The sequence below is a fragment of the Ixodes scapularis genome, unplaced genomic scaffold, assembly GCF_016920785.2.
Source record: "Ixodes scapularis isolate PalLabHiFi unplaced genomic scaffold, ASM1692078v2 PGA_scaffold1__304_contigs__length_218370807, whole genome shotgun sequence".
NCBI classification, from domain to species: domain Eukaryota; kingdom Metazoa; phylum Arthropoda; class Arachnida; order Ixodida; family Ixodidae; genus Ixodes; species Ixodes scapularis.
This window is the reverse complement of record NW_024609846.1, coordinates 118,803,081-118,875,169: the sequence shown is the minus strand read 5'-3', so window position 1 is coordinate 118,875,169 and position 72,089 is coordinate 118,803,081.

Genomic DNA, 72,089 nt, shown 5'->3' with positions numbered 1-72,089 from the left:
CTCTTCAGCCAGTGGCAACCAGTCTGGCAGCGGCTGCTGCACCTTATACATTCCTTTAGTTAGCACATGCTTTCAACGAAATACTTATGCGCAGGACGCACCTTAACATCTGCGTGCAGTACTGCCATACGACACTGCCACAGACTATGCAGCGACACGAGCATAAGCATGTCGTAGGGAACTGTGACCCCACCTTCCACAAACGAGTACCGTACGCCATAGTGCGTTAACGGGAGATCTCTTTTAAAGTTTTTTGGAGGATGTCCCGAGAAAACACCGCATCCAGGTAATCAAGGAATACATGTTCTATGGCCTCGGGTTTTTTACAAAGCAACGCGCGACTGGTATGCCATTGGACACTAACCAGGCTTTTGACAAGGAGCGCTTTACAGAGCAGTTAAAAAAAAAAAAAACCTTTTTGCGCATGCGGGGATTATCATTTTCTTTGACTCCTTTTAAAACGTCTTGTCCTGGTGCGGCACTGTATAGAGATATGTGCAAAGGAGCGGGATACAGCACGGGGGTCATATATTTCCCCAACCGTTCACCCTGACCAATATTCTACCAAAAACCGTGCTCTTAAAAACCTACATGCGTCAATGACGTCTTTTAAATACCCAAGGATCCGGCACCTGAAGCCACTCGACACCACAATAAACTCGGGCAGCACGTTCGTTACTTTACCTCACTTGAACCACGGGACGTAAAAATGGGTTCCTTTGGTCTCGAAGAAAAATAAACCTGATTAACTGAATCCAAAATGAAAACCGAAAACACTGGGTGCATGCGTTGAATGTTTCTCCGCGAACAGTGCAAGCACCTGTAGCACGTACGGTGTCGTCACAAGGGGTGGGGAAGGGGGAGGGGGGGGGGGGGGGTGCCGCTGATTATAGTGGCGTCGCTGAGCATACACGATACCACAGCTTCGCCGCGAAAAGATTATTCCATACTGTGGCCTTAGCAAACAGAAAACGCGCACCCTGTTCTAAGCATACCACGTTCAACCGATCGCTATATAGGGCAGCCTTATTTTTGAATTGAACTTGGCCGATGACTGCGACATTTGTCGCCTGAACACGTGGCGGCTGACCAAATATTACTCATACTTAATAGGCATTATAAATTTCCACGGGGAAGAGTTTATATTTCTTAAACCAGCGCGTTCAGAAAAGCCATAGTATATTAATTAACTAAAGCCCATTATTTAACTTTTACTACTAATTTGACGAATCACCTTCAAAATGCAGTATTGACGCTTATTTCTATGGGGGGTTTAAGGATTTATTAGATTTTCGGTCATTGCTCAATTAGCGCGACGATTACTCTTCCATCTACCGTCCTCCGAGGCCCAAAACACACAGGGAAGAGGCGGCATTAATGCAACCGCCATGCTCTCTTTTTATAAAATTCTGTTTGATTTAAAATCAAACTAATCGTATATTGCCGTAAATAACACGCACTTTAGAAGAATTGCCACGGGCTATGAAAAAACCACAAAGGGAAAAATCATTCTCATATTTTTGAATGTGTACGCCTACTCCTGTATCGATCCATTGTAAACCGCGAACGCTAAATTATGTGTCGTCTGAACCCCCCATCTTATTCTGACAGAGTTGGGGTCTGGGCATTTCCATCTCTTACGCAAGCCCTCTCTACTCCATTTTGAAATTATCAGGAATGTTTCACGTTTCCAATATTGAGGCAGTTCATACGATTCTACCGCCGCTGCCGCCCTTTTTCGCGCGCCACCAGACGGCGCTGCATGTAAATTGGTGAAATGGAGGAAAGGGAGCAACTTCCTCCCCTTCCATTGGCGACAGGGAGCAAAATAGCGTTTCCCCCCTTCTTCCTTACTCTCCCCACTTCATTTTTTAAAGCTCAGTTGTAGTTGATAGGTTGACGTTGTAGTTGGCGTAGTGTGGTCTATAGGGTGTCCGCCGTGGGTGTTCGAAAATCCTTGAAAAAGGTGGTCCGCCGCCCGCGGGAATCGAACCTGGGTCCCCTGCGTACGAAGCGGAGGCGACCACAGAGCTCCGCCACAGCGCTAACAACCGCAGCGTGCCGTAGATGTTGTGTAAAATCGAGCAACGTTAACCTGCTCAAACCTCAAATCAAGTCAAAACCCGGCTCGTGCTGCAAATAGTCTCCACATTCAAGCGCCTCTGTCTATTAAACTGACCGTTAAACTGAGAGCAAGCCGCTGTGGTCGTATTTATTTCGGGTGATAGATGGTTATGGGTAGGCGACGTACCCAGAAACGTCGAAAACCGGGAAAATCACAACAAAATGACTACAAACTTTTTCGAAGGACCAAAGAAAGAGAAGCGTAATGCCCTTTGCTGCCCTGGCCAAACAAACGTGTAAATTGAAAAGAATCTTTGTAATGTTTCTCCGACAATAATCTAACAGTTTCTACCGAGCCAAAAGGTTTGTGTAGGTAGGTGCACGGTATACATTAAAATTAGTAGTTTACAATTTGCCCGGTGCTAGCAGTCGAATATATTCGAAGTGGTGCTCTCCATAGAGGACGCACACTGAACGCCTCCAAGACGTAAGGGGAGTCTTTTTCACCTTTCTGTTGTTCCTTCTAAAAACTAGGATTTTGAAAGCAATTCCAAGAATGCCTGACAGCGTGTGACGCAAAATTTGCCATATTGCTATCCCATAGATGAGCAAAGCACGTTTGAAATGACCACTAAGTAAAATTAAATAAATGTAATCGGAGAGCAGCTCTTTGTGATTATGTCAGGTGGTAATTTTGTCATCACGTACGCCCGTCCAACGTAAACGTGTTAGTGGCACTAACACGTTTACGTTGGACGGGCGTACGTGATGACAAAATTACCACCTGACATAATCACAAAGAGCTGCTCTCCGATTACATTTATTTAATTTTACTTGACGAAATATTCAACCTTGGAGATGACACTGATGTGGAAGAAACATTCAGGACCCTCAAGTCTTCTGACCTTGAGTGCAGCAACAGTGATGACGGGGATCAGACGCACGAGAGGAACTAAAAACGAGCAAGCCGCCAAGGTTCTTTCAACGTCGAAAGGGTTGCCACTTGAGTCATCAGGTAGGTCATTGAAGAAAATGGGCGACGTAGCGCGGAAAAAGAAGACCTTCACCGAAAAGCCCCCTCCGCCTCTGAAATGCGAAGAAGGTCATGAAACTCCTATTGATGTCTGTAAACCATTGAGCTACTTTGTTCGATGTTTCCATGATGAGTCTTTACTACGCGGTTAAGGAGACGGATATGTACCACATGTCTCAGACTGGGAAGGTCTTGAAGGCAACCACTTAAGATCAAGCAACTATTTGGCATGCACATCCTTAATTATGGGTGATGATGGGCATTTGCCATTTTCCTAAAATAAAAATGTATTGGCGGAGGTAATTTCAGTTCAAGCTGGTATGCAGTGTAATAAATAGCACATGAAGAATTCAAGATGCTGAGTACGTGTCTCCATTCCACACCTCCGTCCATTCATTTCGCCGCTAAATGTAAAACGAAAAGGGGGGGGGGGGGGGGGGGGGGGGCGGATTGATGTCACACGACCTGACGTCGTGTGACGTCAAGTCACATGACACAGCAACGGTACGTCACGTGACTGTGTCATGTGACCTCGGGTCACGTGTTGTCAATTTCCAAGCTAGATTTGGCCGGTAACATAATAAACAATGGTCGTGTTTGTTCCTGAAAGCGATTGTTTAATGTCTCCTAAAAATGTTCAACAACCGCTCCCTAAATACTGCATTCCATTCATTACAGTGCTTCGAAGATAATTTTTTTTTTTTTTTTTTTTTATTGATGCAATAAAAGGAAATCAGAGATGTTAGCCGGGAGTACAATCTCCTGACTGGCTACTCTGGTGGGAAAGGGGTAAGGGATATAACAGAGTTAGGAAAGAGGAAAAGAAACATAAAGAACAAAAGATACATAATCACACATAACACACACACAACCATTTGGACAAGAGAGTTCAGTACATAGCATTAGAGTCTCTTATCCAGGCCTGTTGCTGAAAGAAAACGGAGGAGGGCCTTTGTGGTGTTTAAAGCACAGTCTTCGCTGTTCCATGGCCCCAGGAAGTGCTGTATTGTAAGGGGTGGTCCCGGAGTCTTCCTAATGTCTTGTAAAAATTGCTTTCGCTGATCATCATAACTTGTACATTGAAGTAAAATGTGTTGAATATCTTCGACAGTTCCACATACGGAGCAGTTTGGGGACTTTAATTTCCCAATAAGATGAAGGTAATAGTTAGTGTAGGCGACCTTTAGCCGAATCCTATGGAGAACCGCTTCCCGTCGTCTCTTCAGGCCTCGAGGTACTCGAAACCGTAAGTGCGGGTCAATATTTTTTAGAGAGGAACTTTGGTTGACATCCTCTTTCCAGAGGCTCGTTGCGGCCGATTTCCCCAATATCGCCACTCTTGAACAGACGTCCGATTTTGTAAATGGAGCTAGGACTTTTTGGGAAGATTCGTGAGCCTTTGCAGCCATAGAGTCAGCCATTTCGTTACCCATGACACCACAGTGACTGGGCACCCACTGGAATGATACGGAGTGGCCAAGGGAAACGATTTCTGAGTGAACTTTAAATATGTCTAAAATTACTTGTGTGTTTGGACTATTTTTACGTAGACACTGAAGCGACTGGAGGGCAGACTGTGAATCGCTCATGATCGTCCAAGCGCGAGGTGATGCTTTTTTAATCTGTTGGAGCCCCTCTCGAATGGCCACCAGTTCAGCAGCCGTAGATGAGGTCTTGTGGGACAGCTTGTAACCAGCTTTGATATGAAGCACCGGGGCAGCCAGTCCAATCGATGACCCGTTATGCGTAGTTGATGCATCGGTATATATGTGGCAAGAAGAACGGTGCCGTGTGTACAATAAAGACAAAAAAAGCTGCCGAAGGACAACTGAAGAGAGCGTCGATTTTTTTGTTATTCCAGGAATAGTCTTGTAGATTAGAAGTGGAGGCAGTGACCAGGGTGGTGTATTGAGTACCACAGGATCTTGAAACACTGTTGGAAGGACATCCTTGTTGTCAATTATAGTTTGAGAGATGCGGCTGTAAAAACAACTATCCGGAATGTCAGCTAGATGATGAGAGGGATGCCGTGTCAGATGTCGCATATGTAGTCGTAGAGTTTCTTGGGTACGCAGAGCTTTCAAAGGTAGACAATGAGATTCTGCAATCGTGTCTATGGTCGCGGTTGCTCGCGGTACCCCAAGGCATACTCTGAGTGCCTGGGCCTGGAGCGATTGGAGTGCTTTCATGTTGGTCAGACTTAAGCCGTGCATAACAGGCAAGCTATAGCGAAGGATGCCAACAAACAGGCTGTTGTATAAACGAAGAAGAGCAGAGGTAGACGTCCCCCAAGTTGTACCACTTATAAATCGCCCCAAACTTGTGAATGCGGACAACTTAGTCTTTAGGTGTTTCAGTTGGGAGTTCCAAGTTAAGCCTTTGTCAATGGAAACGCCAAGAAATATGTGATTCGGCGCATATGGGATTGGGGTTCCATTAATGGAAAGTGGATATCGTGTCATCTTCATCTGTGTAAAGGCCACGGCAGTTGATTTTGCTGGCGCAATCTCAAGCCCCCGTGTGTGAAGGAACTGAGAAATTTTGGACAGCGCATCTTGTAGGCGTGCATGTACGAGCTTAGGTGAGCCTGCAGACGTCCAGAGGCAAATGTCGTCTGCGTAGACTGTAAGGTGTACAGCTCTTGTGAGAATTTCGGTGATCCCAATGAGAGCAATGTTAAAGAGGACCGGGCTTAGAACACCCCCCTGAGGCACTCCTTTGGTCACTCTGTGACGAGAAGTTTCCCCTTCCTTTGTGCGCATGTAGATCGTTCGATTATTAAGGTAGTCAGATATCCATGCATAAAGACGACCGCCAATTCCGATAGATTGGAGTCCCCGTAAGACTGCCGAATGTTTGATATTATCAAAAGCTCCGCAGACATCAAGAAATACAGCTACTGTAATTTTCCCGCGAAGCTTCTTGTCGTCAACATGAGTTACAAGGTCTACGACATTATCAATGGAGCTACGACCCTGTCTAAATCCTGTCATGGTAGCTGGATATATCGATTGCGATTCAAGAAGCCATTCAATCCGTGATAGAACTAATCGCTCCATACATTTGCTGACACAGCTTGTTAGAGCGATTGGTCGGTAAGACTTTAAATCCAGAGGGGACTTGCCCGGTTTAAGGATGGGCACAACGCAGGCCGTTTTCCAGTCAGGTGGTATATTGCCGCTTGTCCACGAAGTGTTGAATATGTCCAACAAACGCTGGCGTGCGTCAAGCCCCAAATGAGCGAGTGTGCCATAGGTTATGTTATCTGAACCTGGAGAAGAAGAATGACTGAGGGAAGCTAGAACTTGATCCAATTCCGGGGCATTAAATACATCATCCATGTAACGTGAAAATGGAGTAACTGAGGCTTGATGCTCTATATCTGAGATATCACTGTCACTCACTGCTGATAGGACAAGAGATGCGCAGAATTCCTCAGCAATGTGCAATTGCGAGCGTCTTAGGAAAAGTGATATCGCGTGAAAAGGCATTCTCTGTTGTGGTGGAAATCTTAACCCGCGTGCAATATGCCATATTTTTGAGAGGGGAGCACGGGGATCAAATGACGCACAGGTTCCCCTCCATTTCTTTTGTCCGAGTTTATCTAAATGACGGCGAATATGTTTTTGTGTGCGCCTGTCTTCCCTAATGTCAGCTTGTAGTTTAGTTCGACGTGCGCGTCGCTCAGCCCTTCGGCGAATAGCTCGAAGTTTTTCATACTCTGAATCTACAACAGTTCGTGAGGCCGAAAGATTGACTGTCCTGGTTGCTTCTGTTGCTGATTGATTCATGACTGAAACAAACTCTTCGTAGGTCGTTGTCATATGTATGCGCTGTTCGACACTCTCCCGAAAGCATGTCCAGTCTATATATGAGGTTCGATCATGTCTGGCTCTATCAGCTTGGAAGCCGCGTACTGTGATGTAGGTAGGGATGTGGTCACTACCATGACTCTCTACGTCAACAAACCAGGAATTTCGAGTTACGAGTTCGCGTGACATGAAGGCAATATCTAAACAACTGCTACAATGACTGCCTCGGATGAATGTAGGTGAACCGTCGTTTAGAAGACATAGGTCATGAGAATCTGCCAGCTCAAGTAGTTCACGACCCCGACGTGTAGTTCTTACACTACCCCAAGCTATATTATGGGCGTTGAAGTCGCCAACAACCAAAACTGGCGAGTTACATTGTTGAATAATATCATGAAGTCGCGTAGCATCAAAATTGCAAGCTGGAGCTATATAGGCAGCGATTACAGTAAAAGTTAGTTTGCCCTTGCGAACAGTAACGCCGACGTACTCATTGTCTTGATGTGATGTGATATTATGGGAAACATATGTCAAGTCTTTTCGTAAGGCAAGAAGAACCCGACTGGCGTTAGAGGGACGAGCTGATTGAAATACTTCGTAACCTGAAAGCCGGAAGTCTGATGCTACACGCGATTCGCTAATAGCTAAAATTGGGAACTTATGTTTGAATGTGAATTGTCGGAAGTCTGAAAGGCGGGCACTAAGCCCTCTCGCGTTCCATTGAAAAACGGTCGCTCCTTTGACTCTTTCATCAAATGAGGAATCATCCAGTACCCTGGTGTGAACTTCCGGTCATTGCAATAACTGCCGGTTCGAATGCCATGATTCTCTGCAAGATGTCTTTGAATGTGCATGGCGGCAGTTGGGTCGTGAGACCTCGAAGGACGGAGAATATAATGCGTATGATGTCACCTATTGTCATTGCGCCAAAGACAGAGGGAACCTGTTGCTGGCGAGGCAGGACTACAGCGGAGGTTTTGCTGTGTGGGCGCGTACCTGCAGTGCTAGGAGGTACGCCTGATGCGTTGAGCTCTCCTGAAGCGGGTGCGGGGTCACGAGGAGGCCATTGGTTGGCCATAAGGGTGGATTTCGCAGCAGGTCGAGACTTCTTGCCTTTACCCTTGGGGGGTGAGTCCTTGATGTTTAACGCAGGGGACACCGTGTCTTGTGTTGCTTGAAGGTCGGCGGTGGATGATTCAAGAGGAGGCCAGGGGCCTTGAGGGACCTCTGCCTCATTTGTTGACGGCGCAACTTTCGGGCCATGGACGAATCTCTTGGTTCTTGCAAGAGCCGTCAGCCGCGCTTTACAATTGACGTAGCTTGCTGGATGATCTCCGCCGCAGTTGGCGCACTTGAATGGTGCTTCGCCCTTGCAGTCTTTGGTGGAATGTTGCTGGGCGCATTTCTTGCATTTTGCGGCACCTTTGCAATATTTAGCGACATGACCAAGTGCTTGGCAGTTGTAGCATCTGGTTGGAGCTTCAATAAACTCTGTTACGTCATGTTTTGTAAATCCGAGATTTACTCGGACTGGGCGGTCTGTATTTGGGCGAAAGGTCAGGACTACACGGTCTGTTGGTTGCGCAGCTTCTCCGGACTTTCCTTGACGTCGATATAAGCGGCGGGCTGCAATAACTCCGTCTTGTTGCAGAAATGATGTTATGTCGGCATCGGTATGCCAAAGGGGCACTCCCTTGACAAGACCACCATTCTGTAGGTAAGTCCTCGGCACTGTAGCTTTGATGGGAACCCCACCGAGAAGGCGAAGTTTCAGGAGTCGGTCGACTGTGGTGGTTTCAGCAACCTCCACCATAAGGCCACCTCTATTTGTGAAGCGATGTCGCAAAATGGCAGCAGCTGCTGCTTCGTTCACCTCGGTACTCAAGGTCAGTGGATTGTGTCGCTGCAGACGATGCTCCTCATTGACCGGTGTAAGGAGTACAGGGATACCTGTCGTTCTTTGTCGGCGATGTGAGGCAAGAACGAAGCCCTCTAGGTCACCTTCAATTAAGTCTTCCTCCATTGAGTCACCCGGTGGTGCTTGCAGTTTGGCAGGAGTCGCCAGCAAGTCCGCAGGCTCACCGTCCCCGTCGTTGCGACGTTTTCCAAGGGTCGAGAGTCCAGTCTGAGTGTCTTGAGCTGCATTGTATGTGTGGTCCCTCCTAGCAGGAGTCTGCTTTGAGCACGAAGGAAGGTTGGTCGCTGATTCCAGTACGTTTGCACCGGGTTGGAAGGTCATGTCATGTGCCGGGTTACTCGAAGTAACCCGCGCTGCTGTAAATTGCAGCCGGTGGTTCGTAGTTGCGACTGATGACTAAAATAATCGAAAATGCCCAGAGCAAGGAAAAGTGCGTCCGATCAGTTCGGTGCACGCGCTCCGAATCCGAAGATAAAAATCGCTGGTAACTTCCTTTTCTTTTTTCTCTGCCGCTACGCGGAATTCATAGAAGTTTGTCATCAGCCATTTCCGAGGTTTCAGCACCTCTACCACACACGGGGATGGAGAGTAACGGCAGCTGAAATTTCTTTCGTCCGCGAACAATTGCCCGGGAAGAAGATTTATTGAACGATTGATCGATCGATCGACTTATCGATTAGGTGATTGGTTTAGTGATCGATTGATTCATATGTTTTATCTTATCAAATCCCAGATATCCCCAACAAACGTATTTGCATCCATAGATGCGAATATGCTTGTTGAGGATATCCGGGATTTGATAAGATCATTTTTGATTTCCGTAATTATTTTAGCCTTTTTTTCGCGTATTCGACGTGTATGGAGCAGAGATAAAGGCGTGGTGTCTGACAAAGCCTCTGGCCCCTATAAAGTTCAGCAGCTCAAGATAGTTACATAATAACAATTCTACAAAACTTTACACAATTAAACAAAAAGTCAAAGCAACAAGGAAAAAGAAACACTACATTATTTTGGTAAAAAAACACACTATAAACGTTAGTAAACGTTACTCTGTAAAAACCCAAAACATAGACTTGATGTCCCAGGTTTCTGTTTTTACAACCTCTTAAACAATCTGAAATTAGCAACCTGGTGTCTCAGGTTATGTGTTTGCTTGGGCATCTATGTGTCGTAAAAACTAACAAAATCAGTTTTGATTTGAGAATGTGCTAAAATCGCGACCTTCAAGTAGAAAAGTTTCAACAATGTAAATATTTTATGCTCGATGAAATATGGGGTGGTAGATTCAAACCAAGGTAGATTATCGATTAAACTAACTACTCGTTTTTGTAATGTAAGTATTTGTTTGAAGTTACTTGATTTCGTATCCAAAACCAGCAAAACAATATTGCAATTTTGACTTAATGAACGTTGGGTGAAGTGACCGTTTTAACCAACCTAAAAGATGATATTTTAACTTTAAAATAAGCCAACTGATCGAGAAATATTTCTTTTGAGATCAATCACATGGGCTAAGATAAGCAGACATGAGTTATAAGGTGTCATCTTTATCCTCCGGCAGAATTATACACGGACAAAAAATAAAAAGGCAGATGAAAAGACCCCAAGGTACTCACTTTCAGAGGAATCACCGTACCGGTTTTTTCAATACTACAAAAAAGCCTTCCAAAGGAGTCAAACACTCCCCGAGAAATATCGAGGCTGCGGAAGCACTGGGTTAGTGGAAAGTATCTACAACCCTGAACGGAAGCGCGGGGCCAGGAGCGAGTATTGTACAGCGAGAAATCTAGCAAAAAACGTTTCGGGGGAAGCAATACATAGGCCCTCGTATTTTGTACAGGAGGCGTCATGGCAACATACGTACACAGTGGCTAGAAAACACGAGCACGAAAAAAAAGACGCGGAAGGGCCAAAGCTTTCTTTCATTCTTTGATCAGGCATCGGCTCCGGTCTCTAGCGGTCCGCCCTTACATTTAGAACTCCTGCCTGGCCGAGGCGTGAAAAGCTTTGTGTGCGAGCAGTCATTTGGCTTTCGGAGCGGCGGTGCGTGTCCATCCGCCAAGGTTATCGACAGCGCGGAAGAGGTGTGTCCGTAAAAAAAAAAGCACTCTCGCGGAGAGGACATAGCTGGCGTCAGCGCGCCACAATATTTATTTATTTATTTATTTTGTTTAAAAATAGTGCTGATCTCACATGCCGAGCATAGCAGGTGGGATACAAACATGATGAAACATAATACACCAGGTTAATTATACATCCTCCACCACACAGCAGCAAAAGCACAATAAATTATACCAAACGCGCGACAAACAAATCAAGAGTTCCTAATTCCATCGTCTCTCGAGGAAGCCTGTTCCACTCCTCCACAGTAGGTGGAAAAAACGAAAATGTGAAACAATTACTACGAGGCGTAAATGACACTATGAATAAACTATGTTTTTGTCTTGTAGAATAGCTATGTTTTTCTCTTGTAGAATAGCCTTGTTAAAAAGTTATTTAGTCACGCATATTGAGTTGAAAAAGCCCACGAAAAATCTGATTTAAAAATTTTAACCGGCACGCCTGATTTCTTTTGCCACTGACTGGAGGCCAGCTCTTTAGACAAGACTGTATACTTTTGCAGCATTGTCTTGAATTCTATCTGGTTTCGCCAAGTTTAACTTTGCAAATGGGTCCCAGATGACGCTACCATGTTCTAATATAGGCCGAATAATAGTTTTATAGGCTAGTAATTTCGTTTCAGGGGTGGAGTATTTCAAAGTTATTTTAAGAAAGAAGAGCTTACGAAGAGCACTTGAAGTGACGTAATCCAGCTTAGGCGGTTTATTAATCCATATCCCCAGATATTTGTATTCTGAAACCTCTACTAGCTTGTGGCTTCCTATGTTATATTTGAATTGGTGGGCCTCTTTTTGTGAGTAACATACATAAAAACACTTCTTTTAAAATACTTCATGCACATTTCCCAAGGTCTACATTATTTATTAGTCAAACCTAGATCATCATTTAACCTATATTGATCACTAGAACCATTTATCTCGTAATAAACAACACAATCGTCAGCATACAGCCTCAGTTTTACACAAATATTGCCTCACAATGTCATCAATAAATAACAAAAACAAAAGAGGCTCAAGAACTGATCCTTGGCGAACCATAAGACCGACACGCGGAGCGGCTCTGTTTACCAACACGGCCGGAAGGCCACGCATGCGCGGTAGCTATGTGGGCAAAAGCAGCCCGGTTCTCCGTGTTTTCGCCATTGCGCTCTGTGGCGTGCGCTCGTTGTTGACGTTGTAGGGACGCTTGTATCCTTATTTGTGCGTCGTATTTCCTCACAACGTATGTCGTATGCTATGCCCGACTATTTGAGCTCGTTGCCACAGCCTGAACGGCAGCGGTATCGAAACAAACTGTGCGTGGACGGCGTTGCCTATGAGGATCCGTACGCCGCATAAACAAGACCTGCTGGACTTCCGACGTAAAGTTGCTGCCACCGACGTCGATGGCTCACGTCGTCGTTTATTTAGTTTTTTCGCCAAGCCAGTTCACGGCCGACACGGTGCAGGCGTACACACTTAAAATTTTTACACCCTTATTCGTGTAAATGGCTCGTCCTCTGGCTAACGCCTTTATTCGTGTAAGGGTGTTAGCCGCCGGAGGTGGTGAAAATCGTGTTAACTGCTAACACCCTAAAAACAATATGGCGGCCAGTATGCGACAGGCGATACGAGCCTGGCGAGCCGTACGCGGCTTCTCGCCGGAGCAAGAGCATACGGCTCGCACGCTCGTTTGGTGTCATCTGTAGGCGCAAAAAACTTTCCAAACATCTCTATGTCCAAGCGCCAACACCGCAAATAATACGAGTAAGGCCGAAACCGCTGGAGAATGAACAGCCAAGACTGTCGCCGAAGTCTCGCTCGGCCTGCTCGATGCCGGTCGCATTTTCATCGCATCAGAAGCGCTTATAAAGAAGGGATAGCTTTACAAAACACTGACAGGCTGGCTTTATTGAACAAAACGCCCACTTGCCGTGGACGACAAGTTGACAACGAATCGCTCCGACACCCTCTGTCGACAGCGGCTAGGAGGTATCGCACTCGCGCTCCGTGTGGCTCTCGATTAACTATTGCCTGTGCTCACCTCTGTTACGTGCGTTATCCACTCATGAACGCTTGTGCGTGAACAGCGGCATTCAGCACCTAGAACACGCGCTGGGGAAGCCGCCTAACCTCCTTTTGTTGCAATCAGGCAGCATAACACGACGACACAGCTACCAGCGGAACCGAAAAACTCGGAGCGATCAACACGACGGATGGACTAATGGCATCCAGCCCTCTAATAGTTATAGACCACCAACCGGCACACTTTTCAAATTGGGCGGCGACAACCCCCATCTAGCGACGAAAAAAAAAAAGTGATCAACATTTGAAAAAAGAAAACAGCAGTTTTTTTGCTGCCGACCGCGCGGTTACATTCACTCACGACATCGACATACACACAACACTGAACATACACACGCGCATACAAGCACTGATCAATTGCACAACACACAACAAATAGTATATACAACCTACTTTTTTTTTTTTTTTTTTTTTCTTTATTGCCCTTTTTACAAGTCGCTCACTGCGTACATGTCTGAGGTAGTAAAACAGCAGAAATGACAGTGTTACTTTCTACCAGCCGGCCTTTGGGCTAGTAGAATAAATTAAAATGATTTCAAATGCCTAACGGTTTCCGCACATTGAATCCAATCTGGCACGCAGCTCTGTGCCTTGTGTACTTCTACAATCAAGGCAAGACTCTCGCCGAAATATTCCCGAGCCTCACGCGCGTCGATATCGGCATGGCGCGTAGCCATCCGAGACCGCCAAATACTATGCAGGCCCAGTAACATAATCATATCAAAGGGCACGCCGTCCTCGTTTTCAACTGGAAGGTATCTAATTCCCTGCATGTCTAACGGAAAATCCTTCTTCAGGGTGCGTTGGAGGACATCCCAGAAGAAGACGCCATCCCAGCACTCCAGGAATACATGCTCGATTGTCTCGGGCTTTTTACACAAAAAACAGTGGTCGCCCCACGGGACGAATAGTCCCTTTTCTTTCATCCATGTCTTTACAGTTAAGGTGCCGGTGTGTAATTTGAAAAAGAATGACTTAACACCAGGCGGGACGAGCATTCTCTTAACGCGCTTTAAGACATCCTGTCCCGGGCCCGCACAATACAAGCTTCTATACAAAGGTACGGGAAAGAAAACGCCACATAGATCTCTATACAACTTTTTTCTGGATACTTGGCTCAAATACTCAAAAGAAAACCTGGCTGCCAAAAATTTACTTGAAAAGACAACTTCCTTGAGATATCCGTGGATGCCGCCTGGCACCCATGCCGAGGAAACGATAAACTCAGGCATATGTCTGCACAGTCTCACCTGGTAGACTGTTCGTAGAAACGGGTCACTGACATCCCGAAAGTAAATAAAACGATTCACAACTTGGCGCAAAAATAAATGTGACAATCCTAGTCCACCATCGCGGACGCGCCGAAAGAGGTTCATACGACTCGTCCGTTCAAATGACGAGCCCCAAATAAAAACAGCAAAGACGCGGTGAATTTTTTGAACATTAACTCGGGAGCAATGCAATACCTGTAGCACGTACCACAGTTTGCTAACAAGAAACAAATTGCACACTGTGGCACGGGCAAAAATAGACAATTCCCAACCTCTCCAGCCCTCCACTCTCTCGCGCAGTTCTAGCGCCCGCCTGCGCCAATAAGGCTCACTGTCGCTGTAATTCTCCAGAGGTACGCCCAAATAGTTCACAGGAGTTGTTGACCACCTTATATTTTGAAACACACTGGGAGTGGAAAACCAGCGACCATGCCAAAAACCCAAACACTTATCCCAGTTCACAGCACTTCCACCAACAGCACAAAAACGTTTAACTATGTTCACAACTTCAACTATGCTTTCTTGATTCGTGCAAAACACAGCGATATCGTCAGCGTAAGCTAAAATACGTACTTCAGATGCAAAAAGATTAAACCCGCGGATACTGTTGCTTCTAATGATGCTCAAGCAAAACGATTCTATGTAAATGCAAAAAAGGAGAGGTGAAAGAGGACATCCTTGGCGTACGGAACGCTCCACTTTGATGCGCTTTCCAACCGACCGATTTACTATAAGACTGGTGGTACAACCGCTGTACGCCATTCGCACACCTTCTCGTAAAACTGAACCGACATTTACATGGTCTAAAACAGTTAACATAAGATCATGCGGTACCCGATCGAAAGCTTTTTCGAGGTCAATTTGTAGCATGGCTACACCCCTATTCATGACATCACTACACTCCAGCACGTTCCGAGCCTTTTGAATATTTGTAAAAATAGTTCTTCCCTTTATCCCGCACGTTTGGTGGGGACCAACTAGTTCTGTTATTACCGATTGCAGTCGTCTGGCCAGAATTTTCATTAGTACTTTATAGTCGATATTAGTTAAACTTATGGGGCGATAAGCTGTGACCTGTCTTAGTTTGATTTCGTCTTCTGTTTTGGGAATCAACACAGTGTGCGACGACAAAAACGTAGGTGGTAGGACATTTAGTTCAAATGATTCGTTGAAAACGTTAGTTAAGATAGGCGAAATCTCATGTTTAAACGCCTTATAAAATGCGGCGCTTAGCCCATCAGGACCCGGGGACTTTCCCGGGTTCAGTGCCTCGATTGCTATTTTAACCTCCTCGTCTGTGAAGGGTTCCTCCAATTTTTATACAAACCGGCAACTGCCCCGAGCGGTATATATGCCCTCCTATTTCGCGCATCGGTTAGCCCAGTGACCACGCTAGTCTTAATCAAGATATGAAAAGATTACGCCAATTTTATTTTTCAATAATATTTTTTCTGCATTTGTCTTAGGTAGGTACACATATCCCTTAATAACTTCTTACAGCATAATGTATTATAATGATACGCGCCTAACTTCTAGTAACTCAACGTGAGTGACGAGAAAAAAAAAATCGTGTGAATTCTGTCTGGCAACCGCACTCGCGGCGTGGTTGCTATGGCGACGCTGTCGGTACGCGCGCCGGCAGCCGTCCAGCTGGTTCGGCCGTTCGGCTGGTTCGGCTACGGCCGAGTGCGCGAGTCCACGGTGAACGCCGCGAACGCAATCGAGAAAACAAAGCGTCGACTACTGAAGCTGTACGTAATCGAGTTTCCGCCCGTTCGCTGCCGAATTCTTTGTAGTCTTCTTCCGCCCGTTCGAAAGGGAACAGCCTACCAGTACGATTGCCGCTGTGGCTTCAGTGGCTTCATCTTCGGAGGGAACTGTCAACTGAATTAGTTCCAAAACGCGGGTGCATCAGGCAGCGCAACGTGGCGCGGTCCACGCACAAAGTCGTTAAGTAAACAAAACACTCAGTGCCGTTCCATTCTTTTTTTTTTTTTTTTTTTTATTTACGGGGGCGCGCGGTGTTTCTGGGTGGCTCAAGGTATGGGAAAGCAACCGGACAAATCGGCGCCTGATCGACCATAGGGTGAAAATTTCAAGGCGTATCGTACGCAAACGACAGCGTTTGCCAGCGGAAGACTCGGTCGTCCGTGGCGAACGCATTTTTAGTATTTTTAAGGATGTTCTAGCTGCAAAAGAAAGGAGCGCCTTAAAATTTCACAAGGTAAAATACACTGCTGAGGAAACGACGCCCCTTTGCGTGCAGGCGCCGATTTTTCCGGCAGACTTTAGCGCGCTGTGAAATGCAGTGTGCATTTAGGGAGAGTTTTGGCATAATATAATGTTGCTCATTGGAAATAAAAAAAAGAAATGCTGGCATCATATGTTTACACACTCTTAGTCATTTTTGGAATCTTAAGTACCCTTTTTGTGGCAGGTATTGGACGCCAGCACATTTTACGTAGGAACGAAGACTGGAATCCGGCCAATTCCCTTCCACATTAACATCAAATGAGTGCTGTGAAAGCAAAGAAGAAAGTGAGGGTGAAACAGTTCCTGCAGTAGTAAGTGCCAGAAACAAGAAAAGTGCCCCGAAGTGGAAAATATACTCCCTTGAAAAGGATCCAAAAGAAATAGAGGTTATCAGGTACACCGCCGAGCGTCACAGACCTGGACACTCCATTTCAGTTTTTTCAATGCCCATGCCCTGATGAGCTGTTTACAGCGATATTTGAGGGGACCATCCTGTATTGAACTCAATGCCACCATGAACACCATTTTCGGGTTCTGGTCACACCTCCACGCAGGATGTCCTGCTTCAGATCAAGGAGGATATCCTTGACAGAATCTCCTGTACGACAACGCGGGCGGTCCTGGCCCTGGATATAAAGGGCGCCTTGACAACGTCAGTCACACGCTGGTGTTCGAGAACTTGGCCTCAACTGGGTGCGGGCCCCGGATGTATGATTATGTGCGGGACTTCCTGAGCAACTGGATGGCCACCATCGGAATCGAGTCCATCCGCACAAGCACCATCCCGATACCGAGCAAGGGCAACCGGCAAGGCTCGGTCCTGTCACCCACCTTGTTACCTGGCGATGTGCAAGCCGCCTCCTCTACTGGAACGGATTCCCCGGATGAAGCATACACTCTATGCCACTCTATGTGGACGACCTGACGATTTGGGCTACGTCGGGATCGGACAGCGGGAGGCAAGACTTCCTCGAAGAAGTCATTGAGACGGTGCAGAACTACCTCGAGGCCGGCAACCTCCAGCGCGCACACCGATAAGTCTCAGCTGTTGCTCCTCCGCGCGGGCAAGCCAATTCCCGAAGAAGAAGAAGGCGGACATCCGCCTCACGTTAAAGGATGGTACCCCCGTGCCGGTGGTGAAGCGGGTTCGGATACTGGGGCCTTCACCTCCAGCGGGACGGCGGAGCCAAGTGCACGGTCGACCGACTCGTCAAGACAACCACGCAAGTCATGCGCATGGTGAGAAGGATAACGAGTCACAGACACGGGCTCTAGGAGTCGGACCTGATCCGGCTGACCCAACCACTCGTCGTGAGCCACATCGCCTGCGCAAATCCGTATCTCAACCTGACCTGCTGTCGAGAGGTAAGGGCAAGATGGACGTGATTATTCGCAAGGGGTACTAGCTGGCACTGGGGGTGCCGCCGTACGCGTCGAACGCCAAGCTCCGGCTGCTAAGTGTATACAACACCTTCCAGGAACTCATCAACATGCACCTAGCCAGTCAGTGGGAGCACCTGGCCCTCACACTGAGTGGGCGGCATGCCCCGAGCTCGCTCGGCATCCCCATCCCCGCATCGCAATGCGAGGCTATCCAGCTGCTGCTGGCCCTTTGGGACAAGATCCAGGTGGCACCAATCCCGTGAAAGCTGAACCCATCTTTGCATCCAGGTCGCTGGATGGCTCCCGGTCCCTTGATTCCGCTTGGTCCCGTCGTGTAGCATAGGGCCCCTGGTAGCAATCGGTTGCTAGCCCAGCATTTAAGCATACTCCAGCCTTTTTGTATGTAAAGCAAAACAATTACTGCAACTGAATACTTCTTACCTGACAATAATCGTAGTTTGCACTGCTCAATGCCCTTCTGTTTTATCTAAAATACCGCAACTAAGTACTCCGAGTACCGGTCGGAGCTCTGTGGTGCCAGGTGAAGTTTCTGCTTATAAAAAAGTGTCTGCCCAAAAGCTTGCTTCGGTACCACGAGCTGCAACAGGAAGCCTGATGCAGAGGCTTTAAGAGCAAGCTCCATGCTTTGAATGTTGCTAAGCATGCGCGCTTGTGCAGTGCAACTGTCGTTCAGGACAACGTGCTCATTCTTGGCATTTCAGTTTCACTTGCACTTAAAGGGATGTTGAACCGAAATCTGGATTCCATAAAACACGGCGGCAAAAGCGTGTAACAAGATGCTACAAACACCAAAACATCACTCATACAGCGATATTTCGAATGGATGACCTTACTTTTAAAAATAGGAGGCGCATTTGACAGATTTGTTTGTCTTGTTTCTCCGAGAAGGAAAGGGAACGACCTCGCGTCTTCTCCGCCTCGCCGCCTTGAGGGGGCGAAGCAGAGAGGAGAAAACGAGATATCTTGACGTCACGCGCCTCATCGGCCTCGTTCAATCTCAACCTCTTTCTCCAAAAATACGGCCGTCCATTCGAGATATCGCCTTGTGACTACGAGTAGTGTTTTAGGGATTGTAGCGTCCCGCCTCCGGCTTCTGCATCGTTTTCTGAAATCCAAATTTCGGTTCACCAGCCCTTTAAAGGGAAACGGAGTGTGGCAGCGATTGGATGATTTCTTGTGTCAGCCGGAGTTGCCTACCATTACCACTGTAGGGCAGCAAAGGCTACAGGCATGCAAGAGCGACTTTGAGAAGCGCTTTCGCAGAACAAGAGCTTGCGATAGAGCGTGTACTAGCTCGCACTTGTCGCCTTCGACCGCGCTGTCACCCTGGCAAGCCTTCGGCAACACCTTCAGAATGCCCGCATTCTTCAAGAAAGCCACAATGTTATGAATATACCACAACAATGCCTGGCTTTTATTTTTTTCTAAAAAAGAGCATTTATGAAACTTTGAAAATGCAGCAGTGCACGCTCATTACCTTCGGTACTGCTTAGTACGTGCTCACTCACGCTCACCTTATCCAGGCTGAAAAGCTTGTGCTCGGACGGGGCGTATTGAACACTGGTGGTGTCTTTTGACTGAAGTAATATACAAAGTATGAACAGGAGTGATAAAGAAACACAACATTTAATGCCGGTCATCTCCACTTTTAAAAAGTATCTCAACGTGAGATTAATTTGACATTTCGTAGTAAAGGTGATGAATTCCAGACAGGGTGACACAAACCGTTTTGATAAAAACGTAAAAACAAAATGTAACTACTCCATACAGGTGCCTAATACCTAGTTTGATGACTAGGAAACAACACGGAGGACTAGAGAAATGTGATGAATATAAATGAATAAAGCTGGTCATGAATTGAAGCATACTTAGGTATGTGAGCCACACAACTTGCAGCTGCCATCTCAAGAAAAACAAACAAAGCCTTTAATGATTTCGAAAATCGGAACAATCCTGGCAGGAGTTTCACAGACTTTGGCGATTGCACTATGTGATCAGCAATCAGGCTACAGGTGTTTTCTTGATTGTATTAATCACCTTGATTGCAACTGGCCGTAGCTGTGAGTAGATTAGAATAAGACAAAGCCTCTCAAGAAGGCAGCTCGTATTGTACGTCTTCTGGCCATGGGCGAAGCCGAAAAGCCAGTAGGCCGCCATGACCACAGTAAAGCCTTCGAAAAGCCAAATGGTTCCCTCCTGCATATAAAAGCAGAATTGATTCAGTCAGAGAATAATAAAGGCCGCACCGATGAGTATGATTTTAAGCATGAAATGCTTTTAGCTCCCGGCCACCAAACTGATGACATATCTTTTTTGGGAACTGATGCCAAAAATCACTTCAAAACATCCCAGGTTTCGAAGTTGACTTTTGCGTTGGTTTTCTTATTTGAAACCGGCTTTGAAACCTACTGGGTCTCGAAGTCAGTTTTGGATCAGAAAGGTGTGCACTAGCAGGGTTCAAAATTTGCTGTCAAAATTTTGCTTCCTTGAGACAAGGAAACAAAAAGGAACATACACACCACCGTCTCAAAACCAGCACAGCATACAGCTGTCATTTATTTCCACAAGTCTTCTTCCTTGTCATCCCACACGCTACACATGCTATGGAACCTATTCTTATACACACTATGAAACCTATTAATTACGAACTACAGCTTTAAAAAAATTATCCAACATTCAAATTACATTTTTGTATGCCATCTCACTACCGAATTCTAAACCAAGAGCGCATCATTCGTTTAAACCGTTTGAAGCAATCGCCTGACGAGGAGCCCGTTGTCATCACGCTTTGACGGCGCACTTTAGTTCACCTTTCTGCCGCCGTCTTGGGGGGGGTCTCAGGCATCGTCCCCGCGCGAATATTACCACAACTGTTTAATTGATTGGTGCAGCACACAAACTTCTGTTCGGGCTGGAACTTAGTCAACAGTGTCTGAGATGAGCCCGACGCCCATTTCAGACGTCAAATAAACTTTCGAAATTGCTTTTATAATCTCTTTAAGAGTTTGAATGCAGGCGTCTATAATTCGCAAAATTTAGTGGCCGCGATTATGTCCTCTGTGACCGATTTGCAAAAATAAATGGCTTTACAGTAATGATTCAGATTGTGATTTATTGGGAATTAACCAGTGCTGTTAATAACATGCTCTGTATTGTCCGCTCTGCTGGTGTTTTTTCTGCCGTCATTGCATCCACGCAGCTTGAAAGTGCACTGCTTTATGCGACAGGTGGCACGCACACACCGAGGCACTCACTTCATAGCGTGGCATGTGGTGGCAGCAAAAGCCTCTGCCAAAAACATGCTAAGCACAGCATTTGTGGCGGCAGAAAAGATACAAGGCTATTATCTTGTTCCCGAGAGTATAGTATGTTGCAGGTTAAGATGGTACGGTGAGGGGAAGAAGCTCCGTCTACACTCTTTTCACTTTAGCAGAAAGGATGTTATAGAGAAAAGAAGGAAACCGCCAATCGTGGCAAGCAAACCCTTTTTGAACTGGCAGAAGTGATGGGAGGCGCCAGGCAATGTAAAAAAAGGGGAAGGGGGCGGGGGGGTGGACTGCAAACGTGTTTACCAAGAATAAAAAGGGGGAAGAGTGAAAAGAGGTATTCTTCTGTAGATTCCTTTTTCTCCCAGAGCTGTGAATGTGCCATGGCCGGGCTGGGCTCAACTCAATGCCCCAAATCATATTTTAAAAAAAAATTATTGCCGGCAGAGTTTTGCGGACTCCTAAAATGCCTTTACAGAGAGGTTCCACAAACCCTCTTTCCAGAACCGTTGGCCTAAATTGCGGGCATGGGCACCTGCAGTATGTTTTGCAGGAAAAGGAGGGGGAGGGGGGCAAACCTTGTTTTCTTTTAAAGTTATAGGTTTGAAAGCTACACCCCTTCAGAATAATCCCGCCCCCCTTTTTCGCCACTTTGCTGACGCCCATGATTGTGGGCACCTCATCACTTACAAAATGTTTCCTAGGACCCATGTGTAGAAAGTTGGAGCCACCATTCAAGCCCCTGTCATGACTACAGTGCAGACATATCACAATTGCAGGGAAGAACAATAAATAATAATGGACAGTCTGACCGGAAACAATATTGGTACAGTTTCAGACTCGCTGCTCAGCTTGCCAGCTGAGCCAGGCTAGAAAAACGAAATCGGCAAAGTGAATGAGTTGAGAGTATAAAGATGCAACAACAAAACCCTACTGGCATTCTTAAAAAATGCTGGGGCCTTCTTGTCAATGGAAAAGGCACTCAGTAATTAAATCCAATACTCTTTCGGATAGTGAGATTGATATAGTGGTAAGGTGGGTGCTTGTCCCAAGCTCTTGTTTTAGCACCAGTGGGTGTCAAGTTACACACAGCCAGAAAACAAATCAGCATAGCCAAACGAAGCACAGGACAATTGCATCCGTAAAATAGCCGATGTTCCATATTTCAATTAGTTTTTGATCTCACTCTGCGCAGCACACAATTTATAGCAGACGATTGTCCCTTTTTGGCTCTGTTCGCAGATGACTTGCCAGTCTGTTCGTCGTTTTGTTTCTGTCAGAGAATGATACCTACCTAGTAGCAAACAAACTCATTATTATTCCCTCATGTTAGCAGGCGATGCGTCTGGTAGCGGTATTTTATAGCGAGTTCGTTTCACACGCACTGGCACCGTTCGAGTTCTCTCCCAGAATGCATTGCACTCGCAGAGTGTTGCACTGAGAACTAGACTCAAACCAATTCGCCAAATGCACCAAGTGCGGAAGACTAATGCTGCCGCCATCTATGTTGTAGAAAGAATACCGACCTCAAACCGAAACTGGCGCCTTGCTGTTCGGAGTGATGGGTGGGAATGCGAGAGTACAGTCGCTACCAACGATTATCTACAAACGTTGGTCGCTGCAGCCTTTAGTTTATAGTTGCGATTACTTCAAGCAACACGGTTGTCATAGGGATAGTTACAGACGGCGTAGATTTCCGCAACCAGCTGTCTACAAAGCAGCTGGTTGCGATCTTTCAATTCTCATAACCGTTTACACTGAAGAAAATGGATGATGCTGTCCGAGCAGAAGCTTGATCCATTTCAGCATGGCATTATGCGTGGACCACTGAAAGGGTACGCATTAAAACTAGTCTGCTGGAATACCCAGCAAAACTTTTCGATTTCGGTCGTCATTACAGGTGGATCAGATATTAGCTTTGGTGAGGGCGTCGAGAACGAGAGCTTTCTCGAACAAAATATGACGGGGCAAGTTAGCTGAAGTAGGTAAATGTTAAACATGATGATGTTGCCCAAGCCTCGGGTAAAATCACTAAATTTAGCTTTCTCTGATGCTTATTGGGCAGTCAAAGTTTCTGCTGGGGCAGTTTTGTCGACAAATGTTCAATTTTTCACCCGCACACGTTGGTGATAAACATCTCGGGGGCCGCTGATGCATTTGTTCTGAGCATTTCTTTACACACTGGTATATTTCAGCGTTTTTATGGCAACAGAGCGACTTAAAACCTCCAAATAAAGCACAGTTTGTCAACTGCTTCCTTCATGAAATAGGAGACGCTCACAGTTCAAGCTCGCGTTTGATTCCGTTGCCCGCGGGACGCAATTTCTATCAGAAAATCTACTTTTTTTCCTTTCAGTTCTGCGACACATCGTAGCAGACAAACTTTCGTCATCTGCTCCAGCACCTTGCCGGCCTAGCCGGAGCGAGGCACGACGGGATTGCATTTTGGCGCAATCTCGATTTTCTCAGTGCAGCGAGTGCATGCACGCGTGGGGTGTCAGCAATGAAACAAACTCAGAGGGTGCAACCACTTGTGGAGTGCCGGCTGAAACGAACCCGCTCCACGCTGCGAGTGGACACGCGTGGGCACGAGTGCCGTGGAACGAACTCGCTAATACTTCTTCAGTGCAAGCCGGTTGAGACGTTAATGACCAAAATCGGGCTCTCGGTGAGATGGAATGGCAAACTGAGAATGATTTCATGACCAGGGGCCAAACAAATAACAGGTGCATTGTATGGTGAGAGTATTAGCACCGAGAAGTTTGGGAGGCGACCTTTTACAGCGAGCCGGGGCGACATCCTGCTGAGGACAAAATTTACCCCCTCACTCGCCCTACAAAGGCCGAGACGGCGTTAGCTGTCGGCATATTACTTTCGTTTTTTTTTGTTGTTTTTTTTTGTGCGCATTTTACGTAGGAAATGTGAATTATTATATGCGGCCTTATTGAGGTATGGTCTGTAGCTGCAGGCGAAACTTCAACCAACATTCCGAGCATGGTTTCCAGGGCAGACAGTGCATGAATCACAGATGGTATATGAAAAGGAAGAAATGCCACCACACTTGCAGGAGCATTGCAATATATTTACATCCTGCACAATCAACGCTGCTGATGATTTGAATAAATTAAGAGGTTTTTTTCAACTTTGTTTCTAAACAAAAACGTCTCAGCGAAAAAGCTGCACTCTGCTCGAGCAACATGTTAAATATATTCTGCGCCATGGGGAGAAAATTACAAGTGAGACCGCCCAAAGGCCTTTGACTTAAATGCCATTTGTATGCCCGCAAAGCGGGGTCTGATGTTCTCCTAAAGCGCGAGACAAATGGACGGCAGAATCGTCCGATCCGACAGTCCGAACGCCGCTCCGAATTGAGACACACGCACACACTTCCGATCTTGCAAGCGACACAACGATCCGTTCGGCTCCGCCCAGGAGATCCAACTTCCAAGCACTCCAGCGGAGGTCCGCGTTCATAAATCTCTGGTCCCAGATTGATGGTTTAGCTCGCACGAGCGAAGCTAGGAGCTCGTTCTTGTTAGCGCGTGCATTCTTTGCCGGGGCCATCTTTCTCGAATGGATCAGTGGGATCCACGCGTCCGGCTTCCCGTCGCCCGTTTCGACAGACCAAGTATGTCATCATGACGTCCGCGCTAGCTGTGCTGTCATTGGCTGGACGCATCCGACAATCCGTCCGCCGTGCAAAACTATCTGGCGCGTTTGACGCATGTCGGATCGCCGATCTGACGCCTGAAGCGACCAAATTTTTCGGATCAGGCAGTCGTACTGTCGGATCGGACGTCGGATCGGATGGATTTTTCGCGCATGTGTCTCGTGCTTAACTCATGAATCTGCAAAGAACAGAATTTCAGTGTCTGAAACACTTACACCGCCGCTTCCACAACCCCTTGCACAACCGCCTTATATCGTATGGAGGGGGCGGGGGGGGTTCATCGACGGGAGTTGCCTCCACCGATAGCTTTCCATACTTATAACCCAATTATAAGGGTAAACGTGACAAACACGGTTGGAAAAGCTATGAAAATTCTGTCGGCATAAGTCTCACCCAGCGCCTTTTACACTGGGTAAATGAAGCCCCGCTTCTCAACGTGCTTACAGCTCACAACGGCCGATGTTGACGGTGCCTTTCCCATCCTTAGTCTGACTGTCCATGCTCTTTTTAATCTCGAAGTTTTCGGGTGGTAGAATATGATACCAGCTTCTTTTTGGAAATTGCATTGCAGCGCTGAACAGTAGGTCAGCATGATCACAAACCTCCGATCGTGAGGAAACGGGCGCAGGGAAGCCAGCCAGATGCCAGAATGCGAAGCGGAGTCTGTCACCAGACGTCACGGTACACCTGACCCAATCAAGATGTGGCGACCGCAGCGACACTTGTGTTTGCTCTGAAGACTAATAGTACTCCGTGCAAGCAATACCATTGATCTCCACGACAATTTGCTGGATCGCGTGTCTCCGCTTGGTCGTTGCAGCTCAGGTGCGGCCACCGGATGGCCACCTTGGGACAAAGATTATCAGTCAACGTTTTGGAGCATTGCGGAGGCTGGGCGGCAGTAAGCTGAAGACATGTTTTCTGCTCGTTCGTTGTCATTTACCGAAGAAGTTTGTTAAAACCCCGAACGGTGAGAATTGCATTTGAGAACACGTGGAAATTTTTACGAAAGCTCAGCACCGCAAGAAAAAGGGGCAACTCGTCTAACGCAAGTCTTACCGTTCTGGCGGCATGATCAAAGCTTCCTTGGCATGCCAAAGTGCTGCATCTTTGTCTTCGCACGCTTGAATACCGATCAAGAATTAACGCCGTGTGGATTTGTTTCGTGAGTGCAAAGAGCATAAAGATGCATGTGCCTCTGGAGCAGCATTTTACTTTACTCTTACGACTGTATTTGTAACTTGCGGCACTTGCAGTCCAGAAGCGGGCATGATCCAGTGGCGACAAAGGAGGGGTAGGAAGCTATGGCGACGACGACAGATTGCACACAACCATATGGACGGGCCACGTTTGAAAAACTTCAGATATCGCCGCTTCATACTTTTGCCTTCGAAAACCTACCTTCTTCCACAGCATTGCTCTATTTGTGCTGTCATGTGATCCATTTAAATAGATTTGGAACATAGCCATGGTTAATCCATAATAGCAACCACTGATTTCGTTTCCTATTGATAGCAACTCGCTGGAACAGCTGGGTGATAGAGAAGACGCCTATGTGCGACATACCTTCAAAGCTCTGCCATGGCATCGATTTTTGATAAGTATCCAAGCGTGAAAAGGCACAGAGACGCAGCAGTTTGGCAGGCCCAGGAAGCTTTGATCACGCCGCAAGACCGGCGAGACTCGACGTTCGACAAGTTGTGCCTTTTTCTTGCGGTGCCGCGCTGTTGCAAAAAAGTTTATGCGATTTCAAAGGAAATTCTTATAGTTTACACATTGCGAGCGTTTGGCGCTCCTTTCACTAAACAGAGGGGAGCGCCGCCGGAGACTGACACTCGAGCGTGCTCTTCGTGCTCCGAGCATTTCTTGGAGCACAAGTGACTTCTTTGCGCTCCGTGATGTCACGTCCACAAACAAGATGGCTGTGCCATTGTTGAGATTGTTGAAACAAAAGGCGTAGCCGGACAGCTGCTCCTTTTCAGTCATTAGTGGTTAATCCAGCAGGTAAAAACAATTTGATTTGAAAGCCAAGACAGCAATTAGCATTCCGGAAAAGGTTTGTTCATGTGCCTTGCCTGAGAACAAAGTGATCTATCGAACGAGCGTGCTGATAGCTCGGCGACAGAAAAGTTGCCGGCCGAGAAGACAGTGGGACGGCTGCCCTTTTTAAACTGCTTAGTCCAGCTGCAGCGAATAAAGATACCTAGATTGGAAAGCCGAAGCATCAGTTAGCATTGCGGGAAAGGTTTGTTCGTGCATCTCGCCTGAAAACGAATTCATCTATTGAACGGAAGGTTACCGACAGCACAGCGACAGAAAAGTTGTTGAGATGAGAAGACAGTCGGAGCGCTGCCCTTTCTAGGATGCTTTGCCCAGAGAATCAAGATACTTCGAATGGAAAGCCGAAACATCATGTTCATGTCTCGCCTGAAACGAATTGACGTGCTATCTATTGAACGACAGTGTTCCGGTATCGGCATAGCACATCAACAGCTTCCATCGCATTCCGTCTCGCTGCAATACGGAACCACGAAATATCTGGCAAGTGTGAGGGTTTCGTGCGTCGACAAACAAGTTCAAGAATGTTGTCTTTAATTCAAATATAAACAGCTTGCACGGTCAATAAATAGATCAGCCAAGGTGCCTTTCCCCGCACGTGCTCGAAGCGAGTCTCCAAACCTCTAAGAAATACTTAAACGTTCGTAGAAACTTCATAAAGTCGCCGTCTCTTTTACTTTGTACCCTGCCGCTCTACACTGGCTTTAATTAATTTACCACCGAAATAATTTTGGCTTCTCCCACCCGTATCCACGGGATGCCAGGTTCGTCATAACCGTGCGGTGGGAAGGAGCTTGTGCGGCTTGTCAATAGATTCGGTGTGTCGCGCTCCTGTACGCCATGCGCCGTTTAGTTGCTGTGCCTGGAGTATGAAACTCGGAGCGTCAGAGTAGGGGTAAAGGAGTGTGGACTTAAAGGGGAGCTGCAATCATACTTAAGCGTCTACCTCTTTTGCGGTTTCCACGTCTCTTTGGGTTCGGGTAAGCCAGCGGGCACGGAGAGAATAACTAAATATCAGTGAGTCATATTTTAACCGGACGACGCGGAAACCTCCTCCACCTACGAGGGCGACCCGCGTTGCCGAAAGCGCGGAATATGTGACGTCTTTGGTCCTGGGCCTACTACTGGTCAGAGCCGCTAAAAGCTTTTTTTTTAGTCGATACAAAATATAAGTGTCGCGAACCATTTCAATTATGTATGAAAGTAGTTTTTGTTCAGTATTTTAGATCAGAAAAGAAACAAATGCAGTTTATAAAGTACGGAAACAAGAAAAGACCCGTCGACAAACCCGCCACCAAGCGGTGAAAAAAACGGCGCATACAGTAAAACCTCGTTATAACAAAGTTGAAGGAGCGGTCGTAATTATTTCGTTATAACCATTAGTTTGTTATAGCCAATGTCCATTTCTTCCCACTATTAGCAAGCAAGGGGAATTATGATTGCTTTGTTATATCCCGTTTTGTTATAACGAGGTTTTACTGTACTAGAAAGGCGTAGTGGGATGAGGCTCCGACGAACAATGGGCTTAGAAAGGTCCCGGATGTACGCGGTGGCGCTGCGGTCGTATACTGGCTCGAGGATCCGACCGGTTCCGAGCGTTCCCAAGGCTTTCGGCGCGGGCTTGGCTGGCGATTTGACCCTTTGGCGGTATGGCAGCGCGAAGTGGCTCCCATCCTGAACTGATCTTTACCCCGTGTTTACCGTCGTTTGTGGCCAATGAAGTGTTATGCCGAATTAGTCTTTAATCGCGCGGCAAATGCAATGCGAGCTGCCCTGGCCGCCCACTTCATACAGCCTGGTCAACACGTGCTTTAGTGGCACCCTCTCGAGCCGTCGACACTGAGTGCGGCAGCCGTGAGCGCTCGATGAGCTCACTACTTCACGGCCACTCAAACCAGGACCTACGACGTCATGAAGGATGTTATTTTTTGCTTGTTTTTGTAAGTCTAATTTGCCTATAACTTTTAAAATAAAGCGAAATTGGAGAAAAGTTTCTTTAAATTACTACGTTCAGTGCGCTCAGGTTCGGTCCAAATTAAAAACCAGTCCAAAAGTTATTGCAGGGCCACTTTAACACTCCCAATGACGACAAACGAGCAAAAAACATGTCTGCAGCACGCTGCCGGCCAGCCTCTGCAACGCTCCAAAAGGTTAATTTTCCGTGTCCCAAGATGGTCGTCCGGCAGCCGCAATCACGGAGCGGGGAAGCGCAATTTAGCAATTGTTGTAGAGATCAGTAAAAAAATATGGAATGCATACCCTCCTAGCATCCATCAGGTAGGGATAAGCATTCTTTGCAGTCTATATGCCCATCAATATCAACACATGTAGCCATTTGCAGGCAGTCGCATCCTTTCGAAGATCAATCTGGCCTTCGTCAGGCACCAGCTTTCGCTCTCAGCACACAGCCACTGTTGGTGGGCTTCGAGGCTGCTCGCATCTTCACCCTCCACAGGCGGGGCAGCCCCGGTCTGTAAATGTAGAATATGAATATGGCAGGTATTATTTGATAACACTTTATGTTTTGGCCGTGTAAAGAAAATCTGCATTCCATTTTCTAACATATCTGTTATGAAATAACAAGGTCAGGTGGAACGGCTCAAGTTCGCTGACTGAAAGACAGAGGGCTTAGCCTGAACCAATATCCTAGCAGCCTTCGATATTGGTGTGGGGGGAGAGAAGGCTGAACCTCTAAAGATGTCTTCAAATGATTCTCTAATTGCTTAACTCCAAAGTTTCAGGCTGCTGCACTTTAACGTTCTGAACTTTTTCCAACATATATTTGCGCTGTCGCTAACCATGTTCCATTTGCCAATTTTTTACACGCCCCTTCTCCTCCAATCAGAACAGCACGAGAGTCCGCCGTGAACAGACTTGGCATCATCGTGTGTCATATATCCCCGATGATTGCCTTCCCCACTAAGATGCATTAAAGCCAAGGCTCGAGCACAAGCTCATAGCATCGCTAGATGGTCGCACTGCACGAACCCTCGTGCAGCCTGAGTATCTACTAGTACTGGTAAAAGCGAGCGAGTTGAAAATGAATACTTAAAATCGAAAGAATAAAGCGCGAGGGACAAGACCAGGACAACCACGTAAAGCCTGGTTCAAACAGTTGCGTTTGACCGCGTTGCGGCTGCGAGAAACCGGGACATCCCTGCTGCTTATATCGCGTGCCAAGATGATTCTTTGAATTGGAATCCACGCTTCATACGAAGCACAGATGTGCCGGTGACTCGTTTTCGGTTCTAAACGCAACGCAGACAAACACACTCAAACGCAAGTGTCGGAACCGACCTTTACGGTACAGGCTCACAGTAAAGCTGTGAGCCCGAACCGTCTCGCACGTCTAGCCTTCGCTTTAGTACATCTCAGGATGAGACGGAATGTATCATAATAGAACCGATGTGGTCTCACCATTCTGAGCAGAAGTGCGTGAGTAACCGATGATATTTTCGTGGTCGCTTGCACGTAAACAACCAAGGAGCTTGTACACAACGCCGGCATTCATCTGGCTTGAAAACAACTTGAGCGTTGGCTTGGCTTGGATGTCAGCTGCCCATTGTGCTTACTTGAACTTCACGAAATCCTCTAAATTGAGCAGGCTGCTTCTTGACTTCTGCTGTCGGCGCTTATGTCTGCAATTCGGCGGTTTCCGAGTTCGACGATTCGGAAATCATAGGTGTACCACCGCAACACCCTCTTAACACGATTTCGGTAGCCGTAGGGTGTAAAAAGGATGTACGAAGGGTGTAGGCCTTTCCGTACACCCTTGAATATTCAAAAATCATGTAAAAATGGTGTAGGAAGGGTGTGAGCTCGGAAAAACACCCTTTTAACACGAACATGGGTGTTAAAATTTTTAGTGTGTACACGTCTCTCGAGGTCTACGATTACTTCGAGTTGGTTTCCGCACTGCCGGCGGGATCAGCAGCCTGTGGGTCCGCGGAAGTGTGTGTATTCATTAATTGATTAAATACACACAGCGTCTTCAAGTCAAGGTATGATATTTTCCCTGCCCTCATGACCACAAGGCATGACAAGCAGTAACGCTTTATCCGTTCTGCAGTCTTGGCGGTAACAGGTTACAAGTAACGGCGTTGTTGGTAACGCGTTACTTTTTTCAGTAACGTAGTAACCCACTTGTTACGTTTTCGACACAGTAACGGGTAACGTACTTGTGTTACTATTTCAAGTAACGTAGTTACGTTACTCGTTACTACTTCCTAAGTCTTAAAGAAATTACACTTAAATGTTTTACGTGTTTTAGGCGTCAAGCCATGATTTTCTGTGCGTTTTTTCTCGTAAGTATTTAGGTGAAACCGTAAAAAGAGATAAAGTAATTATGTTCAGTTTCTGCATAAACATAATGTTTCTTGATATATTACCTGTATCGTCAAAACCGTAAAATGTGTTAAATCACAATTTAAAAAAGTAACGCAGAATCATGAAGCAACATCCGTTTCCTTTTATCGGTAGCGGTAACGCGTTCCTTTTATTTTTAGGTAACGTAGCTTAATAACGCGTACCTTTTATTTGCAAGTAACGAGTAACGTATCTCGTTACTTTTTTTCGGTAACGCCTACAACCAGAGCTGTCCAAATTACTCACATTTTGTAATTAAATTACATTACTAATTACTTTGCTGAAAATTGCTGAAATATAATTAAATTACATTACAAATTACCACAGCCAGAAAGTAATTAATTACCATTACAAATTACTTTTAAAAGTAATGACATTACTTTCGCATTACTTTTGTATACTTTTAAATATAAAGGAGCTATTGATAACTTCCTTTTACAGATAACTTTATTTACATTATTTACAGAGCTCATGGCACACAGCTAGAACTCTCAGTTGCATGTTTACCGATGGACAGAGGAACGCACGCGACTGATCCGTTTCCCACCCCAACCCGGACAACTATTTTTGGAGATGACTGAGGACCCTTCGCGGATTATCTCTGGGAGGGGGGAGAACAATTTGAATTGTTCGCAAAATCGCGTCGAGGGCCGTTCCACCAGGGTCCTTAGTTCGACCTACTTCCCCTCCTTCGTTTCCCGAGAATGTCGAGCAGAAAAGCTCGAATGGAAGGCACTTACCAGCCCTATTTCTCACAGTGGAAGATACCACAGAGAGGGTACGCAGTATGCATCAGAAAAAGTAAGCGGCAACTTTCAAGAGGGGCCAGAAAACGTCGAATGCAAAACCGCTAAACATAGGTAAAGAATCGCGCTGAGCGGGTTTTCACAGTTCAAGAGAGTGGCAGAAAATGTCTAGCTGATAGCGGGCGCGAGAATCGCACCAGCCGCATTAGCATCAGCAACATAGCGGCGGCCAAAGAGCTTTTTTTTGGAAAGGTGTAGAGGAAAAAGAAAAAGTAAAATAAAAAGAAAAGCGCTTTGTGTATTGTGGACACAAAAAATATGCCTGGTGCGAAAAAGTAATTAGGTAATTTAATTACAATTACCGTCGCTGGAGTAATTCATTACATTACTAAATTACCTGCTACAAAAGTAATGAATTACATTACTAATTACTGGAACAAGTAATTAAATTACTGTAATTTCATTACAGTAATTGCATTACTGCCAGCTCTGCCTACAACACTGCCGTTCTATCGCCGTTCCCCTTCTGCTGGGTAGCACGGGCGTAACGAGCCTCCGACGAGCGCTTGGCCGGTGCTTTGTTCGCGAACACCATGGGAACAAAATCCGGGTGGTCTCGATCAGACAACGGTTTCCCTGCACATAAGCAAGCCTCGGGACGCAGATTGAAATGGAAGCCGCACTTGCCTTCAAAAAAGTGTTTGCCGCACAAACAGTCGTTCGCGCGAGGCGACCATACTTTTCGATCCACGGATAATATCCACCTTCTATGCCTTTCAGTGTCTGCCGGGAACTTGTGAAAACTCACTCTGCTGCTTTTCTTGTACATTTTGGCGCAATTAACGGCAACACAGCTTCGCGGCATGCTGAAATGCTATGACGCCCATGCGAAACGTGCGCTCTTTTGCCCACACCCCCCGGCTCCGGCGCGACCGCAGCGCCGCCGCAGCTCCGTGACGTCAAGCCCGCGTGTCGGTCTATACGAAGCAGCCTTGTTAAAATGTACGTAATGTTGTATACTAGAAAGGTACGCCACAATCCTAGTTGATTATTCTCTAAGATTTCGTGTAATTTGGTTGCTAGCTTGCTATACGAGACCATGTCAAAGGCCTTCGCGAAATCTAAATAAATAACGTCACTCTGACTGCATTTATTTAGTGATGTCGCAAAATGATGTGTCATTTCCACTAACTGTGTGACTGTGGAATAACCAGGCCTGAAATCGTGTTTCCTTTTGGGTTAGAACTCTTCAAGAAACTCAGAAATATTGGTATGAATAATATGTTCGAGTACCTTGCAGAACGTACAAGTGAGCGAAATTGGTCTATAGTTGGCGACGAGATGCTTATTTTCAGATTTATATAAAGGTCTAATTTTGGCCATTTTTCAGGCTTCAGAGAGAGAGCCATACAAAGATTTTTTTTTTTTTTTTATAAATGAGAAATAAAAACACCCATTCTGCATACCGCCTAAAAAATGCACTAGTCAGGTGATCAGGTCCCATAAACTTCTTTTCGTTTACATTCAGTAACATATTCAAATCCCAGTCTCACTCAAAACTAGACCTGAAATTCTAGGCAGTCTTTAAGCATTATACAGCTTGGCAACTTTCCATTATCATTTGTAAAGACAGATTAAAAATTATCATTAAACGAATTTGCAATACCAGTATTATCACTGATAACGAGTCCTTGAGAAATAAGCGTATTAGTGATAGGCGCGGACGGCTTAATGTGTCTCCAAAACGTTTCCGGAGAAGTTCTTATAAATTGGCTAAGTGTAATATTGTAATACTTGTACTTGTCTGAATGCATATGAGTTTTTAAATTATCCGACAACCTCAATATGTTGCTCCTGATCGCAGAGAAACCATTCTTTCGATACGATTTCCTTACTCGATTAATTTGACGCTTCTAGTGTATTGAGTCACGTGACATCCAAGGGTTTTGAAGATTAGTCTCCTTAGTTTTACTAGGAACAAAGCGTGATCTGGCACATGCCTGGAATACGAGTAACCGATGTTTCTCTTATCATATTCTGGGCTTGCTTTTGTTTGAGTGTGTTTTCCCGCGTGCTTGCGTTTTTCTTGTTTTTTGGTACATATGCACGAGTGTATTTGTACCTTCACAACTATGTACCCCCCCCCCCCCCCCCTTTGCAGTATTTATTGCAGGGGGGTTGGGTACATAGTTGTGAAGGCGCTACGGGGTAACCTGAAATAAATAAATAAAATAAATAAACACGGTTCTGAACAAGGTTATTAAAATAAAATAAAAGGTTTTAGCAGCTGAGTTTGAAAGGGTATACACCACGCATACATCGAAGATGACTCAAATGACTCACGGAGATGTACACCGGGGCAGAGAAAGTTCCAAGCACAAATGTTGAGATAGGATGCCAGAATATTATAAGCTTGTACGCAGTCTGTACGGTGACTGTCATCGCATCCGCTCATTCACTCTTGAAGAGTACAATCCTTAAAGGGCTAGTGTATTTGGAACTTACGGAAAAACATTCATCAAAGGTAAAGGTTTCCTCTTTCGCTAAGATGATCATTTGGGTACTTAGGGGGATGAAGAACCATCCCACACTTTTGAGCTTAATCTCCGAGTACAAAACCTTCAAAAGTCCTATAAACTCTCAATACCTTAAAAACCATTATCAATCTTACCCCCCGCCCCCTTTTTTTCTCCTTTGATGACCCGCATGCACATTATGGAAGTAAGTTCAGTGGGTACAGTAAAGATAATATGTTAATTTATGTTTCTGTACAAGTATTTCAAGATATTGCCTTAATCTTCCCAAGTTATGAAGAAAGCGGATCTGTAGCTCACAAGGCACACAAGAGTGTCTCGAAGAGTGATTACTCTCTTTTATGCCTTAAGGTGCAGCGCACAGTGCACGACACAGTGCGAACCCGACATGACTGGTTTTTCGCATTTTGCTGAGACGAAGAAATACAGATTACGCGTCGTAGCAACTGGATACTGCCAAAGTGGGATTGTTCGCGCTGAATGCCTGTCAACTGAGGCTCCTCTCTGCCGTCCTTACCCTTTCAGTGACTATGGAAGAGCTGCCATATCAGCAGGGTCACAGAGCGTTCAGTTTGGGGAACCAGGCGACAGAAGCGCGAAGACTGATCGACGAATATCTCGAAGTTTGTTGACATCTCACCAATGATTTAAATTGGCTTAGTCTTTAATCGCGACTGCCGACAATACTGAAATTGCAAAGGGACCCATAGAACAATATTGAGAAAGTCAACAAACAGATTTTTGTTAATTAATTCGATGTCCGCCGAGTCTGATAAGCACGCGGTGAAGAACGGCAGCCGTGTAACTCTTACCTCTTTTCTTAAAAAACAAAAACAACAACAACATATTTTTAAGTTGAAATAATACAGTCTTTATATATAAGCACGGGCGCCTTATGTGGCTTAATAGCGTTCATTAATACTAGATGTCCCCTCCACTCAACACCCAGCATAAGTTACATCCTCTAACATACGTTGGAAAAGGACCTTTTTCAGAAATATATGGATTCAACATTAAGTTGATTTGGTAGTCTCCTTCTCTTTCTGCTTGCCGAGCAGAGAGCGAAGATGGCTTCTCTTTTACCAACCTCGAAGCCAAAGATAATCCACGGGAGGAGAAAAGGCATGTTTGGGAAGTCGTATCTATGTCACAGGGCGTCTCAAACAGCCAGCAGTGGTAGCCGACGTGGTTGAACGGATTGGAGAAGCTTGCACCTTTATCGGAAAGAGGCATGGATCTTGTTTCGAACTTGCTTTATTTTTGTCAAAAAAGTGTTCCGATACATTGAATTTTTTTTTCTTTTTTTGCGAGGTAGTACAACGCTTTTCTTCACTTCAACTAAAACCTTTCACATTTCTTTTTTTATATAAAATTATTAGCGAAAATTCACTGCAAAGACTAGTGCTGGCCACACTGTTGCTTCGGTTTTTGAAACGGGATAATAGACCTGGAGCACGTGAACCGGTCAAGGTCTTATCGAGGATCGCTTCAAGATGAAGAAATGCCTTGAAGGCGGGACACGCCCCCTTGTCTCGGAACCTGGAGTGCGTGACAAAAAGCGTTCGAAACCTTCGATCGGTTTGCCTGCGTGGCAAAGAATATGGCCGATAAACTCCCGCGGCTCGTTTTTATGTTGTCTTGTTGTTGTTATTTTTGTTTGCCGACGCTACCCAGCTCAACGAACAGTCTGAGCCGAAATCTAGTTTTTCAGCCACCACAGTTTGCAAATCAATGCTGCAGGCCGTATTGAACGCCAGGAGAGTGCACCGAAAGAAATCAACGCAAATCATGCAAGATAAAAAAAAATAATAATAAAAAATTCTTGTGTACGCGGATTTATTGATTCCCAACGATTACAATCGGCCTTGAAAGGTTGGGATTGATCTTTACATCTTACGGCTTGATCCTTCTTTATTTCTAGCTTTTAGCCAACCAGACAGATTTCGTTCTAATGTTCAAGATGTGTATAAACAGTGGGACTGGTTTTACGGCTACCTGCTTTACGGTTTGAACACCCATACCTTGCGCATGGTCTGACGTTCTAACTAAGGCCCTGCGCAGGAACAGACAACAAACAAGCGTACAGGTAGACAGTTACTCGAAAATCCAAACACACACGAAAAATACACGGACACAATTTCTGATATCATTCTTGTAAGTATTCTTTGTAACTCTTGGACATTTTGTAATTCACGTGTATTGGACAATAGGCCATTATTTTACCGGGTATGTTCGTGATTATTTTTGTAATTGTAAATTTTTGTAACTGTTGGACTCGGCAGTGTTATTATTATTCTCCTTTTTTTTTTCTTTTCTCTGTCTTCTATTTTTCTTTTTGTAGTCCTCTCTTTATTTTTATTTTACCTTTCCTCCCTTTGCCTCGTGCTTCACTTTTCCTTCCTTTCTCTTGTTTGTTGGGTTGGCAACCTATTACTCAGTGTTGTACGGAACGGCGTTCCAAGGAACGGCGTTCTTGGAACGCGTTCCTTTTAGGAGGAACGAAGGAACGCTACCGTTCCATTTTGCATCGATGGAACTGGAACGGGAACGCGTTACATTTTTACTGGAACGGAAAGAGTAACGGCGTTCCTTTTTTTCGTCCCTTGGGGTAATTTTTATTTTGTTTCGAAAAGGGAAATTTTGGAAGTACAAAAACAATATATTTACGAAGTGCAGGATCTCGTTACCTTTTTGGCTACTAATATTGTGGATTAATTTGTGTGGTCCTCGCTTGCTAACAGTTTCGGGTGCAGGAGAGTTGGTGGACATTAATTCTTTCTTGAGCGCCCGAAACTGCGGTACAAAAAGCGAGGCTTTTAGTCGTAGGAAAAGACAAAGAAAGAGGGTTGTTTCAAGCTCAGCTACTTTCTTTGGTTCCACGAATCCTCATACACCCAGAAATATAAGGCCGACTACAGCCACCTGTGAACTTCCATATCGAGACCTACAGTTATAGCAGGATTACAGACTGCCAGACATCGAACGCACCCTTGTTTCTCAAACATTGGTCACTTAAGATTAAAAAAAAAATAACCATTATTTCTTCTCTTGTCTCCCCCACCTTCAAAACGTACAACAAAGCCAACCTTACAAAGAAGGATTTGTAGTTTTTAAGACCGACCTTCCAAAAGCCCTACCCTCTCCTCGACTTGCTCGTCTTGCGGACAGCAACACCGAGAAGCAACTGTTGTTAAGTTCGAACAAGGGACTTTGCTCAATTGAAACGTGTGAGGTTGCTGTAAAACGCCCGTACAGTGTTGGGTAAAAGTACATTCGGCTTGTCTGAATCGTTCTCTACAAACGTGAATATGGTTAAAAGCTGAGATTTTTTAACTTGAATATATCGACAAATGAAACCCTCCTGTTGCCCTTCCATAACGACATACAAACTCGTATGTCGATAGTAATTAGCAAAATACAAATGTAACGTATATGTAACGATACGTTCCATTTTTTAAACTGTAACGGGAACGAGTTCCTTTTTCACAGATGTAACTTGTAACGGGAACGCGTTCCAAAAATCAGAAGGAACGAGGAACGAGCTTTCGTTCCTTTTTTTGAGGAACGTGTACAACATTGCTATTACTTGGGGTCGAAGAAGAGGAAGTTTGAATTACAGAGGAGGTTAATAGTTCAGCGCTGTATGAGTGTATTTTATTTTGTGTGTTTGGATTTTTGGGTAACTATCTACCTGTGTGCTGGTGCATATTTATGCCCCACCAACCCGCCCAATCTGCAGTATTAGCAGAGCACGATCTGGTTGGAGGGAGACAGTGCGTAGAGACAAAGGCAGTTAGCTTCTTCGTCTGTCATTGGTGACCGGCGAATAGTCTAGGGAAAGGTCCTCCCACCTCTTTCCGCTTCGGCAGAGCGAACGCTGGATAACAGGCAACCTCCTCTCCAGCGTTGGCTCTGCCAAAATGGAAAGAGGTGGGAGGAACTTTCACTTTACTTTTAAACTATCACCGATTACAGATCCGTTTAGAATGAGAGAGTTTGGCTTTTGACAGCCTGGCAACCACAGCAGCGTTGTCTGACAACCGGGGGATGACCACTTTCTTGCGCCATTTTGTGGCTCTGACTCATAGGAACTCTGTGCAATTTCTCAGGAATAAACAAGACAAAGAAGCAACGACAATTTGTGTTATCGCGAAATCCGCTGGTTCTAGCGGGCAACAAGCTCCGCCTATTGACCAAACTCTATCAGTACAAACGGCACTGACCGACTTTAGCCAACATTCTTCCAATCGCAGCTCAGTGCTCTTACGTTCCCGCACGCGCATTTTCTCCTCTTCCTCGGCGTCTATCTGTATAAATGTTATCGTTATAAAAAATAAAAAAAAAATATTTCCGTTCAACATTTAATGCACCAAGTTTTTTTGTTTGTTTTTTTGTGTGCGTGGGTGTGGGTTGCGGGGTGTGTGTGTGTGTGGGGGGGGGGGGGGGGGGGGGCATGAATGAGCAAGAAAAGCTAAAACTGTCAGTGTATCACTTTCGACCTTGGTGCGTCCGCTTGAGAGCCGACCGGCAGCTGCGCTCAAGGGAACACTGATCTGAACCAACCTTGAACTGAATGACACAAACAGCCACTGCCTCTGATCGTAAAATCATGGCAACGGGTGAGTAAATGACTGCGGAGTCTTTCAGGAACCACAGCAGCGATACATCCGAAATGAAGAAGAGCGATGACGCTTATTTTTGTTTTTGTTAAAACAACATTAATTATATATTAAAAAAAAAAGATATTAAAACAATGAGGAGATGAATGTATATTCATATTGTTTTGTTGGTCAGTATGAAGTGATATTTGTCGACGAACTAAGGACTTATAATTTTTAGCGGACATAAGACGTGGATAAAGTAAGCACCTAACACGGGCTCCACACCGTGGGTGCGGACCAACTTAGGAGCAATCATTTTGTTAAGCATATTTTCTCTGCAGACTATACGTCGGGTGCGGCCTATAATCTAGAAAATAAATTCGGTAATAACATCTCATTACCTACGAATACATTACCGTTAATAACGTTTGTAAGGCCGAAAACTTAAATTGAAACTGAAGCGGTTCTGGATTTGACGAGAAACACTTAAATCGTCTTCATTTTGCTTCCAGCATCACGAATATCAATATTATTCTTTATTTTGATGCACGGAGGCCGCAAAAATTAACTTTCAGAGTAACGCTGAAGCCCCTCCTTCCGGAGCCTGACGTCACATGGGGAGTTTCCGGAATCTGCGCTCTCGCGCATCTTCAGCGCCTATCAAAGCTATGCACGCGCACTCACGCTATATTAAAAAAAAAAAAGATCAGAAAGAGACGTCACGACTGGCGTCAGTGCGGGGGAATCTACCTGGCAAGCTTGCAATTGCACGCGTTGCCGACACGAGCGACATGCGCTTGGCGCACCAAAGATCCTAGCACGACGTCAGGGGCCCTAAACTCGTCAAACACAAAGTTGGAGCCGAAAGTTCGCGGAACGCGCTGATTGGACGTCGGCGAAAAAAGCGCAAAGTCATCGTCGTAGTAGGCCAATCAGTGCGCTCCGTCAGCTTCGGCCCCAACTTTGTGTTTGACGAGTTTAGAAGCCCTGGACTGCTTGTAAGTTTTTCGTGTTTTCTCGCGTCTAGTTACATCTCCGGGGAAAACGAACGTGATATTCAGATTCACGAGATAAAAATACGCCAAGAAGCACCTGTAACTCGTTTTTTTTTTTTTTTTTTTTGTTTAATGTGTTTTAGTTTTGTTTTTAAGCATAGAAGAGGCTTAGCTGCTCCCCAAAGTTAAGGCTTACTCATAACACACTTCGAACATCCGTGTCTGCCACTGAAATCTGCCCCAATGCATCAGGGTTCACTGGCCTCTGCCTTACCCCCTTTTCATTCTCGCCCTCAAACTACTCGTTCGCGCACACTCTTCAGGAAATTCGGCTGCGGCTTCGAGCCAAAGCGTGAAGCCTGCCAAGGGACCGACGCCGTTAACTTTCCTTTTCACTCAACCGCCATGGCAGACAGCTGACGGAGGGGCTGGCATACTCCCACGTATATTTTCTTTGTTTCTTCGAATCGGTGCTTGTTTAAAGAAAACACATAATCGGAGACCCTCGAGACGGCAAAACATAAGAGCACAACCCTTTGTATTTTTTTTCCTCGTTAATTACCTTGAAGAATGAATTTTCGTTACTCAGAAGCAAACAAGTTCAAGTTCACGTACAAAGCCTCACGTCCGCATAAACATGTTATCTAACCCTATTCGTTTCTCCGGATAGGTTTATAAACTTGCACGAAAACCTTAAAATAAAAGAAAATTGTAGCATGCAAAGAAAAAAATGTTTGTATAGTGAATAATTACTGTATCCGTTAGCTATAGGGCTTAAAATTTAACACAAAAGTAGTTTTTTTTTTTTTTTTTGCTTTTGTTATTTACAGCGCAACAGTAGCGGAAGTGTTCGAAACAACTTTCCCGCTAAATGTGGCGGAACATTTGTTTCGCTTTATTTAGGGGGAAGTTAGACGCAGAATGCGTTGCGTTTCTTGGCCTTACGTACCAGTCTAAAGTCCCCCAAAAGTCTAGGAAAGCAATACACCTGAACAAGATATAAAATCACTAAAACCTCATGGAGACCAACAAAAATGTAAAATCCTAAAGGCGCAAAAAAAAAAAAAGACAAATACAACAAATTTTGCATCTCTCAAACCTAATGCTAGTAATCAACGTGAGTTTAGGTTACTTTCTTAACGACCCAATATGCAATGAGAAATGACGTAGTATCTGGTGTACTGACGGTGGATTTAAGTGATCACTTACCTCTCTTTTGCTTTCTTCCATGCGCAAACGTCGGCTACAATAAAACGAATATAACTAACCCTTATTATCGAGACATAAACGATTATAGTATCGAACGCATCGTTATGCTTGTATCGACCATACACTGGAATGATATATACAATGAGCCAAACCCTAGTAAGTCCTACGATAAGTTTATAGAAAAGATAAAAGAAGCCTATGAAGATGCGTTCCCATTTAGGAAAGCTAAAAGACACAGGAAATCACGGAAACCCTGGATTACCGTAACACTTCTCAAACGAATTAATGAGCGAAATAAACTTTACGACACATTCATAAAAACAAAAGACCTCGATATACTGGCTGAATACAAAAAGAGACGGAACAAGTTAAACTCCGACATAAAAAAGGCGAAAGTAAACTATTATAAAAATAAATTCATTACAATTCAACATAATCCAGTGAAAGTATGGAAGACGGCAAAAGAACTGATGTCCAAGTCAAGCAGTACCATCCCCAATGTCCTTAGAATAGATGACGTGGATTATTCTGGTAGAGAACTTGCAAATCTATTTAATGCTCATTTTTTGCTTTCGGGCGCTCCGACCTTCTCCTTACAACAGGAAAGAAACTTTGAATTTCATACCCGCGTATGTTTACAACAGTCTATATTTTTGTCACCAACTACAGAGACTGAAGTGCTTAACGTAATAAATTCATTAAGAAACAGCGGCGCATGCGGCGATGATGAGTTGAAAGTTAAACCTATAAAAGCAATTGCTGGGGTAATATGTCAACCACTATCAGCAATCTGTGACAAAATATTAAGCACCGGGATATTTCCTGCTCAATTAAAAATCGCCCGAGTATCAGTAATACACAAAGGTGGGCCACTTAATAATTTAAACAACTACAGACCTATATCTGTATTGCCAGTATTTTCAAAAGTAATAGAGAAGATAATAAACTCCAGGATGTCGGACCATTTTATTAAAAATAACCTAATTGTCGAACAACAATATGGATTTCAAAAAGGGAAATCAACCGAGGAAGCTTTACTGAAAATCAAGGACAAAATTTTAACCAATTTTGAGACCAAGCTTTACACATTAGGAATATTTTTAGATTTCAGGAAAGCGTTTGATTCTATTAAGCATGAAATAATTCTGAAGAAGTTGTATAACTATGGTATTAGAGGAGTAGCCCTAGAACTTATTCAAAATTACTTATCAGATCGTGTGCAATATACGACTTTAAGTTGCGAGAAATCAGAAATCGGTAAAATACAATATGGTGTTCCCCAGGGGTGCATCCTTGGACCACTCTTATTTTTGGCGTATATTAATGATATTGTCAACATTCCCCACACACCTGACATTGTGCTATACGCCGATGATACAAACGTATTGTTTTCTGGTGCCAACATAGATGAACTTGAATCACTTGCGAATGATTGGATGTTAGAGTTAAGTGCATGGTTGACATGTAATGAATTAGAGCTAAACACCGAGAAAACAAAGTATATGATATTTCGAGCAAAAAATAAAAGCATTAATCAAGAACTTAACCTACGATTTAGAAATAGTGAAATTCAATATGTAAAAGCTCACAAGTTTTTAGGTGTATACTTTCAGGAAAACCTTAATTGGTCTTATCATATTGATCAGATCCGGCCAAACATCTCCCGGTCAATAGGCATTATAAATAGGCTCAAATATATCATTCCGGTTTGGTTAAAACGACAGTTATACTTTACTCTTGTTCATTCTCGTTTAAATTACTGCAGTTTGGTATGGGATACGTGCTCACAGACCTGTATATCCAAGCTGCTCATTCTACAGAAAAGAGCAGTTCGGTCAATTGCCAATATCTCATATAAGGAACACTCTAGCCCATATTTTATCAAGTATTCTCTTCCTACGGTAGAACAATCACTCATTCAAAAACTGACAATTTACATGTTTTACAAAATAAAAGCACACCCTCAGTTTGTACATGAAAATTACATCAACAATGCATCAAAATACTCATTTCGCCATACCCACTACACTCAGTCCAGAGTACGCACAAACTACGGTAAACAAAGAATACTTAATCAGATCGCACAGCTATTAAACAACCACCCTGAAATACTGTCCATGATAAATAATTCCAATACAATATACACATTTAAACGAACACTGAAAGCGTACCTTTCAGGTATAACATGATTTATTAAAGTTTCCGGCCTCATTTTTTTTGTTATATCAATGTATCTTAGTGTAATCCCACTATTAGTATTTGATTGTTTTTGTTCCTATGTTTCTGTACGTTGTGCTGCTGACTGTACAGGGGGATGGAGCCCTGTCAGGCGATTCAAATCGCCTTTTGTCCCATCCTCCTAGACACTTGTCTGAATAAAGAATATTATTATTATGTGTACGCATACTTTGGGAGCCAATCGGCTATTTCAAGCCCACCACCAACGTGGTTCCTGGAGCGCGTCTGCGACTGGCGTGTCTAGCGTCCAATCCCGCCCTTACATGAAACGTGATCCCGAGGTGGCAACAAATGACGTCACAGAAGCCAAAGTGCCATGTTGCTGCCTGTCGCGATCCTGGCGGTTGGTCGTAGAAATGCTGGCGAAAATCACCACCGAACGCGATGTGTCGCTGTCGTTCAGCGTTCCAACTTCTGGTTGCCGAAGCTTCCTGGACTGTCACAATGGAGAGTGACCTGCAGCAGAACAGGCGTCTGCCACATGAACCCCCGCTCCTGGGACACCGCCAGGATTGTGACCGGCGACAGCGTGGCACATCTATGACGTCATCGGGCGGAAATCGAGGGACCACTTTTTGGACTCGGTACAAACACACCAGTCGGAGACGCGTTCCAGGCACCATATACCGCCACTCCGAGCATCGTCATTCTCGAGAATAACAAGTTGCGGGCCTCCGATTGTCTAGAAAAAAATGACTGTCGTGTAAGAGAGAGAGAGAGACACGAAAACATCTTCGGCGTTCACTCTGGTCACTGAGAGCTATGACGCTCGTATCTTCTCATCGCCAATGAGGTCTTAGCATAAGTCGGTGGGAATACCAAGGAACGAATCGAAAAGCACGAAGATGGCAAGACACGTCCCGCGTTCCTTAAACTCACAGTTAGAACAGAGAGTGGCTCAATTTGCGTTTTTCTCGTCACGTTAAGCGGCCCGATCGGGGTTTCGCAAATTATCATTTGCGAGAATTACCATTCGGGGGAGTGACAATTCCGAGCGGTGCTCAATGTCAAAGTTCAATCGGCAATTGCGACACAGATTGGATTGCTTTTGGAAACTCGTTTACGTTAAAAATATTTTCTTTATTGTTATTTTTTATAAAGGTCGTAATAAGAAATTATAAAATTTATTTTCGCCCGTGAGCAGATCCTCCTGGGGGAGTTTGTGTCAGCACTCTTTATGCCCGAAGGAATTGGCACAGCCGCATATATTATTATAGCCGTGGTCCCACTGCTAACATGTTATACAAAAGATGGTCTGGACACAGGTTTGAACCATAGGTATGTGTGAAGGAAACACGATGCGAACACGCTGGAGGCCTCGGATAATTTTGTCAAGGCGCCTGAGGTCAACGAGGCGTTTGAGAATAAAACTAAAGGAAATGAAAAAAAAAAACATGCACAGGGGACACGTTATTAGCCTCATCTACAAACGAATAAGGATACGATATCTGAAATGCAATACGTAATGACTTGGAGTTTCTCGGTGGCTATGAGTGCACCTTGTCGCGTCCTCTCTTGCCTCGCGGTTCTCGTGTTATTTCCGCGCGAACTGGACCCCAGCTCACCGCCTTCTGAAGGGTGTTTCCATGTCAGATCGTACGATGATGGTCCGGGTCGTATGTTTTTTTTTTTTTTTTTCTTATTATATTTATGTAAGAAAAAAAACATATTATTGGGAGGAGCATTCGGCTGTATATGAAGGCCGTGGCAAATGTTCTTTCGGAGCTATAAAATCTCGAAGCTCAAGACGTGGAGATTTCCAATTTTTTACTGCGGCATTTTGGACGGTCGTGGATTTCACACCGAAGCGTGCACGCAGAAATAATATTTCCTACTTATTCTATATATATAAAAAAAAATTACAACATGTACACTAAATGTTTTAAAAAATAAAATAAAAGATTTTTATGCAAAAACAGCTACGATACCATGTCGAGCAAACACGTTTTAGAGGCACATTCACAAATTAGTTACCAGCAATCTTCTTAGTACAAAACGGCGCAAAGTGCACCAAAAAGTAGCAGTTTAAATGCATTTTACGAACATATAAGAAAGATATGCTTAGTCATTATTGTAGGTGTATTATTAATCCAGAAACGTAACAAATTCATCATATGTTGCAAAAAAAACACAAAAACATCAACATATCAAAACAAAAACACCTTATCTTTTTCTTTTTTTTTTACTTTCATTGACGGTCTATAGTGCATCGAACTAAATTGTGATGGCCAAACATTGAGTAACAAATGATGGCCAAAAGAAGGGAAATACGACAACAAATCTTTAGTGAAATTGAGCTCAGCTAGTCTTCGTTATACACGCCAACTCAATTCTGTTACGTCACGGCACGGTGGGGGCTCATCGAGCGCACTTCCGGTCTGGGACTGTGGACGGAAGTCACCGTGTGGGACGTGCATTTCAGCGTTGTTTTAAAGGATACTAGACAAAAACCTGCCTTCTCGTCAAAACACCGCTCACTGGGGCTGTACCAAAAGAGTCGAAAAAGGTTTGAAGGTCGTTTTCATGTGCTCGGTTCGTACGAGAACGTGAATATTTTCCGTGGAAAGGGAAAATCAGGCGCCGTCGGACCACGATTGCTTGGGCGAGAATTAAGCACTTTGCGTTGAATTCACGGATACTTGTGGTCATCAGATTTATTTGGTTTGTTCCAACATGAATGCGTGGAAACCATCAAGCTGTACGGACTTCCCGCGGACTACGTTCAGTGCGTTTTCAAGTTCCAAACAGCCGCCTGATCATTCGAACTGTCGTCAGCTCTTTCAAACGTTTCTGCTCGTCGTCTGCTCACTCTTTCTGACAACACCGGCTCGTAGACCAAACGTTGGCCCGGTAATTTCAGTAAGAAGTAAGTGCAGGCCTAAAAAGACTTATAAGTTTGAAGGTTGGTTGGTGTAAGCAGGCTCGGTAAAAATAGTAGATAGAAGAAGATGTTGATCATTGTTACCAGTAGCCATCACCGGCTTGTTATGCCCGATTTACTTGGTCCGATCCTGCTTGCGATTTTCAGTATCGACGTCGACCATTTCAGCTACGGTTCACGCTTTTGCTGCCCAAGCGACGTCACGACTGAAAATTGCGAGGAGAATCTCATCAAGCAAATCAGGCTTTAGCGTCCATTCTGCGGCGTCCACGCGGAATGAATCGCCACATGTCACATTATTGACGCGAAGTTTTCCGGTGTAACGAGCCTCGGTAATTTCACTGAGGCCGCTCAAGGAGTAAGACATTGCCAAGAAGACGTAGAATCAACAATGCGAACGCGAAAAAGGGCAGGGGGACTCACACCGACGCCGAAAACATCGCATTTCAATGGTTTGTTTATGGGCGGCAGCGAGCTCCTTCCCACACTCCATCGCGCATGCGCGGCGCCGGTTGCGGCCGCTAGGGGCGCTCCGGTTTGTTTGTAAGCCTGAGTTGGTCTATAGGTGCTTTTCCGCGCGAGTCGGCTCCAAAGAAACATTTCCTAGAATCGACAAAGGCTGTGCCCCCATCCCTAGGCCTTTTGCTTACGAAGTACTCTCGGCGGACGCCACTTCTGCCGGTAGTTGAGAACCGCATGCACAGCCCATGACCGTGAAACGGAAAGCCCGCACACGAGGAAGGTATCTCACCGCGAAAACAAGGCTGGAGTCGGTATCTTGGTGTGCAAGATTGCGTGACGGCAAACAGACCAGCGTCGTTATAGTTATAGACCAAAGTCGATAACTACAGGGTGTCACAAAAGAAACTTTACACGGTCTTTTTTACCGCAAAAATAAACTAGGCATCGCCGAACGCTCATTCTCCGCCCAAAGGTAGAGCTAGAGGTCACAACCAGATGCCAAAATTTCAGCCCGATCCGATAACTTAATCAAAAGTTATAAGTGATTTTCTGAAAATTTCAATGGGAAAATGGAGCCCATTTTTGCCCGTTTTCGGTTTCTGGTGCCATAGAGCCCCATGTGTTTGAAAACTCCGTCGGCCGCCATTTTCCCATTGAAATTTTCAGAAAATCACTTATAACTTTTGAATAAGTTATCGGATCGGGCTGAAACTTTGGCATCTGGTTGTGACCTCTAGCGCTACCTTTGGGCGGAGAATGAGCGTTCGACGATGCCTAGTTTATTTTTGCGGTAAAAAAGACAGTGTAAATTTTCTTTTGTGACACCCTGTATAAGGGTTTTGTTGGTGGGTGTTTCCGTGTCAGTTCATAGAATGACAGTCCGGGTTATAGTTTGTCTATTTCTGAAAAAAAAATAATACATGAATGGCATGTTCTTGGGAGAAGAACTCGGCTATCTACCTATACTTTTGCGAAACGCGGGCAAAATCGTTCCTGTGATAAGTACGCATCGCACAGAAAAATTGTTGATGCACTGGCCGTTGCTCAAGGGCAAATTACGCAAAAAAGATAACAGTGTCTGATATAATTAGGTTAATAATTATTTTGAGTAATTAACTTCGGAATTGATCAATTTTAAGGCGTCGTGTCTATTCGAAACGTGGTGGTAATTTTTGAAAACTATTAGGTCCACCTATATCATGAAGATATAGTGCATAAGCAGCATTTTTCGGGGTTCTATAAAAGAAAACAAAAACTAAACATGGACGCGTTTTGAAGAAAAAAAACAAAAGAGGTAGGGGGGGGGGCAGGGGGGGGGGCGGGGGGGGGGGGGGGTCGTGGTTTTACGCAGCAACGCATTGAAACTAGGGATGCCGCGAACTTTTTTCGAATTGAAGTTTCGATGATCGAATCAAGCGGTTCGAGAGGTTCGAAAGATTTCGATTTTTCGAATTGTCTATATCGTGAAATTCGACGGAAGTCGAATTTTCGAACTTGTCAAGCTAAGAAGTTCGACGCTTTTCGAACCGTCGAACTTATTACGCTAAAAAATCGATCTTTTTCGAACTTTCGAACTTATTGCGCTGCAAGGTTCGATGTTTGTCGAACTTTCGAACTTGACTGACCAAAAACTTCGATAAATTTCGAACTTTCGAACTTATTTATCAAGAGAATTCGAAAAGTTTCGAACTTTTGAATTCTGAAAAGTCAGAAGTTCGACGAACTTCGAACTTTTAGGGTAAAAGTTCGACGTTCGTCGAACTTCGAAAGACCGGCGGACGGTTTCATTTGATTTCAAGTAGTGGGGTACATTCGTAATTTTTTTCTCGAACTTTTACACGCGGTGTTGCGTTCTTTACGAAAGACAATGTCGTTTATTTCAATTTTCTGGCATGCTTAGGTTTAAAGAAATAAATCCCCGAAGGGGCGAGAAAGGACGACGGGTTTTCGACGATTATCGTTTGTGCCAGATTTGAAGCACGCTGCAGCCGGAGCTATTTATGGTAGACATGTTATACTTTTTTAAGAATGATCTATGTATAGCTTAGGTAAGTGCCGTCTTAAGATGTGATTATTGTTATTCAACGTGAGTTTCGAAAAAATGTCCAAACATTTACCTGCATGCAATTTTGACCTAAACTTGATATTTATTTTCGTCTAAGTTGTTTGAGGTATCACATTTAAATTAACACCACAGACAGTACATATCATTGCCATCTGCAGAATACAAAATAATATATTTATTGTTTTTTCACGTTAAGGAATAAATTAACTCATGGGAGAAGATTTCTAATAGTGTTCAAGTTCAGCACGTCATTAAAAGAAAACTTTTTTTTTTTTTCGCTTCACGTTTCTGGGACGTGTTTCTTTTAGCCTGTACACATCTTGGTAAAAGAAACTTCTTTCGAAGTTCTGAATCTCTGAATATGCAAGAATAGAACACTTCCGACGAATTCTTGATAGTTTTTTTTTCCCTGCTTTTTATTCCCGCATTTATTCTTTCTTTTTTTTTTTTTTCTTTTTGTTACTATCGGCACAGGTATTTAGGTCGAAAAGACAGCTTTGAACTTCCGAACCACTAAGCATGTGACGAGTAGTGCCTTCCGACAACGAGTTTCTAACAATGACCATCTACGCAACCTTTTATGCAGTGAAGAGCGACAGTAGCTATACATATGCATAAATAATTTCAGATTAAAATAAGCTCGACCACGCCCTCTTTCCCCGTATTGCTTTTTTTAACAGTCGGAAATACCTGCAAGGTAGAGAAAGAGGCTGAAGCCCCCCCCCCCCCCGCTACCCTCTTCCCCCCGTTTTTCCTCTTCCGACGCCACTTGTTTGGTAAAACGCTCCACGACCCCGAGTTCTGTCGGTTTTCGTGCTTTTTGCGAGGCGATTCCTCCGTCCCAGAAAATAAACCTCCAGGACAATTATAAACTTCACCGGATCGGATTACTACCAGCGTGCAAGGGGTGGCGAGCAGGTTTACCAGGTCGCTTCAAGGTTTTTCTGAGCCTCAACCTCCTGCTCGCCCCTGGCCGTTTCGAACTGGATGAGTCTCGTAAAACAGTGTGTTCGTGTAATCAAAACTTCGTGATGGAAGTTAAACCCCCCCCCGCCCCCCCCCCCCCCCCCCCGGGGCTGGCGGCCACAATTCTCCACTGGCAAATATTCCAGCACATCCGGGACACTCGTCGTCTCATTTCATTGCCTGACCAACTTAGCAGATTCTAGATATCACACCCTAACTTTTCTAAACTTGATTTTGTGAAAACCAGTAAGTCGTGAAAACGTTATTTGAAACTGAAACTGTGGAAAAACTTGAAAATCGGACTTCGAACTTTGAAAAGTTGGATTAGAAAAAAATTCAAAATCTTCAAAGCTTTTTTTTTTTTTTAGTTTAGCGTTAAAAGAGAATCGAAACTTTCGAACTTTTCGACCTTTATGCAGAAAGAAATTCGAAATTTTCGATTTGTTCGAACTTCATGTCTATAAAAATTCGAAGCGTTCGAAGTTTTCGAATTTTTTTCCCAAAGAATTTCGAAATCTTCGAATTTATCGAACCTGAAGGAAAACAATATTCGAAATATTCGAATTCGAAATTTTAGAAACCGTGAAAGCTTCGAAATTTTCGAAGTCGAAACTCCGCTGTGGTCAAAAGTTGCGAATTTTTCGAATTCGAACCTTGGTCGGTACGAAAATATTGAAATTTTTCGAAATCGAACCTCGGTTTGCTTCGCAAATATCGAAACCTTTCGAAATCGTACCTAGGGTGGTTCGCGACATCCCTAATTGAAACACAAACGTAAAGCGGAGCTACGGATAGCACGACTCTCTATACCCCACTATAGAGCAGCACAGCTGTACAGTTCTAGAAAAATGTCTCTTCGGACTTGAAGCCAACTTCGTGAGGCACAAGCTAGCTGAGTCTGAGTGAAGGTTTGTTGACGTTTTATTTACTTTTTTTTCTAGTGGAGGTCATACGTTACTCAATGTCTGGTCATCACAAGTTAGTTCGGGACACTGCTAATGGTTAAGGAGAGTTTAAAAGAAATAAAAGATGGAGTTTCTAACCATTCACTTGAAAGTTTGGAACACCTAGAGAAACCAATTGCGTGTCTGCAATCATAACACAACTACAATAATGACGAAGCATATCTTTTTGTATATATTTTTGTCAAATTCGTTTAACGACGATCATTTTGAGACATTTTGCGTCATTTTATATAAAGCGGTTTGTTGGTAAATAATTTGCGAATATGCCTCTAAGGTGTTTACTTGACGTGTTTTGTAGTATTTTTTTCTTCTTCATAGAAATCTTTTATTGTAATATTTAATATTCTGTGGGCACGTTTAAACCTTTCATAACATAACTAGGGAAAAATATAACTCCAGTTGCATGCTTCGATGTGAAACTGACGGCTGTGCTAAGTACCTTAGTGAAACCTTGGGAATCTCTACGCCTCGAGCTTCAATATTTTAAATCTCTACAATAAAACTAGCTACAACATTCAAATATGGCTGATATATAAATATATATTTATATGGTGGTCCGCGGTACCATCATTGTACGATCTGACGTGGGAACACCCAGCAGCATAATTCTCTCATCGCGTCCACCGTGTCCTTTTGTATGATGTATGAGCTGTGCGATTCCGGATCGCGATAAAACAGACGCTCCTCATTCTCTCGGTAGTCACTAACTTCTGTGTGCACCCAATACTCTTCACGATTCTCGCTTCGGTATTTATTTGTCCTTTGAGCGTTCTTATCGGCGATAGCCGCAACCTCATTTACTAGGGAGCGATGATAGGACGCTCGGGGACTCGCCACGGTATACTGCACACCCTTCGTTATACCGGATGCGAGGCAGAATCCTACCTGGCGGAAAGGGGATAACGTAGGCAGTACGCCCAGGGGCAGCGCGAAATTACGAAACTAGAGCACTTTCTTTTGCGAGGAGGCGACGACGAATAGAGCCCCTCAAAGTCCTTATAAACTATAGGTTCTCTCTAGTCGTAGACGTGACTCAGATACATATGAAATTCGGAAACCGAAATTCTATACTAAAATAGATAAATAAAGACGTTTATAATCGCCTGTAATGCCGAATTAGAGCGCAGCTCATGAGGAGGAGGGGGGAGGGTACGGAGGAGGAGGCATACCTCTGTCGTGACCTTTACGAGTGACCGTGACGTCACGCGTGACGTCATTATGGGAACGTCCCGTGATGCAATGCGCGGGTCACGAGTTGCCTGCGGGTAACTCGTGGCCCGCGGTGCATAATGGGACGTTTCCCATAATACACCGCGCAGTTACGCCGACTGCGACGCCGCACAAGCCGGAAACGGGCGCCTAGAGCTGCGCTCTAAAAGGACGTTCTCCACAACAGCAAGAAGTAGTTCATCGATTTATGTACTCTCTTTGGTTGTCTCAGGCCCCCCTTACAGTTCATTTACCGGAAATACAGTTCCACCGTTAGCTGCGCATAGCGTATAATATTGTTTTTTGTGGTAATGTTGGAAAACAAATTAAAATAAACTACAAGCTGAATATTAACAAGTTAATTCTCGGTGACAATGTATTTTTAGCGAATATGACAAAAAGCGAAAGTTACTAGGGTTTATTTCCCTTTTTGGTTTGCACAAAAATGAGAAAACAAGGACAAAAAGCTGCTGTTGCCGCTTGTTGCAGCCTGTCTTCCTGACACTTTGGGGGAAAGCAATGTCCTAAACAAAACAACAAAAAAAAAACATAGGAAAACACAAATACCATCACAACTGCTCTTATTGTTGCGGCAATAGATACTTGCGAAAACTAAAACAGAAGCACAACTACTCCAACCATTGCAGAGATAGGCGCTTCCAGCGCGATAAGCACTTTCACACTCACACACTACACTGCTACACATCGCAGGCAACACGTGAAGAATTAGATTGCCTCTAACACAGTGTCAGTTGACATTTCATTTCATTTTTTGAAGATGTTCACAGCATTTGATTACAGTTCATTAACTAAAGGTAGCAAAGCGTGCTGTAAAGATGCGAAACCCTAATTGGTATCGGGAGTTAATACTGTCTCGCTTTTAATCCTATTCTGAAAAAGCATGGCAGTTCAGAAAGGAAACAATTCTCGCTATGTCTTCATTATACATCGCCAGCAGCAAAAACGTACAGTCAATAGAAATTACATTATGTTATCAGAAAAAGTTGCCTAGAAAGGCGCAAGGTTGGAACATTTGCAACAATTCAAAAACCCTTTTTTGGCAACAAGTAGCTTCGCTAAGTTCTGTTTTGTCATTGGACCCAAGACTAAATAGCATTACACGTAATGAGTGTAAATCAAAGAATAATATAAAATAAATTTTACATACGTAGGATATGCAGCGATAAACGAACATCTATCGATGAACGAACATCCATCGGTGTTTTATTGCTTTTTTGTGTTTATGTGTGTATGTGTATTTACACACATACATATAATCATACTTCCAAAATGTAATTCAATTACAATTACGATTGCCTTGCTTCAAAAGTATTTTAACAACAATTACAATTACTACTATGTGAAAAGTAATTAATTACAATTACAAGTTACTTTTTAATAGTAATGCAATTACTTTATAATTACTTATTTTTGAGAGCGACCCGACCTGGGCCACATAAATTTAAACGAGTTGTATAGAATGCAACGTATTTGTTCATTCCTTACTCAAATGTTCACGTATTCTACTTTCTTTTCTTTTTTTTTTTGCATTTTGTTAAATTCATGATAGGACTTGACAGTATGGGGCAATGAAGTACTACGTTCTTATATATTGAAGGAATAATAATAAATTAGTTCATATGCTGGAAGGCGCCAGGTTGCTAAATAAAAAAAATGGGTTGACAGACTTGTTAACCAGGCTAATAGAGATGTGACAATTATTCATATAGGAATATTTTACAGGTGATAATATAAAAATAAAATCCACACGCGCTAATACGACCACATTCACATAGAAACAACCTGGTATTGTAGTTATTTACATTTAGTTGAAATATAATGGCTCAGAAACATATAAGTACCGAATCGGGGCTCCCGACTCATTGGTAACAATATTCGCGGGTGCGAGGTCAGTCTCCAAAGTGCTTATGCAAATAATATTCGAAGTAAAACCACCAGGCAATAAGCTTGAAAATACTACAAAGATACACATATGCGACGGTACTGGAAGAGGGACGTAAGAAACTGGCAAAAAACAAAGAACATAAGTTCAGAGACAATTAAAATTCCCAACCTCGGCTGAAAGCTAAAGCTCATTTTTTCTTTCTCAATATTTTAGCATGTTTACGGTATTGTCGTCCCGCACCTCAAACGGCGCTACATGGTGCCGATAAGGTAGGCTTCAAAGAGGGTTGTCTCTGAGCCCGCAGTGTAAGGAATAAAACAACAGGGTGATTCCACGAGAGATCGAACCAGCAGGTCCACTCAACATTTTTATTTTTCCTGGTTTTTTTATATGTGATGTGCACTCAAATGAATCGCACGAAACGGAACTTTTTGTCTCGAAACTGCGAATGCACTACGAGAAAAAAAATGTTTCAGGATTGCGCGACGGCCCCGCTCCCACCGCGGACTGCTTTAGGTGCCAACTTTGCGGTCCTGTGGAAGGCAGGCAAAGAGTGGTACGCCCAAAATGTTTCCTGTTTCATGTAACAGACCAAAGTTTAAGTCAACTACATGCAAATATTGTGTACTCTATGAATTAAAAAAATATATAAAAAACTCCTAACTTTAGACCAGGTGCAACAGGCACACAAACTTTCAGGCCTTCTACCTCAATCTCTATGGCATTAACGAGTTCTAAAGCTACACATAATATAGGCCAGGGCATCTAAATTATTCGTGAAAAATATTAGATTCCTATAAAAATGTGAACATAACAAAAAATAATTTTGAAAAAACACATTTTCGAAAAAATGCCCCATATTGAAAAAAACAATATAAAAAAACCCCGTTCTCGATTTTCTTAAAACTCTAGGGTACAACTCCCCTTAGGTCAGGCAAAAAGAAAGTGCAAAAACATGTTGCATCATTTGCTCGGTACAAAAATTGTAACCGGTCAAAGTAGCGGTTGCAAAGCGTCTTGACTCCGGCGCTTTTCGTTTCTCCGCGCTGCTAACTTTTTTTTTTTTTTCCTAAAAAAAATATTAACTTTTTTTTGTCACAAATAAGAAAATGTATGTGTTGTGGCTTGCTGTCAGGGAAGATATCTTTCCAGATTTTTTTTTTTTTTTTTTTTGCTTGAGGCTCTTTAAGGGCACTCATGAAAGTTTACGATGGGTGATTCCACGAGAGGTCAAACCTGCATGGTCCACTCGACATTTTATTTTATGCAATGTACACACAAATGAATCACACGAAACTCAACTTTGTTTATCAAGATAGCGTTCTCACTTCGAGAAAAAAAAATGCTTTAAGACTGCGTGACGGCCTGCTTCCACCGCAGACCGCAATATGTCCAACTTTGCGGTCCTGTGAGTGGCAAGCTAAAACTGGTACGACAAAAATGCTTTTGTTTCTTATAATGCATCAAAGTTTAAGTCAACTGCATGCAATTATTATGTTTTCTATAAAATAAATAAATATATATATATATATATATATATATATATATAAAACACATAACTTAGACTAGGCGAAACAAATACACTAATTTCGTGGCCTTCTACCCCAATATATATGACGTTATCGAGTTTGAAAACTGTACACAATATAGGCCAGGGCATCCAAAATATACTTACAAAAGATTATTTTTCGGTAAGAATTTAAACATTTAAAAATCGTTTTTAAACAAAACATTAAAAAAAATACCCATAGCGAAAAAGAAAAAAAGAAGAACCCGGTTTCCTTTCTATTAACACTTTGGGGTACGACTCTCCTTAGGCCAGACGAAAAAACGTACAAAGCATTGCACCATTTTCCCGGTACAAAGTTCTAATCGGTCAAAGTGGCGGTTGCGAAACTCCGGCACTTTCGCTTCTCCCCGCCGCTGGTCTCTCTTTGCACTCTTTGAAAACGTTCACTTTTTTTACCGCTCCATACAAGAAGTTCAGTCTGATAGTATGTATTTACACAAAACACCACAAAAGTTAGCGATGCTTCTGTCGCTTAGAACGGACACACATAAAATTAAATTGTTGTTGGCCTTCCTGGCTGCCTTGCGAGTTCGAACCAATGTCAAGATAGCACATTCACTATAATCAGATCTAAAAAGGCTGAATTGCAGTGAGCTCGCTTGCAGCAGTTCCCGCCACCGAGAGGAGATGACCGCACTGCTCATCTTGCGTGCAGATCCACATATGCCACGATTGTATGCCTGGTACACGTGGCAAAGTTTTCCACTCGTCCGTCTTCTGTCTACGAAACTGCTCGACGGCTGCAACAGGCGCATGAACCAGTGACACGTTCTTCAGCGTGTCTGTCAGCTGAGCAATCACTTCAGGTGCGGACTGGATGAGGTCGGTGTTTTTTGACCTCAAGTTGTGCAGAGAAGCGTGATGCTTGATGAGCCCACCCACACCGTCACAAGCGTTCTTCCCATGCCCTGTGGCAGAGAACAGCCATTTGGCGGATGTATAGTTGGCACGGCACAGCTCATACAACTGAAACCTGTTCTTAAAATGGCTCGCTGCCCCATCACTAACGTAGGTTACGTGCGTGTAGACGGGCGATGCTTCCTCCAAGAGCTCGTGCACCTTTCCTATGGCATATAGGGCGTGCGCTGAATCATGGTGCAAGTCATCGCTAATGACGGCAAAGCTCTTAGTTGACTTTCTTGTCGTGACGACACAGGTAAAGATAGAAACTTGCTTTTTGTGCCAATGGTAGGATTGTGTTTCATTCGGGAGGAGAACTGTCCAATTCTCTGCAAAATCAAAATGCAGAACAATGCTTGCTCTTCGCTCACATTCCTTCGACTCATGGATAGCCGCGGCTTGAGTGCGACGTACATAATCATGAGAAATCCATTTGGTCACCCATTTGCCGAGCTCTCTCACGAAGCTGGTTGGGGACACTGTCTTTTTGATTAAGTCGCCGCGTTCCCACAAAGCAAATGTGACCTCATCTTCGTCAGCCACTCCCAAACTGCTCAAGGTAAGGCCGTCACCCATTGGGCAGCGCTCACATTGGCCCAAGAAACATTTTGTGGACGGAGAGCTGCAAAGGCAAAGCGCTTTCAAGCTTTCTATGGATTTCTCGCTACCCGTTGTGTTTTCGAGCGCGGAAACACACAAGTTAGCATTGGCGCAATACGTGCAGACGCAGACTTCTTGCTGGGGGGCGTGCAGTACCCATTTTGGGCGCAAAGTGTAAAACTTTGATAGACCAATTGAACTGCGAGGGTGGGCTTCGTGGAATATTTGAAATGTTTCCCGTACTGAGCGTGTCATAAATCTCTTCGAGACGTACTCTCTTTTGCCGTCAATGACAACAGACACAACGTCTTTTTTGTTCGGGCTCTGCCGTGAGCATCCCAGTTCATCTTTTGTGAAGTAGTCCAGTGCAACCTGCACATCTGACGGGCTCAATCTTGACCTCGTGTAGGGATCCGATACTGACCACACCCCGTTCTTCTCGCGCCAACTTCGAGACTTCCCTAGCATGTATTTTGTGACAGCTGGAATTGCTTCCTGAAGTTGTTTCCTAGGTAGTTCAGGTGGAAGTAAGGTTAAGAGACGAAGACGCTCTTGGTAGGATGTTGAAGCCTCATAAGCTTGTTTAAGATTCCTTAGCCAACTAGTGCATACGCCACATTCCTCCTCTGTCTGTCCAGGGGTACTGGTGCTTCCATAGGCGGTACTTAAACAAGAGCGTATTTTTGTCAACACTTCCTTTTCCATCTCTGCCTTCTTTCTCTCTCCATAAGATTTTCTGAGCCGTTTCCGAATGGAAGATGCTGGCTTCAACGGAGAAACTTCGGAAAGTTTGACGTACCTGGTGAGGTCACCGACTGCTTCTTCTTCCTGAAGAAATGTATCGTCGGTTTCTTCAGGTGTGCCGGCAGATGAGGATATTAGCTCTTCTTCCTGAAGAAGTGTCTCCTTCGTTTCTTCGGGTGTGCCGGCAGATGAAGATAGGAGCGCCTTCAGGCGCCGAAAGCAGTGCTGGCAGACCTGGTCTGTATCCTTCAAGTTACCGCATCCTGGTAGTAGCTTCCGCAGTGATTTAACATCTAGGAGCTTGACACTGCGAAAATTTCTCTTGGATTGTACCTTCTTCTTGTGAACGCTGAGGTAATCGGCGCAAAAAACTCTGAGTGAGCTATGAGCTGCGTACATTGCGTGCGCAACGGCGACGTCTGTCGCTTCTCCCGCTGCCTCGTCTGCGACACCAAACCGACTGAAACCGAAGGTTTCGCAATGCTGTTGCGACCGAGGAGTATCTTATCTAACCAGCTCCTAACAGTGACCGCGAACAGAATTAAAGTATAAAACAGAGAGAGTACGAAACACAGACGAGTACATTCTTTCAAGTGACAACAAAGTTTATTCTATGGGGTGCGAACGCATGTTTCCTTGCGCAGACTTAGGGAAAGAGAGAGAGGGCAAAGGCAGAGGGGGGAAGTAAGAGGAAGAAAGGGCGGGTACAGGCGGCTGGGTGCGTCGACCCGTAGGGTCGGGCCGCTCACCGAGGTCGTCTAATCACCCCGGACAGCTCTTGGCTCAGATAATCTATGTCTCTATCAGAGAGGGTTAGCGAGGGGGAAGAGACATTGACTCCGGTGTTTTTTGTCGCAAAAGATTCGATAACTTGCCTGCCGAATTTCTGAGGATGGCGCCCGAGCACGCGCGTTTTTTTTTAACCTTCGCTCAGATCCTCCGCGTGTGCGGCCATGTGCTGCAATCGGGTGCACCGTTTCCTCGCTGGGATCGGCGACCTCTCGGAAGTGCTCCCTTAGGAGGGTCATTTAGGGACCGGCCCGTTTGCCCGATATATTCTCCGCCGCAAGAGAAAGGAATGGAATAGATTCCCTCTCTCCGGCAAGAGACGAACTGCTTTTCAAGTTTGTTGGGACATCAAGTTTCTTGGGACAGGGATTAGGAGGGGAAGGATTATTGACCTGACGGCACATCTGCTTCAGTTTGAATTTGCACTTTAAGACGACTCCTACGTCGAAATGTGAGGCGAGCGCCTTGAGGCGATGTGAAGTGTTGTGCGTGTACGGAATGACGGCGAACTGTTTTCGGCGGGGTCGGAGTGTAGAGGGAGGTGTGTTGGAGGAGGGAATAAGCCTCTTTAGAGTATTTGTCAGAAGGTCTTCTGGATAGCCGCCTTTCCTCTGCCCTTTCCCTCTTTCCCTAAGTCTGCGCAGCGGAACATGCGTTCGCACCCCATGGAATAAACTTTGTTGTCACTTGAAAGAATCTACTCGTCTGTGTTTCGTCCTCTCTCTGTTTCATACTTTTTGTAATCTAGTACATCTTACCAACACGCTCGTTACGAACATGATCTCCTCCTTGGCTGCGCCGTAACATAAGCGTCCCGTACCCTTGTACCCGAAGCGTCGTTCTTTTATTATCTACAGCTCTAATAAACGAGACATACGAAGTCCAAGCGCGATCAAGTTCAAGAAGTCGTGCCTTGCCCAACTTCCTCCCCCCCCCCCCCCCCCCTTTTCTTTTTTTCCAAACACACTGCAGTGGTTCACCGAGTAGGAGCTCGTTTTTCGCTTACGGCGAGCGCCGAAACAGGAATCATCTCTTCGTGTTTGTGTGTTCTTTTCAAGTGCCCGGGGCAGCTACAAAACTGATGTGAACACAAAAGTGTGATATGCTGGTTCTCCACCAGAACCTTGCACGCATGAGCATATGAACTTTCATGAGTGCAGACAGCCACAAGCAAAAGAAAATCTGGAAAGATATTTTCTCTGACAGCAAGCCACAACATATAAATTTTCTTATTTCTGACAAAAAAAAAAACAAGTTGCATTAAAAAAAAAAAAAAAAAACAAATATATAGCAGCGGGGTAGGAACGAAAAGCGCCGGAGTCAAGACGCTTTGCAACCGCTACTTTGACCGGTTACAATTTTTGTACCGAGCAAATGATGCAACATGTTTTTGCACTTTCTTTTTGCCTGGCCTAAGGGGAGTTGTACCCTAGAGTTTTAAGAAAATCGAGAACGGGTTTTTTTTATATTGTTTTTTTCAATATGGGGCATTTTTTCGAAAATGTGTTTTTTCAAAATTATTTTTTGTCATGCTCATATTTTTATCAGAATCTAATATTTTTCACGAATAACTTAGGTGCCCTGGCCTATATTATGTGTAGCTTTAGAACTCGTCAATGCCATAGAGATTGAGGTAGAAGGCCTGAAAGTTAGTGTGCCTGTTGCACCTGGTCTAAAGTTAGGAATTTTTTATATATTTTTTTAATTCATAGAGTACACAATATTTGCATGCACTTGACTTAAACTTTGGTCTGTTACATGAAACAGGAAACATTTTGGGCGTACCACTCTTTGCCTGCCTTCCACAGGACCGCAAAGTTGGCACCTAAAGCAGTCCGCGGTGGGAGCGGGGCCGTCGCGCAATCCCGAAACATTTTTTTTTCTCGCAGTGCATTCGCGTTTTCGAGACAAAAAGTTCCGTTTCGTGCGATTCATTTGAGTGCACATCACGTATAAAAAAACCAGGAAAAATAAAAATGTTGAGTGGACCTGCTGGTTCGATCTCTCGTGGAATCACCCAACAAACAATGCGACGCTATTTATGTTGTCCGTGTGTGTGAGTGTTTCACCGAGAGCTAGGCCGCTTGTGCGAGCGCTGAGGCTTTCAGAGAGGTTCCGTCGGCGCCGCAAAATTTTGCAAAAGTAATTGTAATTGTGCTTGAAAGTTTGCAATTACTGACGCTAGAAAGTAATTAAATTACAATTACAATTCCTCTCAGCCAAAAGTAATTAATTATAATTACAAATTACCAAGAAAAGTAGTTAAATTACAGTAATTGAATTACTACCAAAGTATGGTGTGAATACGAAAAGCCGGAGTTCATATATTTTATTTAAAAAACACGCCGATAATTTTCAGCTGAATGCACTTTCGAACGTTTGAAATGAGAGTTTAGCGCTATGTTTTTCACATTGAAACAAACAACGGAAAAGGAAGGGGGAGTGGAAGGCATCAGTCGTGCAATCAGAAAATATTAAAGTACCTTTATCTCGCACTTTTGTCCTCATTTAGTACGTAAAAATCTGGAGTTGTAACGTACTAACATACAAATGCCGCGCACCCCCCCCCCCCCCTTCCACACACACACCTAAAAGGGTTTCCCAGCAGCATACACCCAACTCAACAACACCTATACTTCGTTTCACCTCATGTTGTACCGCAGCGAAGGCTATAAGCGCGAGCTCACAGCGTTGGCAGCCGCTCTTAAGTCGCGAGAGCTTGTGCCGCCGAGATGTGCCCTAGAGCAAGGAGCTCGCGCTTGTAGCCTTTCCTGCGGTACATCATAAGGTGAAACGGAGTATAGAAAAATCAAGGTCTGATAACGACTTCCTCTTTCTTTACGGAACGCCACTAGAGTCGAATGGCGCCAACTCGGCAATTGTGACGTCAACGCTCTAAACACACCGTTGCTAGGGGCCTTGTAATGGACGATTACACGGGACTGGACTCAGCTCCGAAAGAACGATCGATCAAAAATCGAACGTGAAATTTAAACGTCCAAAAAATAATATATAAAAGACAAAAATTTGCCAAGAATGCCAAGAACAAATGTCGCCACAAAACTACACAAAACTCTGGACAACTACCGCCATCTATGAGCGACGGCGGCAACCTTTCCATCAAGGTGCACGATGGTCCGGTGGTCGCCGTCGTGTACGTTCCCCCCGCGACGCTCAAGAGAGACGTTGAAGCATTTGTAGCAGCCGATCTAATGGTGTTTCCGAGACGATAAAAAAGAAGCCTGTCGTCCGCGAGCAGACAGAACGACACACCACGGCTTGGAGATTCGGCGACCGAGCGGCCCGGCGGCTACATCGAGCGATGTCCAGGACAGCTTTCTTTATTTTGCAAATATTGCACATAAAATATGTTGGGTGCTATATTTCTGGTTCCAACACATTCACGATGGACGTCTTCGGCTGGGTCATGCTTGCCGACGACACGTCTGCCTTAGTGACGTGTGACTTTAAAGTTGACATTGCACGCCAGGTGGGAAATTGGTTCACTTCGTTTATGCTCGAGCGCTTCGAGCTTGCGTGTGTGAACGAACCTACGGTGTCCACGACCAGGCTTCGAACGTGTATAGACCTCGTCTTTATGAAGAACCTGCCTGTCGTCAGCGTACACCCTATGGCGGCGTACCACAGCGATCACAAGGCCATGTTCACTGTGGTTATGAAATAACCACAGTGAACATGGCCTTGTGAATTCTTGAGAAAATCAGCGACCATAACACAGTCCTAGTAGAAATGTCTCTGCCAGTAATAGGTAAAAAAATAACCCCTAAAACCATAAACGTCTACAGTAGAGTTAATGAAAACGCTCTAAACGAGTCCTTTGAGCTGTTTGCTTCGGAATACGAGCTGCATTTTAGCGAAAGAACAGTCGAGCGCAACTGGGAAATGCTCAAAAATGAATTTAGGCGTATAAAGTCTGATTTTGTACCTCAGATGGTTTTAAGGACGAGTGCTGATCAACCATGGTTTACAAATATCCTTAGGAAAATAAATAACAAAAAGAAACGTCTTTATGTCAAAGCAAAAATTACAAACCTTGCGTCTGACTTCACTAAGTATAATGACTGCTGTAAAGAGTTTAAAAGTAACATCAAGAAGGCAAAGGATAAATATTACAAGCAAGACCTACTTAACTTATTAATAAACAATCCCCAAAAATTTTGGAAAAGTATATGTCCGAGAAAAGATGATTCGCTTCCTAAATTGTGCAACGAACACAACGAAGTGCTAACGAACCTTGAATCAGCTACCGTCTTTAATAACTACTTTACATCCGTATTTACCTTAGAACAATTACCTGTACCCAGTGATCAAATATGTAAACCAATTAACGTCTACTGTGAACCTATCACTTTTAACCCCTATGGCATTTTGAGTGCGATAGAAAGGCTCTCCCGAAGTTCAGGTCCTGGTGATGACGAAATCTGTCCTAAACTTCTCAAATTAACAAAGAACATATCCTGTCGCCTTTTGTGTCGCTTGTTCCAACAATCGCTCGACTTAACTTCCCTTCCCGCAGACTGGAGATTCGGGAGAGTTTTACCCATTTTTAAGACCGGCAATAAAAACGACTCATCAAATTATAGACCCATATCACTAACTAGTGTGCCTTGCAACATTATGGAACATGTCATCTACTCCCACATTATGAACTATATGTCAGAACATCAATTAATATGTAATAGTCAGCATGGCTTCAGGAAGGGATATTCATGCGAATCCCAACTTTTTGAGTTCGTTACTGATCTACATAACAACTTCCACTCGTCTCACCCTACTGACGCCATCTTCATTGATTTCTCAAAAGCATTCGACACGGTTCCTCACCAACGTCTCCTATATAAACTTTCAAAACTAAACATTCACCCTTCTATTATCCACTGGATCGCTCAATTCTTAAGTAACCGTAACCAGGCTGTCCACCTGGGGCAGGACAAATCACCTAGCCTTCCCGTAATATCAGGTGTTCCGCAGGGCAGCGTTTTGGGTCCGCTTTTATTTCTTATCTATATTAATGACCTTCCTCTCCATATAACATCTTCCATAAGGCTTTTCGCAGATGATTGTGTTATTTATCGTCGTATTACTAAACCTGAAGAGTCTTTAATATTGCAGCAGGATTTAAATATGTTTTCACTATGGTGTAACACATGTCAGATGAAAGTTAATGTCACCAAGAGTAAACTATTAACATTCACTGGCCAACGAACGCCTGCAATACGAAATTATACATTACAAACTCTGCCTCTCGAAAAAGTGTCCAGCTACAAATATTTAGGTGTAACATTTTCAGACGACCTAACCTGGAATACCCACATTAACACTGTAGTTTCTAGTGCTTGTAAATCTCTAGGATATATCAAACGTAACCTTCACAGTACCCCGCATTGTGTTAAACTAACAGCCTATAAATCCTTTGTGAGGGCTAAATTGGACTATGCCAACTTTATTTGGTGGCCGCATCAAGCTTACCTTATTAACAAACTTGAATCAGTTCAGAATAAAGCATCTCGCTTCATATCTCATGACTACTCACGGACATCAAGCGTAACCGCACTTAAAACAAATCTAGACCTTTGCCCACTGGCCGAAAGAACTAAACTTGCTCGTCTTGTCATGTTCCACAAAATCTACTATTCCTCTTCGTCATTCCGAAACCATTACTGCCAACCTCCATCTCACATCTCCTTACGTCGTGACCACAGCCAGAAAATAAACCCTCTATTTGCGAGAACTAATAAATTTCAAAATTCCCCGCTCTCTCTAGCCATCAATAACTGGAATTCTCTTCCTGAGGCTATTGCTCTCGAAAATAATCCAGCTAAATTCCGCGATCTTTGCAAGGCACACCTCAAAAGTGTTTTTCGTTAGTCTAAATGTTTATGTCGGTAGCTAGTCATTAGTTTTTTTTTTTTTTTTTTTTTTTACCATGATTTGCATCTTGATGCGATTTAACCCTAGCCATTTTTCGGCAAATATTACTATTTGTATTTGTTTGTGAATCTACTTTTGCTTTTGTTTGTTTTTATGTGAGTTTGTATTCTTATCCCCCCTCATGTAATGCACTTCGGTAGAAGTGCCTTTGAGGTATAATAAAATGAAAAATGAAATAAACAACCCCGGATGGTTATATATATGTTTGATTCTTTAATCCTTCAAACAACCAAACACCCAATCACACCTTCATCCTTATATTAATAAATACTTCATTCCCACCATAGCACAGCTTCGCTGGTCTTCCTTCTTCACCAGAGTGGAGAGGCTGACCGTTTATATATATATATATATATATATATATATATATTTGCGGCGGCAGTTTCTAATCCTCGAGACGTCTCGAGACGCCTGTTGCAGACGGCGAACGCATGACGAACGCACACGGAATGCCTGAAGTATGCCATTTGCAACAGTTTGAATTTTATGCACAATATGATATAATTTATTTTGTGTTTATTTGGAACCATGACCGGCCTGAGAAAACTAATCAGGTTTACAAAAACGTTCCATTTGCGTGCGATACGGAATACTGTCGGACGAAGATCATCACACCTATGAAGGTCTGCTGAAAATACAGCTTCTTCTTCTTCTTCTTCCTTTTGTGAGGTCCAGAGAAGGAAAGGGAAAGCCGGGAGAGATGTTGGCCTCCTGTACGGGGCGAGTCGCTACCCGGCTTGGGGAAGGGGGAGGAGCCGTAGGTGGCTAAAAGAGATAGTGTGGAAATTTGGAAACCAGTCCAATAATGTGATGGGGCTTTGGCACAAGTGTGGGTTTCAATTTAACAACCTTGCTGCTTGCAGTGTGTGGTATTAGGTCATAGACGGTCTGCCAAACCAGTCTCACTCAAGAAATCCAAGAGGTCTTTGTAAGCCCTCTGGACTAGCCGACGTGGGGCTTCTGGGATGAGGAGTTCCCGAGTGGTGGAGGAAGGAAGTCCATTGAAAGTGTAGCGTTGAAACAAGGTTTTACGCTCTTCTTCGTACTCTGTGCACACTAGTAGCACGTGTTCAATGTCCTCTAGGGCTCCACAGTGTAGACAATCAGGACTATTGACTCGTTGAAGTTTGTGCAAAGTTGATCTTGTGTTTGCGCAGTTTGCCCTCAGCCGATGTAACATTGACGCTTGTTCTCTTGACAGCTTGCGGGGGATTGCTGGAGGGGGCCGTCCTTCAGCCGTCTCTCGGTGTGGGTGGCGCTTTTGATAGAAATTTCGTATAAATCGCCATGCTTCGTTGTACCGGCGAAGGGAAATGGTTGGGGTCTCAAGTCCATGGGCTTCAGTAGCGAGAGTATCCGCTTTCTCATTTCCCGCAATTCCAGTATGTGCAGGACACCACTGAAAAGCGAGTTGCCAACCCTTTCTTTCAGCTGACCTGGCAGATGCTACAGTTGTTGCAGTCAATGGAGTGCCAGTCTCGGGGTTCAGGAGAAGTTGAAGACCAGATTTCGAATCTATGAGAATGACTGCTCTCCCTAGTGTTCCACTTCGCACTAGCAGCTCCAAAGCCCGCCAAATGGCCACCAGCTCCGCAGTAGTGGATGTTGTGGCGAAGTTCAGTCTGTCTGCAATGCAGACGTTGTGAGTTGGGATGAAGACTGCTGTCGTAGTAGTTCCTGTCGCCGGACTAGTGGAGCCGTCGGTTTATACTTGCAGCCATTCAATATACTATGTGTAGAGTAGTTCCTGAGTCAAAAGGCGAGAAATTGTCCCAGAAACACTCGCCTTGCTATGCATGTAAGGGAGGGTTTCACTTATCGTCAGTGGTACTTCTAGATGAGGCTGCGGGGGTGGAGGGATATGTCCGGGTGGTCCTATAAGATCTTCAAACTGTCTCGCCAAGTAGCCAAAGCGGGGGTTCGGGCGATCAAGGACGTGTGAGAGTAGTGTACTCCCAGAGGACACACCATGAATTCGTGCAAGGTGACGGCAGGCGCGCTCATCAGCCCGGAGGAAAACAGGCCATTCTTCAGCAGCAATGAGTGTGGCAACGTTTCCCGCGTATCGCGGCAGCCCAACGCACATCCTTAGTGCTACACGGTGAAATGTTTCAACGTCACGTTGTTGTGCTGGTCCGATGTTGAGTAGTGGCAGAGTATAATGTAGGCGGGAAAGGATTAAACCTTTATATAACTGAAGGAGGGCGTGCTGTGGTGTTCCCCAGGTATGGCCGCGGAGGCAGCGCAGAACTCCGAGAAGGCTGCGGCACTTGGAGAGAACTTTGCGGACTTCTGGTCTCCAGGTTACCCGATCATCTAACAACAATCCAAGATATCTGTGTATCCTCACCCTCTTGACTGGCATCCCAGCCATCTTGAGTTGCAGCGCTCGTTTGGGGGGGCGTCCTTTCGGACGGTAAAGCAGCGCTGCTGTTTTCTCATGGGAAAGTGTCAGTCCGAGTTTTTCGATGGCATTGCAGATTGTATCGAGTGCCTCTCGGAGTTGACAACGAATCTTCCTTGCCCTTCGAGTTGGGCCAGTGCACCAAAGAGCCACATCATCTGCATAGATGGATATCTGCACATGGAACGGTCCCTGCTGGCGAAGTGAGGTTGGAAGCGTTGCCATGGCCACATTGAAAAGTAAAGGACTAAGGACACTTCCCTGAGGAACGCCCTGAGTCACAGTACGTGGACTGCTAAGTGCTCCCGGGACCCTGACCCGAATCGTTCTACCAGAGAGAAATGCCTTAATATATTCGAGCATTTTCCCTTTTACTCCGAGCTGTCTGAGGCGCTGGAGGATAACATTATGCGGAAGTGTATCAAATGCTCGTTTTATGTCTAAAAATACACAGTGAAGCATGTTGCGGCGTGCTTTTGCCTCTTCGAGTGCAGATGCCAAGTCGCCCATTACGTCTGCTGTACACCTCTTCGCACGAAATCCTGACAGCTGGTGTGGCATCGCATGTGATTGCTCTAGGTGCCATGTCAGGCGTCTCAAGACCAGGCGCTCAAGTAGTTTTCCCAGGCAGCTTGTCAGGCACACAGGTCTATAGGATGAGAGGGAGTGGCTTGGCTTACCGCATTTCAAAACTGGAATTACGATAGATTCTAGCCAGGTCATAGGCAGAATGCCTGTTCTCCATATTGAGTTGAGTGGCTCTAAAAGTCGTGGATGATGAGCTTGGTCTATGTTTTTCAATGCTTGATACGTGATTCCGTCTGGCCCGGGTGCACTTCGGCGTTTGCAATGTCGGAGCGCATACTGCAGTTCAAAGATGGTGAAGTCGTCATCTACTGTGAATACTTCAGAAATGGAAGTGCCTATCAGCTCTTGGGGTAAAACCACGGCTGGTGTAGGAAGGGGGCACGCAAATTCATCAGCTAGCAGTTCTGCCGTTTCAGTCATGGTTTTGTCGTTCCTAATGGCGAGTGCTGCAATTGGGTGACGAGGGACCTTCGCAGCTGCCAACGCGCCAACTAACCGCCAAGCTTGCGCGGCTCCCCTCGGATTCCCGAAGGAAATACATTTTTGAGCCCACTTATAGCGCTGCAATTTTTTTGTGTGCCTCCTGAACGCCGCATCTATTTTTTTGTAACGTGCCCAGTCGTATTCTGTATCTGTGTGCATAGCCCGTCGTTGGGCTTGTCTCCGTGCCGCTCGGAGGTTCAGAAACTCTAGGTCCGGGACGGGTCGCGTGATGGGAACCTTCACCAGTCGGGTCGCTCCTCGAATGCAGTTTTCAATGATGGCAGGTAGGTCTGTAGCGTTAGCGTCAGCCGCAGTTACCGATGCTGCCATGTATTCACGGTAAAGGTCCCAGTTGACTACTTTGCATGTTCTGGTGGCGACTGCACTTGCGTTCGGCGAGGCTATAATGATAGGAACATGGTCGCTACCCCATGTGTCTGGTTGTATTGCCCACGACACTTTGATCGCAGGCGATGCAAATGTGAGATCAAGGACGCTTTTTCTGACCCCTTTACGGATAAATGTGGGTGCTCCGCTGTTTAGAGTTGTGAGGTTCAGGGCCGCAATGGTATCTTCCAGGCAACTTCCCCTTCTGTTGGTTCGGCTATCACCCCAGTTGATGTTGTGTGCGTTGAAATCTCCAGCTAATAAAAGTTCACCTTTAGCTCTCTGTTGAATTTGGTGCAACACATCAGGGTCCCATGTGCCCCCAGGGGCTACGTAAATGGAAACTATTGTGGTGTCTTGCGTGCCGAGCCTTACTGTCACTCCCGCATACTCTGCCGTTAATGAGCGGAGATCTGAAAGGTCCAGGACGCTTTGATGGAGGCTTGATCTCACCAAAAGTGAAACTCTAGACCTAGTCTTTGAGTCAATTGTGGTGGAATTGTAGAAAACATATGGAGAGAGTCGTACCTCACCTTGCAGGATGTTGGTTTCTTGAAGTGCAACTACATCTATGGTTCTCTGCTGCAGAATTTGCCGAAGTTCAGGAATGCGTGTACGAAGGCCGTTCACGTTCCATTGGAGAATTGATGGGAATTTGGGGTTCCGGATTCGTTGACACGGCCTGTTGGCTTTCCCTCCCTTTACTATGACTCCATAAGTGGAAGAATCATGTTAAGGAATGAGAGGAGAAGTCGTGCCCACTGCGATTCCACAGTAGATAGAAAAGCGCAAGCCATGCGGGTTGCCTTCTGAAGAAGTGGAATCCAGCATTCCCAAGCAGATTTAGCTGTGGGTTCAGCACTCGGGCTGGGAGGAGGCTGCGGCTTCAGTGCAGGCGTCACATTCAATGCTGGACTGACAGTGTCGGCTTTTGATTCCACAGTGCAGGTGTGGTGGTTGTTCAACTGAGATTCTCCCTTTGTCGTTTTGCCTTTTCGCTGAAGTGCTGCAGCGTAATCCACAGCACTGACATTAGGCTCCTTCATAGGATCATTCCTTCTTTTCGGTGGGCTTGGAGGATGCTGACCATGTTGATTTGCGTTGGCTGTCTTAGACTGTTGGACAGCTGTCCTTGCAGCACGAAAATCAACGGCATTTTGACGTGTGTAATCGCAAGTCTCGCTTTCTTTCTTCCATTTAGGGCAGGATGAAGAAGTGGCAGCGTGAGGTTGACCACAGTTGACACACGTTTCTTGTGCCAAACACTCGGTGTTGCTCTGATGTAAGTCTCCGCAGCGGTTACAAATAGAAGGTCGCTTGCAAGTCGCTTCTCGATGTCCATACGCGTAACACTTTCGGCACTCTATGGGGCGTTCCTTGAATAGAGAGACTGGGTGACGGACATGGCCTAGGTAAACATAACTTGGCAGTGTTGTTGAAGAGAAGGACAGCTTCACTGCTGTGCTCTTGCCAAGTCGTCGCAATCTTGCCACTCGACCTTCCGGAGATCTCACGTTCTGTTCGATCTCTACTTCAGAAAGCGCAGGATCAACGTCTGTGATCACTCCGACGGCGTAGTGTCGCGGAACTGGCTCATATGCTCTGACCTTCATTCCGCAAAGCTCGGAGCAGGCAAGGAGCGTTCGAGTCGTCTGGCCATTGCGTGTGTCTACTGCAATAAGGTTGAGTCTTTTGTTAGGACGGACTTCAACAATGCACTCCGGGCACATTTGTTCCAAAGCAATTGACAGTTTAAGGCTGCTGAGCGTTGCGATGAGCTGATTTTCAACCGTTGATACAAAGATGACAGTCAGCCCTTCTGTCACTTTCGGCGAGTGGGTAACTGTATCCGTGCTTTTGCTTGAGTTTGAGTCAGTCTTCTTGCGTTTTTTAGCTCCTTTGGTCTGCCAGCCTTCTTCGTCGTCGTTGAGCTCCATGTCACAGAGTTGTGACTCTTCGGCATTCAATACGTTGGTATTTGAATGTTGACCAGCTGCGAGGTCTTCTGCCAAGTCAGCAGCGGAAGCTTCGTACTCCGATTTTGCGAGAGATGTACCGCATATCGAGGAACTCACACTGTATCGGTCGGTTGCAGCTCTTTGACTTGCCGTTAGTGAGGGAGTTCTGGTGGACATAGCGGAGTCGTTTCAGGAAAGCCGAGGAATAATCCCCAGCCGACCGGCACACCTGCTCGCATACAGTTGGAGGCAGGCTTCGCACTTGTATAGGCTCAAAGAAAAACGTGTAGAGGGTTGATACTATTAAAATATAGCCACAAATAAGAGAGACGCAAAGAGCGCAGACCTATTCGAAGCACGTCTTCTTCCTTGTTCCCTGAAAATACAGCGAGAACAGCGTCTTTTTTAGGATATGATATCAGATCAGCGTCGGGTCCTCTTTCTAAAGTTGCAGTTAACGTGCATTGCAATGAAAGAACAATTATTTTGACTTTAACATGAGCGTTTCGAAATATCATACTTCGTTTTTCAGGCCCGCAAAACCTGTGTGTGTGTGTTTCGTACCTTCTTTGTAATCATCAAACTGAGCAAAAATCCTAATCAGTCTTCAGTTATACGTTAGACCCCAAGCGTTCATGACTGAGAAGGAACGCTTCTCCGTGCCTCTATTAGAAGATTCAAGTTTATTTCGAGTGTAAAAGATAAGGAGGCCAGAATGGCCTTGCCTAGTCAGTCTCGCGGCTTTGCCTACTCACAGCCAGCTGTCACGCCGACGCATCGTCACTCGCTTCACCGCCGTCGATGCTCATCTGTTCTTTTATTGATGCGAAAGCATGAACTGTCTCATAGAGCGAGCCGACGTCGTCAGCTTTGAAGCCGCGCCAAACGGCACCTTAAATCCTTTCTCCAAGTGAAGCCAGCTCCCAGCTATGAAACCACGCGAAAAGCCTAGCCAAATAGCACCTAGTTTCCCCGATCCTAAAGGAGCGGAGTAAAGCTAATGGATTTCGGCTTCGGTTCGATTGGCTGGCGGGCGTCGATGAGGCTCCCATTGGCCGCTGCGCGTCAGTTTCAACGACCGCCACCCTGTGGCGCTGCGTGTCTGTCAGCGCGCCGGTAACACGAAACGTCGAATGTAAGAGCGGCGAGCAGAGGGCGCGCTCTTCCATCGACGGAAATACGCCGCAGACGAAATAAGGGAGCGGAAGAATGACGTGCATGCTTTCGCATTCACAACTCATATAAGTGCTTAGGTGTACCTCGAGCCTTTCTTTCTACAGGCAAAAGTTCGCCGATTAAATTCTTATTTTCTGTCTTCCGCTAGTCGATCCGTTTCCATTTGCGACAATATATATATATATATATATATAGGAGATGGCATACCCAGGTAGCACACCGCGTCGGCCGGTATCGGGACTACGCCGGCCGGTCCCGGTAACAGGATGGCGGCGCCCGGCCATTGGCGCCGGTGAGCTACCGGCCCCGGCCGGCGTCGGGGTTTCGTCTTGCTCACTGGCCAGTTCAGCCGAAGAAGTTACAGTGACTGGCCGGCATCGGGTTTTTGCTGTCTTTGCTGGCCAGTCTTTCCATGGAGGTTCCAGTAACTGGCCGGCAGCGGTATTTTGCTGTCTTTGATGGC